The 72,089-nt window shown below is 37.4% G+C and overlaps 3 protein-coding genes across 3 annotated transcripts in view; all 3 read left to right on the top strand.

Annotated features, from left to right (window-relative positions):
- Window positions 1–14,260: 14,260 nt before the first annotated feature.
- Window positions 14,261–19,882, top strand: LOC140240904 (uncharacterized). The gene is made up of 5 exons (XM_072320681.1): window positions 14,261–14,354; window positions 14,901–14,966; window positions 15,584–15,652; window positions 16,841–16,973; window positions 18,748–19,882. The coding sequence occupies exons 1-5, from the start codon at window positions 14,261–14,263 to the stop codon at window positions 19,880–19,882; spliced, it is 1,497 nt and encodes a 498-aa protein (XP_072176782.1).
- Window positions 19,883–31,943: 12,061 nt separating this feature from the next.
- LOC140240903 (uncharacterized) lies at window positions 31,944–55,692 on the top strand. The gene is made up of 5 exons (XM_072320680.1): window positions 31,944–32,037; window positions 32,564–32,629; window positions 34,577–34,645; window positions 35,859–35,991; window positions 54,558–55,692. Exons 1-5 carry the CDS (start codon window positions 31,944–31,946, stop codon window positions 55,690–55,692), a joined length of 1,497 nt encoding a protein of 498 aa, XP_072176781.1.
- Window positions 55,693–69,870: 14,178 nt separating this feature from the next.
- Window positions 69,871–72,089, top strand: part of LOC140240899 (uncharacterized) — a 6,253-nt gene continuing 4,034 nt past the window's right edge. The window contains exons 1-3 of the mRNA XM_072320679.1: window positions 69,871–70,003; window positions 70,862–71,083; window positions 71,632–71,697. Coding sequence (XP_072176780.1) covers window positions 69,871–70,003; window positions 70,862–71,083; window positions 71,632–71,697 — 421 coding nt within the window. The remainder of the gene's footprint in view (window positions 70,004–70,861; window positions 71,084–71,631; window positions 71,698–72,089) is intronic.

Here is a 72,089-nt window from a genome sequence, read left to right on the forward strand (position 1 = left end):
GGGGTAATCTACGGTGCAGTATGTGTAATTTGCCTGTGAAACTGCATGCGGAAGTGTTGTGAGTTATTTCGTGGATACTTTTGTATATGTATTATATGGTGTTTTTTTGTAATTATAGATATTACCTTTGAATAGGTGGTCAACTATGCCGTTCGAACATCAAGTACAAGATGCACATATGCTCTATTTTTGTTTGTTTGGTTTTGGGATTATTTTTTTCTTTTCTAAAGTGATTGTTTGGCTTATGAAGTGTCAATCATTGAAGGGCGAGGTAGGTGTGTGCGTATGTTTGAGTGTACGTTGCTTATTGCCACGGAAATGTTCTTGTTGCCCCTTTTTGATAGCTCCGGGGGTTTTTCACATAAACGAAATGTTTCTAATTCTCCATTGAGTAATTTTGACACAAAAGGGATGCTGTTTGACATCAACCCTTAAAAGTTTTAATGGCTTAAATCGCATCTTAACGTGCTAATGTCAGTGAAGTCAATGGAGCTGTTGGATCTCAGTGGATAAGCCCGTGAATTATCAATCAGGCTGTACTTGGTTTGAATCCCCTGCCTGCAGCGATATTGTGCCCAATCAGCAAGGCACTTTATCCCATTGCCCAGTCCTTCGGAGGAGAACCAAAGCAGTCGATTCCGTGGTTGCTTGCTAATAACGATCATTGCTTCCTGGGCTGACTTCCACTAGGGCGCGGACAAGCCTATAGGAAGGGTTGCGGAAGCAAATTCTGTCATTTCGGCATCCGATCCGCGTCAGACGCGGAAAAAGTGTGCCAATTGGCTTGTCCTGGGACATTCCTAGGAGTTTCTGCCGACTGACTGCAGACATTCCTAGCAATGTCCTAGGAATTACTCAGGAAGAGCGCGAAATACTCCGGAACATGCTAATCGTAGCCGAACAGCGCGGACTCATCTAGGATTACAGGAGTGGCAGAATCATGAACGAGGACAATCAGGATGACTTGCGGACAACAAGAGTTAGATATGCGGACAGTATGAGGAAATAGGGCAAGGTTATAAATTGGAGCCGACTTTCAATTTTTCTCATTTGACTGCTAGCCGTCATGGAGGTCACACCAGCCGACATTCACTTTGCCCTATTACTTCAAATACAAGCTGTGAGAGATGCTACGATTAGCTTTGGCCCTGGTCCCCTTTGAATGTGTTAGGATGGTCATTATCAAACAAGTTAAATAATTTTCATATGTATACACACACACACAGTATAAGATTTTGACTTAGTTCCACTTTTGTGGGCGGTCACATTCAAAGCGAACAAAACGATGCACTATAATATTGCAACTATTAAATATCCCTCAAATGAAAATGATTTCTGAAAAGAATGCAACAAAAAAACAAAGTTTACTCGGAGAGAAGAGTGCTACTTCCATTTTTTCCTAGTTACTGTTGGCAAAATATCCACTGCCTTCTGCTTTGCTTTCTTCATTTAAACCCGTTCCATACTGAATTCTGAAATCCCCATAAACTTAATACGCATGCCACCAGGTTCCCGTATGGAACGGGTTAAATTTGGGACTGGGAAATGCTGATATTTACCTGTTCCTAATCAGTGGAAGAGAAATTTGGCTGTGGGGCTAGCATGGGGACCTCGCCTCCCTTATTAGTCTTTCTGCGTTTCACTGACATGATGCTGGATTGATCTATCTTTTTAACTTTCAAAATCCTTTCGATCGTGGAACGTGTTGACTTTTTCATGTCTTGATCACAAAATGTCCGCATTGGCTCCGGACACTTGCATAAATAAATCCGCATCGGCACCGCGCTGTCCTAAAACATGCCGGGTGTCTTCCGCTTTCATTCGCGAAATTTCCCTACACCGCGGGATTCTTTCAGGAGCCTTTGCGGAAGGAGCGGAAGGGTTTCGGACTGGCGGGATGTCCTGAAGATGTTCTCACGACAAGTTACCGAAGGTGTCAAGAAGTTCATTTTCGCGTCCAAATTTTGGTCTCGATCAAAATTTGGACGCGGAAATTTTTCTTTCTCCCGAAGGTGCGGAAACGCCCGGATATTTTTAGGACAGTGAACGGACTCTTTCAAGAACGCTTTCCGCGTCTTGTCCGCGCCCTAGTGGACGCCTGGACTATAGTGGTCACGTAAAAGATAAGTTTGATTGTGCAATGATTTTCCTGACAGAAACTTTTGCTGAATGATAGTTTTCTTCAGTTTAAAAGTCCCTGCAGTGGTAAACCGCTTCCGGGTTTGTACTTTTCCACAATGAATCATTCATCGCCATTTTGGGGTTAACCGAAATTACGTCGTGATATTCTGTTGTTTTTTAATTGATAGTGACTATTCATCTTTACACATTTGCAGTTTAGTCGATGTTAGTATTTTATGACCAAAAACTTAAAACAGAGACATTGGGTTTCTAGATGATGGGAAAGAAAAGAACGGACCGAAAAACAGAGACCCCGCTTTGTATACTTTAAATGAGCGTTTATTCTTTTGATTCATAAGATTTATTTATTATTATTCTTGAAATAATAACAAATATCACAAATTCATGTCGAACAGAAAAAAAGAAGGAAATGGATTCGTTCTTTGGATTGATAGATGATAAGGCTTTCTGCAAAGGAAAGGAAAATTCACGGGTGCACGTCACGAGTTCGACACCCACGAGTCGTACAGCCCAGGAGTCAATAGACCTAACGAGCCATGCTGTCCATGAACTCGACACTATACACGAGGCAAATAAGGCCGATGAATCAACACTAGGCAAAAACAGTCCACGAGTCCAACACTAAATAAACAAGGCCCACGAGTTCGACACTCATTACATCACGGGGTTTAAACCTCCCATTCAAAGATATTAAACATGAATAACATTTCGTGAAATTGCAAATAGAGTTTTAAAGCTTGCTCCAGTTATTACAATTCCCGACCTCGCGGAAATGATTTGTGCAACATATAAATCGAGGAGAATACCATTCTCCTGTTTTTTCGAAAACCTAAAGAATCTCGCAAAATACGCCTGATACTTGTGACGTCACTGAATGGAATCAGCAAGCAAGAGCAGACTACGTCCTATAGATAATGCACAGGCTGACGATGATGATGATTTTGTATAGTGTCAAAATATCTGTTGTATACAGAAACATTCAAAGGCGCAGAAATTGAGTGTTGAGTGAGGTTTTGAAGTGCTTTACCATGTCAATTTCACGGAAAAAAAAATATGGGATTAAGTTCATTAGGCGAGGAGCGATAGAAGAAAACGCCCGGTCTCAAAGGTGTAACTGTTTTCCTTGGTGAGCGTTTAATTGGTATCTATCCGGGATAAATGCCATGCCAGTGCAAAGCGAATCTAACATTTGCAAAGTAAATCTTTCATTTTGAATGATCTGCTTTTAAAACATCAACAGTAACCAAATAATCTTCAAATAGAAGGTAAAATTCCATGTCTCTCAGGCACTTACCCGCCCCGAACACTTCGCCAAAGGTCATTGTCAGCATTCGCTGGCCTTGCTAATGTTTGACGTCAGAAAAAACCTTCGCCGATTTTTCCCGATTTCATCCAAAAGTGCTTGCATTACCGCAGACATCGTATGAATTTCACATTCTAGCATAAACACACAGTATAAATCTGTGCCAAATTTTGATGTTCACTTTATGTCTCGCGGGCCTTTTTGCCTAGTGCCGGACTCATGGGCCTTATTTGCCTCGTGTCGAGCTCATGGGCTGTATAACCCGTGGACTTTCTTTCAATGTTTGAATCGTTGGCCGTATGACTCGTGCGAGTCATTCTCTTGGGATGACCTCAAATCAACAACTGTATTTAATAAAGCAGTGGAACAGCCGCCGACGGCCATACCCCGTACAAAAGCACGGCCAAATCAATTTTGTTTTGGCCGTGCTTTTGTACGGGATATGGCCGTTGGCGGCTGTTCCAATGCTGAAGCATTGCCTAAGCACGGCTAACCACGTCCAGCCACGTGTATATGTACGCGGAAAATCCATTTGTCAGTGATAAGCCGCTAAACACACGCTATTTCCCATGATACCACCGCGTAAAGGTGCATTCACATTGCATTCGACACGACAGCACGACACGACACAACGACACGACACTTCGACACGACATTCGATTTTCCGTTCACACTATGCACAACACGCCCATAAATGTCGTGTCGGATGTCATTCGATTTGTAGACCATCTAATACCATTACCATGGCAACAAACAATGAAATGGCGGCCCCCGTATTTGATGATGAGGAAGCTGCGATTATCGCCCGCTTGTATTTGTTTGTAGTAGGAAGAAGAGAATGGGTGCATAAGATAAACCAAAAAAGGTCATCGCTAGGGGAATATTCCCACTTGGTGAGAGAATTACTGAGTCATGAAGATAGGTTTTATGGTTACTTCAGAATGGGTGTGGACGAGTTCACGCAACTCCATCACCTCATCAGTGACGACATAGAGAAGCAATCCACCACTTTCCGAGCGGCAATATCTTCCCTCGAGAGAATGGCAATTTGCTGAAGGTGAAACTGATGAATTATTATAAAAAGATGCTCCATCCACCTTCGTAGATTATTAATGAATGTTACACTTTTTGAATAATAAGATTAAAATATAATGTATATTTGCTGACACTCTGCAGTATTTTGTGTTCTTTGTTTCATACACGTGCATGCACACAAACACACACACACACGCACACACACATATACACACACACATACACACGAACACACGCTCATACACATACACACATACACGCACATTCGTTTCATCGCTGGATATGGGCACAGTTGCTAACAGATCATGATGAACACCAACATTCTATATGTCACGGGATTGTAATCATTGGAAACCTGTGACACACAAGTCAAATCGTTCTGTGCGAGCTTGAAACATCATTGGAGATGAGAAATTAATAAGACTGACTTTATCAATTTATCACATTTTTGGTTTCTAAGTTATTTTAATCTCCCTAAAACATACAAATGAACAAACAAACAAACAAACAAGCAAACACTGATCGTTATGAGATCAACTCAGATCACATTACACTTCAGAGTAAAATAATCATCATAAACAAAACGAAAGAAATGCAATTTTAAATTTTCACAGAATAGGCCTATATTCCAATGTTAATTGAAACGGCATAAAATCACCAAACAAATTTACAGGTTAGATTCAACAGTGGCACTGAGTCTGATTCTAGTGGGACATTGAATTTTAATAGTCCTGTATACAAGTACATGTATTTTCCTTTCCCATATATACAGCAATTAGACTGATTTCTCTCAAACCAACTTTCTGAATATTCCATGTGCTATTTCAGACGACATAAAAATTTTTGATAGAACGCCATCTAACCCACTATGGACTGTCACTCCCCTTTGATACTGCATTAAAATGAGATCAGAAGTATACAAAATTTAATTGAATCGGCTAACAATTAATTGCCTTCCATCTAAAGTTGTTGCCGAGATATTGATACATTGCAAGTATATTTTTGTCACTGTTTTATATCAACAAATCAATATGATCTCATCTTGAAATTTTATCATAACATAGGATGGATGTCTGGTAAACATGCACATTGATAAATAATGCATTATGTACAAACACAGAATACACCAGTTTCATACCTGTAAACAATGAGACCAAAGGGAGGGACACATATTGGACTTAAAATCCCACAAATTGGATCATCATCAGATATTCACAAAAATAAGAAACTTGTAAAATAATGCTTACTTTACACTTAAAAATCTGAATTATGAATCAGGTGGGAATGATATAGGAATTTACTCAGCAAGATACCACAGTACCTTCTGATTTACATTTTAAAGTTTGTTTTTTTTAGTACAATATTATACTCTTCTTAAAGGACCTACGTCAACCTAGAGCATTTGCTTATTATAACCCACCTCTCTATTCATACCTTTTCAACATCTAGATCAAAATATGTAGTCTAAAAGATCTGCGTGTTATAAGCATTCTCAAAATGCTCGAGCCATTCGTTCCTATAACATATTAAAATTTTCTCTGTGACAAAGTTATAAATCTGCAAGTGAGACTTTAAATTGTTTTCACAGTCCAATGTTACATTGGCTCATGTGAATTGTTCAGATACTGTAGGCAAAAATGTTTGAGAACGATGAAATTGTTCCCTACTTCGGTATGAGTTAACAATCTTTGTTCATTGAAACAATGAATGGTATATTGAAAATATGTAAATTGTTCTTTTCATCTGAAAAATATTTTGGGGCAATATCCCTGAATGACTTTTTCGGGGTGGGGAAGATAAAGTTCATGGACCACACACAAATAAATGTATACTTTAATATTCTTCGTACAGATACTTGGCAACAGGTGACTCATTTGCAACTATCGCATATAGTTTCCGTGTGGGTATTTCAACAGTGCACAACATTGTCAAAGATGCCTGTGACAGACCGCTTCAAGTAACTTTCGTGTCTTGCCGCGTCTCCCCAAGTTTTAATTACTGCCGGAACACGGATTATCACGTGTGTTTCACGTGTGTTGCACGTCTTTACCACGTGTGCCGCCCGTGGTTGTCCGCGGAATAAAATTTTGAGCAGTTTAAGACTTTTTACTGCGTCCGACGCCGTTCCGATTTTTCCCCGCGTCCTGCCACGTCTATAAATCGACCGTAGCTCGTCTTAAACTCGACATCAACGCGAACAACATCGTCTGCTTCACGGGAGACCACTTTTTGACGTGTTTTGGCCGTGATTAAGCCGTAAAGCGCTGTGTGACCGGGGCTAACGTTCTAATCACCCCAAGCATCTCCAAGTTATGCTGATCATAACACCCTACATTAATTACTTTGATGTTCAAAACCAACATCTGGCACGATGATTTGAATCACACGCATAGCAGTGAAGAGTGTAGATATAAGGCATGCAGATTGTAAAAGGGCATGAGCCATTATATTGCCCTATAAAGCAGAAAAAATTGCAGAAACAAAAGTAATTAAACTAATCATATCTATCGAGGGACGGAGTTTCAGTTGTAATGCAAAGAGAACATCTGATTGACATTTTCAAGTGGTTACTGCATTTCTTAACGCACTACTTCCTTGAAGGCCTTGGAAACATGAAGAGATATCACAATTCAATTTCGAAAGGGAGTGGTCGTGCAGTTGCACAGCCTCACTTGAGCAAATCTGATTCTACTTTTTGAGTGTCATCAGCAGGGACAAAATAACCAGAAGTGGACACTGCTAAATTCTACATTTTACAACAAAGGGAAGGATAATAGAACAACAAATATAGCGTATACCTTCATTGTGCAGTAAATTAGACTGCCTTGCCTTGAGCATTAGTATTCTGTGTTGAGCTGGAACTAGTCAGAGAATTACCCTAGTCAGATATCGATTTTCCATATTGCTTTTTCACAACAGAAGGAAGAATGCAGTCCGGGTCGTTGTGGTTTGCCTGTTTCATCTTTTGCTGTCCTTTCGTGAATTCTTCAGCGCCAGACTTAGAAACGACAGGTATGTATACCTAACATTTTATTAAAACTTTCAAAAGTACTGAAAGCACTACAGTTTTCATTGAGATACACTGGTTAAAGTCTACTATCATTTTTGTCGTATGACCTCTAAAAAGACGAAAGAGCCACTAGAAATAGAAAGTGGGGTAGATTGTTTTTAAAGCTTTTGCTGAATACAGTATCCTTATTCCTATAGATATTTTCATTGTGCTTTTCTCTCTTTTTTTACAAAACAAAATACAGCAAGATATGTTTGTCACCCTGTTGTTGTTTTTTTAATCTCCAGCTGAATTTCCTTTAAACTGTTCGGGAAAGCCACTGGAACGTGAGATATGGTGTGACAGAAGCTGCGTTGAAAATGGTAATAGTTGGGTTCTACGGGCACCTCTTGGATGGCGAATTCTCTCTTCCCTGGAGTCCATTAACAACAGAGTGACGGTATTCAACATTTTCGATGAAATATCAAACACAAAGACTTATTTCCTAATTCTCGGTCAAAACCAGCCTTCATCCACTTTATCTCTTACCCATCGAGTGAAGCTATGGATACACTATATATACCTACCCAGTTAAATTCAAGATCAACGTGACTTGTTACGGGGGTAAGTACTGTATATTGTTATAGTGTTATTTGCATGAGTATATAAATATGAATATCTAAATAATCTGCATGTTGGTTTCACTACTGTCGCAAATTACTTTCTCTTTACTCTTATTCTTTTCTTGGAACGTGATTCTTTCTCTTGTGTGTGTGTGACATTGAACTTTCGCTCACCAAAGACTTGCTCAAGAAAACTCAGGGATCCAAACACTGTAAATTATGTCAGCAGTAACTTATGGGATTCTACAATGAGAAGGAAAGATTATTCGATAGGTTATTATACGCAATGGGTCAGGTACATCGCTACGTAAAGGCCGTGTCACACCATTCCGGGCAAGCTAACCGGGCTTGTTGCGAGGAGGGATTTTCCGCAAGCAGGAAAATTTTCCGCGGGCGGACAAGAATGTTTGCGAGTTTCGCACCCGTTTCTTACCTACTAGACACGTACTACTTACCTTCTACTTGCGTGTATTCCGTGTGACCTGCGTGAGAGCTTTGAAACCGATCCGTTTTCTGTTACGAGCGACATACAGGTACTGAGATGTACCTGCGTTGGAGTTGCCTGCGAGGTGCTGCTGGTAAGGGTCACACACTGGTGTTCTGCGTGTACCGTTGGGAGCGAACCCCCATGACTCACTTGGAACAAGTTTTGAGCATGATCAAGGCCTTGTCATGCCACATCTGGGGAAGTTTTGCGGCTTGACTTGCGGGGAAACGAATTTGCTACCCGGAGCTCTCCGTAGTTGGTCCGCACCTGACAGTACCTAGCGCGCATCTCGCCTGTAGTTGTCCGGAGGTGCGCACGCAAGTCCGATTTAACCGCAGCCAAGTTTTGAGCATGACCAAAATTTTTGATGGGTGAGTCGTGGGAATGCCCAGAGAGGTCCACGCAGAACGCCAGTAGGAGGTCCTTAGCGGCAGCACCTCTCAAACAGGCAACTCCCACGCAGGTACTTCGCAGTCCCGTATGCAGCCAAGATAATGACATTCTGTGGGATTTCAGCCATTCCAGAGGAATTCCTTCACTGAGTTGTCAGCCCCCACGCGACTGGTACGAAGGTCACACAGTATACTCGCAAGTAGAATTTAAGTAGAACGCGTCCAGCAAGTAAGACACATGCACTGACTCGCTAAAATGCTTGTCCGCCCTCAGGAATGTCCGGTATGCTGGAAAATCCCTATAGACACTCAACAAGCCTGCGTAACTTGCCCGGAAAGATGAGACAGGGCCTAAACATAGTTGCGGGTAAAAACATTTACGTGCCCACCTCCGGGCGACTACGGATGAGATACGTGCTAGGTAATGTCATGTGTGGGTCATCTGCGGGGACCTCCGGGTAGTAAAAATTGTTCTTCGCAAGTCGTACGCAAGGCTTGCCCGAAAAGGTGTGACACGGCCTGAAGTGCATAAATCAACTAAAGGTAGGCATCCCGTAGCTTCTATGGACGAAACAGATACATGGAAAACAGGGCCCGAACCGAACAGTTTAATAGATGTAATAATGTATTGTCATTTTTGCTACTTATCCAAATGATACGATAATATTACTTAATCTCTCCCCCCCCCCCCCACCCCCGAGTCTGGAATGCGTATTCGTCATAATTACGTATGTTGACGGAAATCTTCGGGTTCGTAGTATTCTGTTGAAACAAAACACTCTATCACAATTTCCTGGTCATTTGTAGGGATTTGAGACCGTCATAGCAGTGGCTATTTCCTTTTGTAAAGTTCTTCGTTAGTGGCTACGTGAACTAAACAAATTTTGACTTTATGCATTTATAGTATCTGTGCCTACTTCAGTGAAAACTATCGTAGAGAGAATGATATTTCTCATGAATTGCTTGCAATATAAATATCATTCAATATTAATCCACGTTAGCAGCCTTTGTTCACGACTTTGAAAATGTTTCTTTCAATGTTTTACCAAGGAGGTTGGAGTTCCACCTGGCTGCGTTTATTAAAGCAGCTCTTAATTTCCTATACAGAGGCACAAGAGCAGTTCACATGAATAATGTCATGCTTATGCCTCTCGCGTCAGAGGTTTGAAACCACTATCTTTCAGAGCAATCTCATACAATTAAGATTTATTTCGAACTCTAAAATATTGTAGGAGATATATTGCTTATTGTTCATTAACTGAAATGAGATTTTGCCTTTATGATAAAACGTATGATACAAAAGTAAATTCCGTCCAGAAATATACGCAAAAGTATAGATCAAAAGCTGTGTGTGTTGTGAAAGACAAGTGTTTGAAAGTGCAACCTCCTGGAAAACCGAATTCATCACTTTTCCGCTTAATTCCGACAAATAAAACTAATATGGCATAGTCTCCAAGTACAGCTCTTTATAGATTAGTATGTTAAGTGATTGCCCAGTCGAGTGATGTTTATTTTCATTTCATCAATCTGTGCGCAATTTCTGTTAGCGCATTCCCATGTCTTTATACCATTGGGCCGAATGCATAAAACAAGCAATTGCTTGTAAGCAATTGCTTCAAGCAAAAGCACAAGCTCGTCTAGCAAAAGGTCTAGCTCAAGCAATTGCTTAAATCATATGCATAACCTTTTGCTTTTGCTTATACCTTTTGCTTGTCCCGCACAAGCAATTGCTTGCGTTTTCAACAAAAGGGACGTCACGCCTGTGCGCACACAAGAACAAAGGCGAGTGTGACAGCATGTATTTGAAAGGGCGTGTGTGTGCGGAAACATTCATTGGTGTGTTCTTTCATTTCCGATTATCAGGTTACACGCACAGCTTCCCCGGGATAAAGTTCAGCGGTCTTGATTATATCCAAAATAGAATTGACAATGACGACTCTTTTGATGAATTTATGTAAATAAAACATTTGGCAAAGTAGGCATGGTAGAGAGAATTTCATTCAATGACTTTCTATAACAAAACGCGTAATCATCATTCTCCGTGTTATCTCTAATACCCTGCAACACGTTGTGCTCATTCAATACAATAAGTGTTCGTTCAATACTCATACCATGTTTGAATGGAGGATTCCATTCAGTACTATACCAATAAACTGAAGCAATAGAGCATGAAACTACTGTTCATCAATCTTCAAGGAACACCGTCGGTGAAGCTGGTTGACGGACCCTCTCACATGGACGGCCTACTAGTCACCGGATCAGACAACTATGTCTGCTTTGATGGATTTACCAACGCATCTGCGAAACGGGTGTGCACAGAGCTCGGCTTTCCAGCGGCAAAGGAGTTCTCTGGTCAGATTTTGATCAGTAATCATACAGCAGCATGGAAGAGGGTTGAACGCCTATCGTGTTCGAACGGTGACTATAGAATTTGGCAATGAAATTAATACTCGATGCGTACTCGAGTGTACAATACCTCTGAGTCACTGAAAGATCAAGATTATTTCGATTAAAAACACATGGTAAAAGCATCACTCAATATTTGTTGAATAGTGCAATTTATTTTCATTGTCATAACTTGTTTTCTTTTAAAATTCCCGTCTTATTCGGTTATTACTTTTAACATCATTACAATTTTCCATTACATGGGTCATTTCTTGCTGACTGTTAGTAACATCGTGAGTTCTTGAAACTGACTGACGGATCGTCCTATACATAAACGTTTATAACTACCAAATGAATCAGTGTTTTTAGTAGTAGCCACGATATTCACGTCGATGTGTACCAATCAGTCGCACCAAAAAAAAAAAAAAAAAAAAAAAATGTCGGGCGGAATCTCGGCGGTCTAGTGGATAAGACGCGTGTACGGTGATCAGAAGGTCGTAACTTGAAATCCTGCCCATCCTGCAAGTATGTACGCCCATGTTTTCTTTCGTGGCTACTACTAAAAACTGATTAATTCCATGCATATATTTACGTCGATGTACATTATAGGGCAATTTGTCAATCAGTTCAAAATCAGTTAAAAAATCAGTCAAAACTCTACGCAAGAATTTCATTAGTTTGAGTAAATCGTGAGCTCTAAATTAAGAAAACTATTGAATAGCTCAATGGTTATTGTCCTCGATACCAATGTACAGGATCTCTACGTTTTGATGAATGCTTATCGACAACCACCGAGTGTTCTTCAAACAGAGCTGTTAGGCTCAAATGCCGAGGTAAGACATACCGTATACAGAATCCATGAATAATTATGCGTATACACTCTTTACTTGTGAACACACTTTTGGCTCGTGTTTTGAAAAAGAAATCGAAAAGATCGAAAAACAAAGAATCACAATATTCATGACTTTCAGAGGATTACGTCCGGAGATTCGAGTTGTAGGGTACCATTGGCACTCGAAGTTGATGTTGCAAAATATTGGAAGGAAAAGATAGAGACACAATTTTCAGAGTTACTGTTTCAGAAAGAAAACCTCACATGGAGATCCTTAATCTTTAATCCTCCGTGAAATGTTTTAAAGTCTCCATGTTTGTATGAATATATATTTGGTTTATGGAATTGATATAATTGTATAATGATTGTTAGTGTTAAATATTATATTGTTGAAATCGGCGCATTATTTTCACGGATGTCATCTGTATTATATGTTCTTACAATTGTGATTTGTAAGTTTCGATGTATACCTGCAGTTATCTAAATAATTGACCTGGTTATGTATGTTATATAATTCCTTGAATAAAGAAATGATTCCACCCCCCCCCCAAAAAAAAAATGTAAATATATATATTTCGCAATATAATCAAACACGTTTACGTACACCTATCATGAACTTGATTTTGTTTAAACTGTGAGAAAAAATCCTTATCATTATGCCAGTATGCAGTTACAAAATCCCCTTTGTTGGATGATTCCCTATTCCTTAAATTGAATATGCTCTTTATTTCCATTGACTGTATGTTTTCTATCTCTATTTTAATCATCTAAAGTTATTGACACCTGCATGAAAAATGATAAGGATGATATTTTATAAGCCGCACTTGCTGGTTTTCATCATCATATTCTGTAACTGCGTAGAACCTGGATTTCTCGGATGCTACAAGGATAAGGAACAGGAATTTCAGGCCGTTTCTAACTTTGGATTTGGCCTTCATTCGGACGAAGAGTGTATATCTGTCTGTTTGGAAAACCTCGTAGATAATAACGTTGCTGTCATGCACCAAGAGGGATGCATATGTTTCCAGTCGGAAGTGTATACAAACATTCTTTCTGGCGGAAGCTTTTCCCACGATTGGACATGTCCTCTGAGGACACAGCTTGAATCCGACCAATTTTATTCATTCAACCGTGAGTATCAGAAGTATATTTTTTTTTAACAGAGAGTGAAATGAATGCAGCCAAACATCAGTCAACGTAGTAGGTGTTAATTGGTCCTGATAGTTAAAATCTGTAATGCCCACATTGCTTCGAAATGTTTATAACTTATCAAAAATGATCTTCAGTATATATATATATATATATATATATATATATATATATTATATATTATATATAATATTCGGTGGCTACTGTATTTGGTACTTTTCAATGATCATCATAAAAGCACAAATTTGTCCTCACTGATGATAAAATGTAGTTTGTTATTGCACGTACTTGCTTGTAATTGAAATAACAAGTTATTCCAAACCTTCTGGTAAATAATACATGAGTCTTTTAATATTGTTATTTAACAAGTGTTCACTGGTCAATTGATTATCACTGATTTTTTTATTATCTTCGTTGATGGCACCATACATTAAGATTACAGAAACTACAAGGACTAATTATCGTGTAAAATATATGGGTAAGTATATTATTCATATTTCTTAGTGATTCTATACATGGCTTGGAAAAATAAGATTGAGTCATACGTTTTCCTTTTGCGTGTAATAAAAGTGTGTGTGTGTGTGTGGGGGGGGGGGTGATGGTCTTTCTGACCTGAGATCCGCGGGTACTTCATTGTCGCGTCGGTCCAAGGGACTAACAAGTGAATTATTATGTTGTAAGAAAAAGATATATTGTAATATATTCTCCTTGATTATTATTATGATTGTATATTAACATATATATATATATATATATATATATATGTTAATCCCTGCCTTCTTTATTCATTGAAAGTCTCCGTTGGGTTTTGTGATCATCCGGGGATTGTGCCTAACGGTCTTTGGGACTCGAATATCACACGCTTCGGGTCCAAGATAACTCTCGCTTGTGGTAGAGAGTTCGTCGTGAACGGGAGTGCGACAATGCAGTGTATGGGACTACCAGGGCGGTCGACCTACTTCCCTGTTTGGAACACTTCAACTCCGTCTTGCCGTGAAGCCAGAAAGGAGACAAACGGTGTGACGTGCAAATACATTCTACAGTATAATCTTGCCTAATCTCTGATAACCACTGGAGCATTTCAAAGTGATCTGCCACCAATTAGTGTAGAACAATGACAAATGATTGTGACGACATTGAATTAGTACTTCCACATCTGATGGGACATTTGAACTAAGTAAATCAAATGCGTTTGTATCATTCAAAACTTATTCAATTAAAATCATATAACTCGTAATGCACAGATTCTTATACCCTAACATGTAAACCATTGGGAAAGATTAGTCTTATTTCGGTCTTTTATGTTCAAGAGAATGATGCGTTTTTTAAAATGCCCCTGGATATTTTCCGCCTTTATTAGAAAACATACACAAAGAGGTGAAATGTATTTTGATATCAACAAGTGATTCATGACAGATTACTACAGCGCTTTCATCACAACGTTTCAATAAGCCAACATTTTAAGTCCGTGAAGTTTCTGAGTGACATTTCATGCTTACGCTATGGGACGAATTCTGTTTATGTGGTTGTCACTATTTTTGTGTGTGGGTCAATTGTTCACAGACGATGAGTGGGAAGATATCAACATCAGCATAAAGCCCACACAAAGTATGCAAAACACGTCTAATGGTAAGTACCAAGGCTTGCAGTTATATAGCTCATCATATCCGTATGAACAAAATTTTTGTATTATAACAAATGTCCTAAAGATTATGATTATGATAATTATAATAGATAATAATAGCATGCTCATGAAGCACAATCTCGACCAGCCTCTAAGCGCTTTTGAAAAACCGTGACAACAACAGCAAAGATGACGTCAAAGATAATATCAATCAATATAAAAAATATTAGTTAGAGAGAAATGTTCATCTTCCTCGAAATTCAGTTGTCGTTAATGTGGTATTATTTCATTTGACTGCAACGGTTGATTTGAGACATGTTAGAAAACAAAGACAATCACATGAATTCAATAAAATGCCGACTTCTCTTTTGTGAGCACTCATACACTACAAACAGTTACTGTTGTACTTTGATCACCATGCAAATAAGTCTGATATCTGACAGATACAAGAATTGTTCTGTTTATATTTGCATGTACGTATTGTCGATCTGGAAAGTGTGAAAACTGTAATATTGCACAGAAAAGTGCTGTCACAAAAAGTACAAACTGATTAGGAGATTTCCCATCAACATGTACTAGTATATACTGTCAGTATTGCCTGTGTTTTGATTAAAATGCACAGGGCATAGACCGACTATTCAAGTTCTGACGTCATTTGGAGAGACAACAGTTACTGTAACTTCTTCGTCACGTGAGTTTAGTAATTGATTCAACCCATATAGCAAGTGTTTTTTTTTTTTTTTTTTTTTTACTGCATTTCCCCTTCTCACTGGCAGTAATTTCGTCAAAACTATTTTGCTGCAATTGATCTACATTTTAGGGTAATCCTTTTGTTAACATGTTTTTATGGCAAAAGCGAACCACGGGTGACAATTCATGGTAAATTCGACATCATTTTATTTGAATTTAAATTCAAGGTATGAAAGTGCTACTGCTTTATTTATAATGACAAAAAAGTCTGATACTAAAATAACATTGGAATCAATAAAGCGTTTGCCCAGTTCTTTTTTTATATGAAAGTTTGTGAGTTGAGTTCATATCTAAACAATGAACACATTATAAGAAGAAAGTCGCAGAGAATAAAGCAAGACAGACAGAAAGACGATGCATATTCAAAAGTCAGAATACCCATTGTCCATGAAGAAATGGCAAGTTGTAATGTGCTTTTTTTTTTTCAACAGGGACTGAAGAAAACATATTATTTCTGGCGACTTTATCAGGTCTTCGTAGTATCGTTACTGTCATAGAACACATTGCGTTGGTCGAACAGAAATGCATTTTCTTGAAAAAGCTCCAATCGTGAATATGGCTTACAAAAGCGATCAAGTACATTACGTCTGTCTATGCAAAGTAAACATTTACAGAAAATTTTGTTAATCCTTTATTCCTTTACAGTTTTGGTCAGGTTTGAATGCTCTGCCTGAATGTAAATCAGGGACTTGGGAACTGTTGTGATAAACATTTCGACTACAGTAATCACTTCAGAATCTGCTTATACGAATTTGTGTAATAATTCCCTTATGCTCTTTCCGTCAAGTGTGTGAACTTCTATGAGTACAACACTTCAAACCGGGCACGAATAATCTGATTTTCTGAAGTCACTCATCTCATGCTATCTTAACAATCACTCGTCAACAGCAAAAAACATTTTTTTTTTTAATGTTAGTATACTGCGATAATTCAGCAAAGTGAGAAATCTTGCCAGGTTACAGAATAGAACTATTTCTCTTCATAATGATTTGATCTGATTATAAAAACAAACAAACGTAATTTGTGCCTATAGTCATCATAAAAGAGAAAAAAAAAAACTACGAGAGCAAATTCTTCCTCCATTGATTTTTAAGGTGACGATGGACTCACTAAATGATTTATCTTCCAGATACCGAACCAGATACCGAACTTTATGAGATGAATTTTATTACTTACATCCTGGGAATCCTTCTTGGTGTTGTTTTCGCCGTGCTTGTCATACTGTCCATGATAATGGCTTGGTGGAAACATCAAAAGAAAAGGTGACTTTTTTTTAAAATACAAACTATTATATGGGATGTAAGGGAATGGGGGTGTGAATTTTTGTGAAAACTAGTTTGTAAATTTAGGGTGTGGAATCATTGTATGCAACCCAGGAAACAAATAAAGCATATTCAGAAGTGAGTGTACATTACTGAATGCACATGAATGTTGAAGTAAGTTTGCTGATTTGTATTCTTCTTACATAACTATTGGTGGGTGGACTTGTTATCACGAAAACCCGAGTTTCTGGTCGCCAGACATTTTATCATGTTATTATTCCATCTGTCGCCCAAAACTTTCATTGATACAGTATTTTTTTCAACATATTTTACGAAAACCACCACCAAATCAATAGCAAGGAGCCGCCTATGTATACACAGTCAAAAAACTAGAGAAAAAGATACGGACAACACAGAAAAACAAGCAAAGACAAAATGATGTGGAGTTGAATTTTGGAGGCTGTCAAGCGAGTGTGAGTGGTTAGACTGCCAATTTGTGAATGCAGGCTTATCATACGAGATGAGCATCTCTCCCAGTCCAAGTCCAAGTATTGAGTCAGCCTTGTGGCATTGTTTTAAAACAATAAAAGACATTCATCTTGATTTAATTTGCTGATCTCGTAAATGTTATTTTTTTTTAATAAAAATTGCATCTTTTAAAGACCCCGTATCGTGGGGATACATGGATTCGAAAGGCGGGCCCGGTTCGGGTATATTCGAAAATCCCCGTAACAAATTGTGCACAGTTTTATCACTGATCACTGATGTGCAAGTACATACTCAGCCTAAAAAATAAAAAAATAAAAAGGGGGGGGGGGGAAGGGGAGAAGAAAAATCTTGACTAGAATCGTCCCTAAAACAACTGGCTGACGAGCAATATTCGCTGTTTCGAATATGCCTCGGTGGGCAGCGAATTAAGACCGATTCAATCGGACACCAAGATTTTCCAGTGCTACCGAGTCTTTAATTATTGAAAATTCTCACCAGTCGTCTGAATAATGTGCAGGGAGAAAGCCTCGAATGATATAACAATAGGCAGTCAAGCTTACTAGACCTTCAAATTGAAATGAACCTAATCAAAAGTAAAGTGGCACGGGTGAACACAAAGAAAGGGCAAAATGAATATACCTCTTTTTGTCAGCTCTAGGATTTCCGACTTTATTACGCTAAACTACATGGTCACGCGTCAAGCGTTGTCGATACAACGACACTATACTATGTGTTTGCGCACCATGATTCTTTTGCAGTTTTTCAAATACTTTGTTTCGGTCTGATGTAGGCTTTCTCAGATTTACCGATTTATAACAACAAGAAACCCTTCAAACAGTTTTCATCTCTAATAATTGAAATCACACTAATGTTGCATTTGAAGTTTATATTGGCCATAAATATAACGCACTTTAAAGATGAGCAAACTTTCAATTTAGTTTAATAACCACTTTGAATTGTGATTTTCATGGAGATTTATATCTTTTTTCTTTGTTCCATTCATTGCAGACAGCTGGGGGAAATTACGCATTTGCTTATAGACCCTAAAGTTTAAAGCCTCTCTTTTGAGTACACACTTTTGCAAAGTGTGCCTGTCTTTCCATTGTTTAAATTGGTTTGGCAAGTCTGTTTGCACTGACGTATATATTTCATTTTAAATCTTAGATTCTGGCATTCCACAATCTACTCTTAACTATAAAATCCATGTATGGCGACTTGTTGGTGGCTTTGCGATGCACGGTCACATGCGTAAAATCATAAATTCAATTTCCCCATTAAATTGCAGACATTGGAGATCCCAAACCTCGCATCAGCCAAATGTTCACCCAAATGGCGGGCAGCTTCAGATGAATCCCATCGACACTTCTGTACAAGAGCCAATCACGACGAATCATACCGTTTTGTCGGACGCTACCAATCCCAATGCTACAACAGCTGGTAGCTTTTTGCCTCATATTCTGGGCAACACCGTCGGAGACAGAGGGGGCCATCTCGGGCACACTAGTCACATCTACCAAGATGCTGAAGAGATAGACGAGGGGCTTTCTACCTTTATCAGCATAAATCGTGGCTTCCCTTGTACAGTTCCTGACGAAAGTCACATAAATACCGGCATCGGCACTTCTTTGACCTCAATGAATATTCCTTCTGATAATGAATATTGTGGCCTGCAGGAGACATCGCTGGACCAACCAGCGTGTGCTTATGGAGATGATAATGACTACCAGGCTGTAGACCTTTGTAAATCGGACGGGAGGATGAATGGTGCCATTAGATCCACTGGTAAAGCGTGCTTGTTTGATGACAGTTATTACAATTCACTGACGTTATTTCACGATTCATCCGAAATGCCTACAGAAAGCGAGTACGATAGCCTCAATCATGCTTTCCCTGACGACAGAACAGGAAGTCGCAACCCTGGTCTCTCACCTATTGGCCAAACTTCACAGCATAAGATCTACCCTGACAGAAAATATAGCAAGCCCTGTTCCAGCAAGGATGCCATAAAAGCCATGCCTTCTGAAGACGTCTTCTACTATCAACTGAATCCGGAGCAACAAAGTGACACTGATACCAACAAGCAACCGCGATGTCCTGATGCCTTCGACTCCAGAGATTATAGTCTGTTGAATCCTGAAAAAGACTTCGCCAATGATCTTCGTTCTAAGATGATAGAAGGGGACAGCTTCAATGATTGTCACGACACTGAGACTCAGAACCCGGAGAGTTTTACGTCAAGATCCCAAACCCGAGAGGACATGTACGCGACGGTGAACAAAACAGTAGGTAACATTTCGATCGTAGAACCGCCACCGTGTGAGGAGCTCTATGCACAGGTGGATAAAACACGAGGAGCTTCTAGGGTTGAGTCAGAGCCAACGATGCAGGAAGAAATCTATATGAACTACACTAATATGTAGGTGGCTATTTAAAAGAAGACACTGTGAGTTCTCACAGAATGTATATACCGAAACAGCACATATCATCAAGTTCTTAGAAAGTATATTGTGATCGTTATTTTGAAATCTTTCACTTTATTGCTAATATCAATATGCAAATTAAGTATATGAACGACATTTTATAATAAAGTAATAGACAAAATTGCAAAAGAGACAAGATGATTCAAATAGCGATTAATTTTTTTTTAATGTATCATTATAGTGTTGATGGATATCTTAAAGTTTGATGATGTAATATAGTGTATAAATTCAACCAAGTAGCTTATTATTAACATTTTTCCTTTTTCCTCTAAGATTTCATGCTTTCAAGGATTAAGCCATGGTAATAACTGTGCTTACATCCGTGTACATGTACAAAGATTACGGCGTATTATCAGCTCAACTGACAACCCCCCCCCAAAAAAAAACAAAAACAAACAACACAAACAAACAAACAAACAAAAAAACAAACAAAAACAAACAAGCACACAAACAAACAAACTGAAGAGCTGTACATTACAGGTCTGTAATAATTTTAAATGAAACGCAGTCTGGAGACTATATTGTCACTATAGTAATCTGTTACAGGGTGATGGGTGACACGAGCAAGACAGAAATTGAAATGAATGATAATAGCACTCGGTGAAAATAGTAACGATTGATGTAATCACCATGTACAAGGAAAAATGCATACATCCGAGTGTAATAAAGTTTCAAGTTCTCAGACTTGATAACCAAATTGTCGCAGTGAGATCAGAATGAATCCATTTCTAAACCATGTATTTCATGATTACATAGATAACGTATGAACTTGACAGAATATCAAACTCATGTTAAATTGATACATGTATGTGATGCTAAAACCGTAACAATTATAACGTGAGACCAAAAGAATAGGGTATGATTTTAAAGAATTCCATTCACTCACGGTATTGTCTTCATCACTGGACTGGAGTGAAATGTTATCTCGTGTTATCGTAACGATGGACACGCTTGTATGTATGATGGTTGTTTTTCTATATTCAAATGTGTAATTTCTTAACTGATATATGTGTGCTTTTCAATGATGAAAAGTTTGTGCCTATTATTACCATAATCCTATTAAAAGAACGGCAAAGAAATCGTCAATTACATACAGTCCGACCTCTCCTATCCGGCCTCCCTTTATCCGGATGCGATCTCGGCGTGATTTTTTTTTTTCAATCTAATGATTACGGGGAAAAGGGGCATTTCAAACTCAAACAAAATTCCTAGACGAACCCACATGAATTAAATATTATTCTCAATAAAATGAAGATACATTTACATCTAATTTTCTTCTAACATGCATTCGGACATTTACTACCCCCCCCCCCCCCAAATCACCGTAGGAACATAAACAGAAAAATTTATCATTAAATCAAGGCACGGTACAGGCGATCGTTCGTCGGCAGCTGCGCGTATTAAACATTGAGTCTCAAATCCCTTATCCGCATTAGCTCAGGTCCCTACATGTCCGGATAGAGAGGTCGGACTGTATATGCACAGTTCAAATAGAAATGACATGAACGTTTTCCTATATTTTAGCATAAAAATCACAAATTAACACAAAGTTGTCACTTCCAACTTTACGTGAGGACTCAAAATAGGTGATCGACGTAATTCAACCTATATAGTCAGTCTTTAATTTGGTATATTTTCTGAAAGAGTCATGACAGAGTTAATCAGTTTCTGGATTTTTGTCGATGGTAAAAATTTTGTACCATTCATTACCTAAACCCATCACAAGAACGGCAAAGAAATTGTAAATAACATATACGCAGTTTCAATAGAAATGACATGAAAATTTTGCTACATTTTAGCATATGATATGAGAGTTAGCATTCTAGCAAATGAAATAGAAAAGGTAATAATGCTGCTCAAATACCGAACGACTTTGGAACTAACACAGGTATGACACGTCGAAGTACAGATTTTGAATGAATGGTTTCCGAAGTTACAGTTTGTGTGTCATCTAAATCACCTATTTGAAATGTGCTTGTTTAAATATCTGCAACATGGTGACGAATCAGAAATATACGTGACGAATCTTTCATCATTTGCTTGGTTGTCCACATTTGCGTGAGATATAAGATAGAGGAGGTCAGTTGAACTCAAGAATCGCAAGTAATCTTAATGGACATTTGTAGGCTAATTTCCTATGTAAAAAGTAGATGCACTTAACATTTACATCACATTATTATTGGTTATCATAGCAAACAATCAATTAAGGCAGTTGTTTATTGCCTTTGTGCGGTGAATTTGCGTTCGTGAGGATTATTTCTCTTTTCAAGGAAAAAATGCGTTGTCCACAAAGCTTTTCAGCTGTCTCTGAAGGAGTGGAAAGAGAGTTAAGTTTCAATTACGCTTACCGACATGGAACAGAATGCATAAGATACCATTTATGTGTATGTAATTGTGATAACAGTGCAATAAAAAAATTGTAAGAATAAAAGCAGGGGCTTAAATGCAAAATAAAAAACAATCTTCTGATAATTATAATTATTGTATAGCACAGTCTACGTTTCGTGCGTGTATGTGTTTTTATTCCTACGTATAGGACACCAGAAAGAGAGAGAGAGAGAGAGAGAGGGAAAAAAAGTTAGTCTAACCCTGTATATACAAATATATGTAAACTTAGATATAAAAAAAAACCATGCCCTTGAAAAAAAAAAAAACTTACGAGAAAACTAAACAACTGCGATAACATCAAGAATTTTTAGATTTACAATATGTATATTGTAGTTGCTCCGCGTATTGGCAGTACTAGAAATAGCAATAATAATGTCATAACAGAGGAATGCATTAAATGCCAATCTTGATTTTAATTAAAATCCGAATTTCCGGGTGTCCTCCCCCTTCGTCAGGGATGACAGTGCGAATGAATTTTCACAGAAAATGAAAATTCATTCGCACTGTCATCCCTGACGAAGGGGGAGGACCCCCCGTAAATTCGGATTTTTAATTAAAATCAAGATTGGCATTTAATGTATTCCTCTGTTGTGACATTATTATTGCTATATATATATATATATATATATATATATATATATATATATATGTATATATATATATATACACACACACATATATATATATATATATCCGTTGGGTATATATCCGTCGGGAATATATTGTTGAGGGTCGAAAAGCGCTCAATGCTGTAAAGCAGAGCATATTAGGCGTACCTGTGTTTTGGTGCCTTGTCTGCTACCGGCGGTTTCACGCTGTCGCGATCTTCAGGCAGACTGGCAAAGTCAGTTTGCCTTCAGGCATATATATATATATATATATATATATATATATATATATATATATAGATAGATAGATATAGATATAGATATATATAGATATAGATATAGATATATATACATACACACACAGTATAAGATTTTGACTTAGTTCCACTTTTGTGGATTTTGAGTTGGGCGGTCAAATTTAAAGCGAACAAAACGATGCACTGTATAGAGCAACTATCAAAAATCCCTCAAATGAAAATGATTTCTGAAAAGAACGCAACAAAAACAAAGTTTACTCGGAGCGAAGAGTGCTACTTCCACTTTTGGTTGCCGAATGAGTGTGGAATTAACAAATTTGCTTTCCACGTCTTGTCCGCGCCCTAGTGGACGCCTGGTCTTAGTGGCCACGTAAAAGATAAGTTTGATTGTGCAATGATTTTCCTGACAGAAAATTTTGCTGTATGATAGTTTTCTTCAGTTTAAAAGTCCCTGCAGTGGTAAACCGCTTCCGGGTTTGTACTTTTCCACAATGAATCATTCATCGCCATTTTGGGGTTAACCGAAATTAAGTCGTGATATTCTGTTATTTTTCAATTGATAGTGACTATTCATCTTTTCACATTTGCAGTTTAGTCGATGTTAGTATTTTATGACCAAAAACTTAAAACAGAGACATTGGGTTTCTTATAGATGATGGGAAAGAAAAGAACAGACCGAACAACAGAGACCCCGCTTTGTATACTTTAAATGAGCGTTTATTCTTTTGATTCATAAGATTTATTCATTATTATTCTTGAAATATATTGTAATAACAAATTTCACAAATTCATATCAAACAGAAAAAAAGAAGGAAATGGATTCGTTCTTTGGAATGATAGATGATAAGGCTTTCTGCAAAGGAAAGGAAAATTCACGGGTGCACGTCACGAGCTCGACACCCACGAGTCGTACAGCCCAGGAGTCATATAGACCTAACGAGCCATGCTGCCCATGAACTCGACACTATACACGAGGCAAATAAGGCCGATGAATCAACACTAGGCAAAAACAGTCCACGAGTCCAACACTAAATAGACAAGGCCCACGAGTTCGACACTCATTACATCACGGGGCTTAAACCTCCCATTCAAAGATATTAAACATGAATAACATTTCGTGAAATTGCAAATAGAGTTTTAAAGCTTGCTCCAGTTATTACAATTCCCGACCTCACGGAAATGATTTTTGCGACATATAAAGCGAGGAGAATACCATTCTCCTGTTTTTTCGAAAACCTAAAGAATCTCGCAAAATACGCCTGATACTTGTGACGTCACTGAATGGAATCAGCAAGCAAGAGCAGACTACGTCCTATAGATAATGCACAGGCTGATGATGATGATGATTTTGTATAGTGTCAAAATATCTGTTGTATACAGAAACATTCAAAGGCGCAGATTCCTGCAAGAAATTTAGCAATTAAATGCCTGGTTAAACAATTTGAGTCTTGAGTGAGGTTTTGAAGTGCTTTACCATGTCAATTTCACGGAAAAAAAAAAAAAAAAAACGGGATGAAGTTCCATAGGCGAGGAGCGATAGAAGAAAACGCCCGGTCTCAAAGGTGTAACTGTTTTCCTTGGTGAGCGTTTAATTGGTATCTAGTCGGGATAAATGCCATGCTAGTGTAAAGTGAATCTAACGTTTGCAAAGTAAATCTTTCATTTTGAATGATCTGCTTTTAAAACATCAACAGTAACCAAATAATCTTCAAAAAGAAGGTAAAATTCCATGTCTCTAAGGCACTTACCCGCCCCGAACACTTCGCCAAAGGTCATTGTCAACATTCGCTGGCCTTGCTACTGTTTGACGTCAGAAAAACCTTCGCTGATTTTTCCCGAATTCATCCAAAAGTGCTTGCATTACCGCAGACATCGTATGAATTTTAGCATAAACACAGAGTATAAATCTGTGCCAAATTTTAATGTGCACTTTAATGTCTCGTGGGCCTTTTTGCCTAGTGTCGGACTCATGGGCCTTATTTGCCTCGCGTCGAGCTCATGGGCTGTATAACCCGTGGACCTTCTTTCAATATTTAAATCGTGGGCCGTATGACTCGTGCGTGTCATTCTCTTGAGATGACCTCAAATCAACAACTGTATTAATACTTATTGTTTTTAAATCACACTTGCCTAACAGTTTTGAGTTTCATACAGGGGCTAAAAATGTTTAAAAATACCTTTTTTTCTTCAAGATGCCTTCAGAGAAGGTCGGAAGAAGATCATCTTAACGTTCTAACCACCCCTAGCATCTCCAAGTTATGCTGATCATAACATCCTACATAAATTACTTTGATGTTCAAAACCAACATCCTACATAAATTACTTTAATGTTCAAAACTAACATCTGGCACGATGATTTGAATCACACGCAGTGAAGAGTGTAGATATCAGGCATGCAGATTGTTTAAGGACATGAGCCATTATTGCCCTATAAAGCAGAACGAATTGCAGAAACAAAAGTAATTAAACTAATCATATCTATCGAGGGACGGAGTTTCTGTTGTAATGCAAAGAGAACATCTGATTGACATTTTCAAGAGGTTACTGCATTTCTTAATGCACTACTTCCTTGAAGGCCTTGGAAACATGAAGAGATATCACAATTCAACTTCGAAAGGTAAACGCAGGGAGTGGTCGTGCAGTTGCGCAGCCTCACGTGAGCAAATCTGATTCTACTTTTTGAATGGCATCAGCAGGCACAAAATAAGCAGAAGTGGACACTGCTCAATTCTACATTTTACAACAAAGGGAAGGATAATAGAACAACAAAGATATCTTATACCTTCATTATGCAGTAAATTAGACTGCCTTGGCGTGGGCATTATTCTGAGAATTACCATAGTCAGATATAGTTTTTCCATATTGCTTTTATCGCAATGGAAGGAAGAATGCAGTCCGGTTCGTTTTGGTTTGCCTGTTTCATCTTTTGCTGTCCTTTCGTGAATTCTTCAGCGGTAGACTTACAAACGACAGGTATGTATACCTAACATTTTATTCAGACTTTCAAAAGTACTAAAAGCACTACAATTTTCATTGAGATACACTGGTTAAAGTCTACAACATTTTTGTCTTATGACATCTAAAAAGACGAAAGAACCACTAGAAATAGAACGTAGGTTAGATTGTTTTTAAAGCTTTTGCTGAATATATGTATTCCTATAATTATTTTCATAGTGCTTTTCTCTCTCTCTCTTTTTTTTTTTTTTTTTTTTTTTTTTTTTACAAAACAAAATACCACAAGATCTGTTTATCATTGCGTTGTTTTTTTTTTAATCTCCAGCTGAATTTACTTTTAACTGTTCGGGAAAGCCGCTGGAACATGAGATATGGTGTGGCAGAAGCTGCGTTAAAAACGGTAATAGCTGGGTTCTACGGGCACCTCTTGGACGGCGAATTGTCTCTACCTTGGAGTCCATTAACAACAGATTCACGGCATTCAACATGATCGATGAAATATCAAACACGAAGACTTCTTTCCTAATTCTCGGTCAAAACCAGCCTTCCTCCACTTTATCTCTTACCCATCGAGTGAAGCTATCGTTACGGTATATATACCTACCCAGGTAAATTCAAGATCAACGTAACTTGTTACGGGGGTAAGTACTGTATATTGTTATAGTGTTATTTGCATGAGTATATAAATATGAATATCTCTATAATCTGTATATGATTTTTACTACTGTCGCAAATTACTTTCTCTTTTCTCTTATTCTTTTCTTGGAACGTGATCTTTTTCTCTTGTGTGTGTGTGTGTGTGTGTGTGTGTGTGTGTGTGACATTGACCTTTCACTCACCAAAGACCGTCATAGCAGTGGCTATTTCCTTTTGTAAAGTTCTTCTTTGGTGGCTACGTGAACTAAACAAATTTTGACTTTATGCATTCAATAGTATCTGTGCTTACTTCGGTGAAAAGTACTGTAGAGAGAATGATATTTCTCATGAATTGCTTGCAATATAGATATTATTCAATCTTAATCCACGTTAGCAGCCTGTGTTCACGACTTTGAAAAAGTTTCTTTCAATGTTTTACCAAGAAGGTTGGATTTCCACCTGGCTAATAGTTATTAAAGCAGCTGTAAGTTTCCGAGAATAGAGGCGCAAGAGCAGTTCACATGAATAAAATCATGCTTATGCCTTTCCTGTCAGAGGTTTGAAACCATTTTCTTTCTGAGCAATCTCAATTAAGATTCATCTCGAAGTCTAAAATATTGTAGGAGATATATTGCTTATTATTCATTAACTGAAATGAGATTTCGCCTTTATGATAAAACGTATGATACGAAAGTAAATTCCGTCCAGAAATATACGCAAAAGTATGGATCAAAGCTGTGTGTGTTGTGAAAGACGAGTGTTTGAAAGTGCAACCTCCTGGAAAACCGATTTCATCACTTTTCCGCTTAATTCCGACAAATAAGACTAATATGGCATAGTCTCCAAGTACAGTTCTTTATAGAGTAGTACGTTAAGTGATTGCCCGGAAGTGCCCAGTCGAGTGATGTTTATTTTTATTTCATCAATCTTTGCGCAATTTCTGTTAGCGCATTCCCGTGTCTTTATACCATTGTCTGTCGCTAATTTTTTATACCAAGGGATGAAGAAAAGTTATTACCATAATTAAAACTTATAAAGATCTTCTATAGAGAAATGATGGCTGAGGCGTATCAAGGCAATTACCCCCAAAGGCAATTACCCCTGGCTAATACTTGTTAGTGATAAGGTTAGAGTAAAGATTAGGGTTAGGGTAAGGGTTTAGGGTTAGAGTTTGGATTAGGGTTAGGATTAGGTTCAGGATTAGGATTGGGGTTAGGGTCGGGGGAAGGGTCCTGGGTAAGTGCCCAGGGAGTAATTGCCCTAGACCCGGTTGAGGTTTATCCAGCTTGGAACATACTTCGACTTTTACTTTAATGCCTTCATATAGACATGGGTTCAAGGGGAATAAGACAGTTGGACTCCTTCTCTTGATCCTCCTAGGTTTTATATCAAGTCGAATAAGGGGACAAGGTTTTGTATTCAGGCATCCATTTGTCACTTTGCAGAGTGGATGCAGTGAGAATATAGTGTGACTTACAAATCACGTCATTTGCATGAATCAATTTTGTATCATAGCTTTGCTGACAGATCTAGAGACCTGGCTAAAAGTTTTCTGTAAGACATTCTTTGTGTTGATGTTCCATCTGGACAAATAGGCATTCTGTGTACCATAGGCATGTCTTCAGCTATGACACTATAATAATCATAATATTCATTAGTGTGTTCTTTCATTTCCGATTAGCATTATCAGGTTACACGCACAGCTTCCCCGGGGTAAAGTTTTGATTATATCCAAAATAGAATTGACAATGACGACTCTTTTGATGAATTTATGTAAATGAAACATTTGTCAAAGTAGGCATGGTAGAGAGAATTTCATTCAATGACTTTCTGTAACAAAAACGCGTAATCATCATTCTCCTTGTTATCTCTAATACCCTGCAACACGTTGTGCTCATTCAATACAATTGTGTTCGTTCAATACTCATACCATGTTTGAATGGAGCATTCCATTCAATACTATACCAATAAACTGAAGCAATAGAGCATGAAACTACTGTTCATCAATCTTCAAGGAATACCGTCGGTGAAGCTGGTTGACGGACCCTCTCACCTGGACGGCCTACTAGTCACCGGATCAGACCGATATGTCTGCTTTGATGGATTTAACAACGCAACTGCAAAACTGTTCTGCAGAGAGATCGGCTTTCCAGCGGCAAAGGAGTTCTCTGGTCAGATTTTGACCAGTGATCATACAGCAGCAGGGAGGAGGGTTGAACGCCTATTGTGTTCGAACGGTGACTACAGAATTTGACAATGAAATTAATACTCGTAGTACTCGATGCGTACTCGAGTGTAAAATACCTCACTGAAAGATCATGATTATTTCGATTAAAAACACATGGTAAATTCATCGCTCAATATTTGCCGAATAGTGCAACTTATTTTCATTGTCATAACTTGATTTCTTTTAAAATTCCCGTCTTATTCGGTTACTACTGTTGACATTATTACAATTTTCCATTACATGGGTCATTTCTTGCTGACTCTTAGTAACATCGTGAGTTCTTGAACGTGACTGACATAAACGTTGATAACTACCTAATGAATCAGTGTTAAGTAGCAGCCACGATATTCACGTCGATGTGTGTCAATCAGTTGCCCCCCCCAAAAAAAAACCCCAAACAAACAAACAAAAACAAAAACAAAAACAAAACAAAGCAAAACAAAACAAAACAAAACTCAAGAATTTCATTGATTTGAATAAATACGCAGTACCCAGCACCCAGCACTAACTGTCGGGCGGAAGCTCAGTGGTCTAGTGGATAAGACACCTGTACGGTGATCAGAAGGTCGTAACTTCAAATCCTGCCCAAGTATGTATGCCCATGATTTGTTTCGTGGCTACTACTAAAAACTGATTAATTTCGTGCATATATTTACGTCGATGTACATTATAGGGCAATTTGTCAATCAGTTGCAATAAAACCAACTCTACGCAAGAATTTCATTACTTTGAATAAATCGTGAGCTTTAAATTAAGAAACTATTGCATAGCTCAATTGTCCTCGATACCAATGTACAGGATCTCTACGTTTGGATGAATGCTTATCGACAACCATCGAGTGTTCTTCAAACAGAGCTGTTAGGCTCAAATGCCGAGGTAAGACATACCGTATACAGAATCCATGAATAATTATGCGTATACACTCTTTACTTGTGAACACACTTTTGGCTCGTGTTTTGAAAAAGAAATCGAAAAGATCGAGAAAAAAAAAAGAATCACAATATTCATGACTTTCAGAGGATTACGTCCGGAGATTCGAGTTGTAGGGTACCATTGGCACTCGAAGTTGATGTTGCAAAATATTGGAAGGAAAAGATAGAGACACAATTTTCAGAGTTACTGTTTGAGAAAGAAAACCTCACATGGAGATCCTTAATCTTTAATCCTCCTTGAAATGTTTTAAAGTCTCCATGTTTGTATGAATATATATTTGGTTTATGGAATTGATATAATTGTAAAATGATTGTTAGTGTTAAATATTATATTGTTGAAATCGGCGCATTATTTTCACGGATGTCATCTGTATTATATGTTCTTACAATTGTGATTTGTAAGTTTCGATGTATACCTGCATTTATCTAAATAATTGACCTGGTTATGTATGTTCTATAATTCCTTGAATAAAGAAATGATTCCATCCCCCCCCAAAAAAAGTAAATATATGTATTTCGCAATATAATCAAACACGTTTACGTACACATATCATGAACTTGATTTTGTTTAAACTGTGAGAAATAACCCTTATCATTATGCCAGTATGCAGTTACAAAATCCCCTTTGTTGGATGATTCCCTGTTCCTTAAATTGAATATGCTCTTTATTTACATTGACTGTATGTTTTCTATCTCTACTTTAATTATCTAAAGTTATTGACACCTGCATGAAAAATGATAAGGATGATATTATAAAAGCCGCACTTGCTGGTTTTCATCATCATATTTTGAAACTGCGTAGAACCCGGATTTCTCGGATGCTACACGGATAACCAACAGGAGTTTCAGGCAGTTTCTAACTTTGGACTTGGCCTTCATTCGGACGAAGAGTGTATATCTGCCTGTTTTGAAAACCTCGTAGATAATAACGTTGCTGTTATGCATCAAGAGGGATGCATATGTTTCCAGTCAGAAGTGTATACAAACGTCCTTTCTGGCGGAAGCTTTTCCCACGATTGGACATGTCCTCTCAGGACACAGCTTGAATCCAACCAATTTTATTCATTTAACCGTGAGTATCAGAAGTATTTTTTTTTTAACAGAGAGTGAAATGCATGCAGCCAAACATCAGTCAACGTAGTAGGTGTGAATTGGTCCTGATAGTTTAAATCTGTAATGCCCACATTACTTTGAAATGTTTATAACTTATCAAAAATGATCTTCAATATATACATATATATTTCCGTGGCTACTGTATTTGCTACTTCTTCAATGATCATCACAGAAGCACAAATTTGTCCACACTGTGGACACTGTGGAAAAATTGACTTTGTTATTGCACGTACTTGCTTTTAATTGAAATAACAAGTTATTCCAAACCTTCTGGTAAATAATACATGAGTCTTTTAATATTGTTATTTTACAAGAGTTCACTGATCAATTGATTATCACTGATTTTTTATTATCTTTGTGGATGGCATCATACATTAAGATTACAGAAACTACAAGGATTAATTATCATGTATGATATATGGGTAAGTGTATTATTCATATTTCTTAGTGATTCTATACATGGCTTGGAAAAATTAGATTGAGTCATACATTTTCCTTGTACGTGTAATAAAAGTGTGTGTGTGAGTGTGTGTGTGTGTGTGTTTGTGTATGTGCTGGTCTTTCTGATCTGAGATCCGCGGGTACTTCATTGTCGCGTCGGTCCAATTAAGGGACTAACAAGTGAATTATTATGTTGTAGGAAAAAAAGATATATTGTGATATATTCTCCTTCATTATTATCATGATTGCATATTAACATGGATTATATATAATTGATTATGGCAAGTTAATCCCTGCCTTCTTTATTCATTGAAAGTCTCCGTTGGGTTTTGTGATCATCCGGGGATTGTGCCTAACGGTCTTTGGGACTCGAATATCACACGCTTCGGGTCCAAGATAACTCTCGCTTGTGGCAGAGAGTTCGTCGTGAACGGGAGTGCGACAATGCAGTGTATGGGACTACCAGGGCGGTCGACCTACTTCCCTGTTTGGAACACTTCAACTCCGTCTTGCCGTGAAGCCAGAAAGGAGACCAACGGTGTGACGTGCAAATACATCCTACAGTATAATCTTGCCTAATCTCGGATAACCACAGTATTTCAAACCAATCTCTCATCAATTAGTGTGGAACAATGACAGATGGTTGTAACGACATTGAATTAATACTTCCACGCAAACTCAAATGCGTTTGTATCATTCAAGACTTATTAACTTAAAACCATACAACTCGTAATGCACAGATTCTGATACCCTAACATGTAAACCATTGGGAAAGATTAGTCTTATCTCGGTCTTTTATGTTCATGAGAATGACTGATGCGTTTTTGAAAATGCCCCTGGATATTTTCCCGCCTTTATTAGAAAACATACAAAAAGAGATGAAATGTATTTTTAACATTAACAAGCGATTCATGACAGATTGCTACAGCGCTTTCATCACTACGTTTCAATAAGACAACATTTTAAGTCCGTGAAGTTTCTGAGTGACATTTTATGCTACGCTATGGGACGAATTCTGTTGATGTGGTTGTCACTATTTTTGTGTGTGGGCCTTTTGTTCACAGACGATGAGTGGGAAGATGTCAACATCAGCATAAAGCCCACACAAAGTATGCAAAACACGTCTAATGGTAAGTACCAAGGCTTGCAATTATATACCTCATCATATCCGCTGAACAAAATTTTTGTGTAACAACAAATGCCCTAAAGATTATGATTATGATAATTATAATAGATAATAATAGCATGCTCATGAAGCACAATCTCGACCAGCCTCTAAGCGCTTTTGAAAAACCGTGACAACAACAGCAAAGATGACGTGAAAGATAATGTCAATCAATATCAAAAATATTAGTTAAAGAGAAATGTTCATCTTCCTCGAAATTCAGTTGTCGTTAATGTGGTATTATTTCAGTTCAGTTCAGTTCAGTTCAGTTTTTATTTCTGCATTTCAAAATCAATACAAATCAACAAATCAACAAAATACTTACATAGTCATTTACAGAGCTAATATTCGTAACGTTTGGATCATATATACATTTTTTTTTTCAAGAACGAATATTATATATAAAAGGAAGCAATAGGAAATGATAAAAATGAAATGCAGGGGACCATCATCATAAGCTAAGCTTGACGAGGAAGATGGCCCCAGGTAAAGAGATACATAAAGAAAATCTTGCCACTCACTGAGTGGGGGGTAATTGTGCGAAGGGCACAATAAAGAGATACATAAAGAAAATCTTGCCACTCACCGAGTGGGAAGTAATTGTGCGAAGTGCGTGCGGTGCAGTGCGGTGTGCATTGTGCTTGGGTGAATCTTGGTTTGTACGTTGAGTGTTATTTTGTGTATCAGTGTGATGAGGTGAATGTTACTTCAGTTATGGCCGTGAACTCATTGTTAAGGGTGTTTGTTGACCAGGTGGTATGAATATTTATGTATCAGAAGTATACTGGATTATGAGGGTGTTTTTTAGTTCTCGTTTGAAAATGTTCAACGACGTACATTGTTTTAAATTAGGGGGTAAAGAATTCCAAATATCTGGTCCATTATGTTTTAATGATTTTTGAGCTAAAATGATTCTGGGGTTTTCGAGATGGTAATCGGACGAGTGACGTGTACCATATGAATGAACGGTGGAATTTGGAGTGAAGAAGCCATCAAAAATTTTTGGAAGACCATTAAATGTATATTTATACATAAAAACAGCAGTTTGAAAGGTGTGAAAATCCTCAATTTTCAATGTTTTTAGTTGACGAAATAGGGGATTGGATGGGGATAAGTATCGGGAATTGGTAATTAAACGTACAGCACGTTTTTGGAGAGTAAGAATTGGATTAATTTTAGTTGAGCCACAGTTTCCCCAAACGATATTGCAGTATGTGATATGTGGTAAGATCAATGCATTATATAAAATAGTCAGGGAATTTTGAGAAATGAAGTTTTCCAGTCGATATAAAATTCCTACAGTTCTTGAGACAGATGTGTGGATATTATGAATGTGATCGTTCCAAGTTAATCTCGAGTCAATTGTGATTCCTAAAAATTAGGTAGATCTTACTTCAGTTAAGGATAATCCATCAATATTAATATTATAACTGCTGTTAATGTTCTGTGAAGCAGTAGGTTTAAAACGTATAAAGTATTAAACGTATTAAGGGATAATTTATTACATATAAACCATTGGGAGACTTTGTCTATTTCCGTGTTCAGAGCATTAAACAGTGTTTCGAGGTTCTCATGGGAGTAAAAATTTGACTGCAACGGTTGATTTGAGACATGTTAGAAAACAAAGACAATCACATGAATTCAATAAAATGCCGACTTCTCTTTTGTGAGCACTCATACACTACACACAGGTACTGTTGTACTTTGATCACCATGCAAATAAGTCTGATATCTGACAGATACAAGAATTGTTCTGTATGCATGTACGTATTGTCGATCTGGAAAGTGTGAAAACTGTAATATTGCACAGAAAAGTGCTGTCACAAAAAGTACAAACTGATTAGGAGATTTCCCATCAACATGTACTAGTATATACTGTCAGTATTGCCTGTGCTTTGATTAAAATGCACAGGGCATAGACCGACTATTCAAGTTCTGACGTCATTTGGAGAGACAACAGTTACTGTAACTTCTTCGTCACGTGAGTTTAGTAAATGATTCAACCCATATAGCAAGTTTTTTTTTGTTTTTGTTTTTGTTTTGTTTTTTTTACTGCATTTTCCCCTTCTCACTGGCAGTAATTTCGTCGGAACTATTTTGCTGCTATTGATCTACATTTTAGGGTAATCCTTTTGTTAACATGTTTTTATGGCAAAAGCGAACCACGGGTGACAATTCATGGTAAATTCGACATTATTTTATTTGAATCTAAATTCAAGGTATGAAAGTGCTACTGCTTTATTTATGATGACAAAAAAGTCTGATACTAAAATAACATTGGAATCAATAAAGCGTTTGCCCAGTTCTTCTTTTTTTTATATGAAAGTTTGTGAGTTGAGTTCATATCTAAACAATGAACACATTATAAGAAGAAAGTCGCAGACAGTAAAGCAAGACAGACAGAAAGACGATGCATATTCAAAAGTCAGAATACCCATTGTCCATGAAGAAATGGCAAGTTGTAATGTGTTTTTTTTTTTTTTTTCAACAGGGACTGAAGAAAACATATTATGTCTGGCGACTTTATCAGGTCTTCGTAGTATCGGTACTGTCATAGAACACATTTGCGTTGGTCGAACAGAAATGCATTTTCTTGAAAAAGCTCCAATCGTGAATATGGCTTACAAAAGCGATCAAGTACTTTACGTCTGCCTATGCAAAGTAAACATTTACAGAAAATTTTGTTAATCCCTTATTCGTTTACAGTTTTGGTCAGGTTTGAATGCTCTGCCGGAATGTAAATCAGAGAGTTGGGAACTGTTGTGATAAACATTTCGACTACAGTAATCACTTCAGAATCTGCTTATACGAATTTGTGTAATAATTCCCCTATGCTCTTTCCGTCAAGTGTGTGAACTTCTATGAGTACAACACTTCAAACCGGGCACGAATAATCTGATTTTCTGAAGTCTCTCATCTCATGGTATCTTAGCAGTCACTCGTCAACCGCAAAAACAATTTATTTATTTTTTTATGTTAGTATACTGCGATAATTCAGCAAAGTGAGAAATCTTGCCAGGTTACGGAGTAGAACTATTTCTCTTCATAATGATTTGATCTGATTATAAAAACAAGCAAACGTAATTTCTGCCTGTAGTCATCATAAAAGTGAGAAAAAAAAAACTACGAGAGCAAATTCTTCCTCCATTGATTTTTAAGGTGACGATGGACTCACTAAATAATTTATCTTCCAGATACCGAACCAGATACCGAACTTTATGAGATGAATTTTATTACTTACATCCTGGGAACCCTTCTTGGTGTTGTTTTCGCCGTGCTTGTCATACTGTCCATGATAATTGCTTGGTGGAAACATCAAAAGAAAAGGTGACTTTTTTTAATACAAACTATTATATGGGATGTAAAGTGGTAACGGGTCATCACGATTAAAGTCGCCGAGAATCGAATTTCTGATTTTGGTAATTCTGTCATTATAACGATATTTTTGTTACTTATTTCGCAAAATCTCACCACCAATTGATTACAACGGTGAACACTTAACAAACATACCTTTGAGAAGACCGGTTTAGGAAATCACAATAGGAAAATGAAGATATCAAATAGCGGGGAAAACATCTCAGCTAGAAATTGCTGTTTTACGTATCGGTGCATTCTTCTGATGATGTTTTGTAACATACTGATAATGACAATAATCAAATCTAAACTGAAAATAAAAAGAGGAAAGCTACAACTCGATGGCATTCTACTTACATCAAAACTTTCAACAAAAAGTTAAAACTTTCTTTTGTATTAAACTATACTAGCTAATTCATGGTTACGTAATAATAATGTCTCATAACTTTTTATTTTTATTTTATTTTAAGCGGTCTATAATTACATCTCCTCCAGTTTGACAGTATGCATTCACTTCTTAACGTTTTTCCTCTTTATTTTATGCGATGTAATACATATAGGCGTCCAGAGGCCTCGAGTCAGTCAAATGTCAGCTCAAGTGAAGAGCAGTCACAGCTGAATCCTCTGAACACTTCGACTCCAGGCTCAACAGACGGTGTTGTTTCGTTGCACTCTACCAGTATCGACACTTATTCAGCAGGTCGGATTTTGCCTCAACATCCAGGCAACAAATCTGGAGGCGCTATCGGTCACCGAGAGAACACGTATGAGAACTCAGCAGAGGTGATTAACGACACATAAATTCGGGTTTGCAGGTTGTGGTTTTACATGTGACAGTGTTTTATATATATATATATATATATATATATAATTATATCTTAAGGGGGTGAGCAGGCTACAAAAAGGAACAGAAAGCAAGAAACCCCTCAACTTGTGTGTGTGTGTGTGTGTGTGTATGTGTGTGAGACTGTATTTCAATTCAGAGCGTGTTGCGGGCTTTGGTATAGAGCAAATTCTTTTATCTCAGTCCATCGAGCAAACGTAGGTGATTACAGTGCACTGCACTCTCGTTATATCGAACACGGTTATGATACAATTCCGCAAAATTATCCACTATATGTTGTTTTTGTTTTTTTTTATTGTTTATCTGTTCGTTTACAACGAAATTTCGATATTACGAAAGAAAACTGCCGGTCCCGAGGACTTCGTTATAACGGGAGTCCACTGTATATTTCAGTCAGCGGTACCTTTGATATTTTGATATGATCATGCTAAACTAATGCTACTAAGTGCCCCGAGATCTACGTCTATCTGACAATCTGTAACTGTAGTTGCTTTTTAGTTTTGAATGTCAGCTTAGTCCACACACAAATCGTCGACATAAGTTGACTCATTGCACTCACTAGAATAGACGGTATTTTTCGGATCTCCTTTCCTCTAAAGCATCATTCCTGTTTGTTTTGATTTCCAATCATGTATTTTGATGATGAGGAAACATGAAAGTTTGCTGAGTAATGATATTTCCCTTTTCAGAAGCTATCCTCATATAGATATGCCTCCTGGCGATTTTTTGTGGGTTTCCTTATACAGGGTCATACGTCATCTTCAACGGACCGATCTCGTAAAACTAGACAGAGGAGCGGGAGAGGTTCAGCATACACTAGATCATGTCCTCATGACGTCATACACCAGGGTGTTAAACACGAGTGTAATAATGAGGCAGCGGATAACACGAAAGCACTATACATGGACATGTCAGGTTCAGAGAAGAAAGGGAAGAAGAAGGTAATATTTCTTCAATCCAGGCATTTTAATAAAGAGGAAGAAGATATTGATGAAGACGGCTACCTCCTTTCCAATGTCAGTATGCACAGAGCTACTAGATTTCAACCTAAAGCAAGTTTCTCACCATGTGGTAAAGAAATCAGCATAGCGTCATCTATTCAGTCCAGAGGTGTAGATGACGCTAGTCAATGTGGGAAATGCCAATCGTCAATTTACCACGAAATTCCCTCAGCTTCCGAACAATCCGCGCCTATTCCAGAACCGCAGTACTGTCCTACCTACTGGAATATCGAAGGAAATGCCGAATTTGGCCTTTACGCAATGACCCGAAACGACCCTTTATATGCGGTATCTATCTATCCTAGCACGTCACGAGTGGAGCATGAGGTGGATGAACATGGCTATCTCGTTTTAGAAGCAGATCCTGGTGAAAGCGTCAATGATGGTTGTGAGAGCCACAACAGCTTGTCTTCCACAAAGATAGATTTGTACGAAAACGAAATTTCCCACCAAACAGAACATCACTTCAATTCAACAGTGTATGAGAGTATTCCTCGCGAACCAGAACTGTAAAGATGCCTTTATACTTATTTTGCAAACTGGTAAATGATTTCACAACAACGACGAATATACGATGTTGGTTATTCCATAACACGCAAATTCCCTATAAATACATGTTTGTTATTCTAAAAATTAAATTGGGTTCCTTAAGTCGAAAATTTGCGGAGTAATTCAGAAGGTTCGTTGGTCTAAAAATGACATGAAATTTGGAATTTGGAAGGTTCGTTAATCCTAACATATAATAGATTCGAATATCAGAAAATTAAATAAAGTTCAGATTTCCGAGGGCTTGTTGATCATAATGTTCGTTCGTCCGGAAATTCGTCAATCTGAAATTGAAATACAGTTCGATATTCCAAAGGTTCGTTAATCCAAAAATAATGTAAGGTTTGTTATTCCGAAGGTTTGTTAATCCGAAAATAGTAAGAAGGTGCGCACTAACAAAACTTCTAATATATCAACTTATATTTTGGCTAAATTATCTGTGAACTATTCGTCATGGAGCGTTAGGGAATCATTTAAGCTTTATAAACCTAATTACATCCATGCAGTATAACCCGAAAGTATGGGAACAAATGACTTTTTGAAGAGAGCCTTCAAAGAGGATTCGACCTTCGTCCTTAACAGGTTGAATTCAAGTGAAAAGCAAAAGTAATATTTACGAACGAACGCAAAGCAAAATAGTTATAACCTGTGATGTTTATCATAATCCACTAATGAAAATTATACATGAAGCATCATTGTCATCATTCAAAACTCATTCTTTGCAATATTCGTATTAGTGAAACATTAACTCCATTTTGTGAAAACTCATATTGGTTGCGTTACTATAAGATGAATGTAAGATAAACTTGAGTTGTAAATACACTTAGGGCTTACAGCAACAAGTGGAATCCTTGACAGGACAAATCACATTCATGTTTATACACTGAATTAATGGATGTTATTTTGGAGTGTTTTCTCGATACGCCGCAAAGGTACATGATCTATCTGTATACCTCATTGAAGATACCTGTTTCCTACCATGATGTTTGTGTATGCACGAAGATTAGGTGTGTTGGGTTATAATTACCGAAGTACATTGGTAAATGAATTTTAAATTATACAAATTTAAAATTATAGGAACGCACGAACCTCATCATCTAAGGTGAATACGTCGTCAGATTTCAGTGGTATCAATGTAGAGGGCACACGTATTTGCTCGTGAATTATACAAAGGTTTTCTGGCATTTCGTTCTTCGTGCCAGACTGGACTAAACAGATATCGCAAGTGCCTTGCTATATTTCTGAAGAAGCTGGTTTTGTGTATTAAAATAAAAAAAAAAAAACCCAAAACAAAATAAAAACCCAACAACAACAAACAACCAAAAATGAGAAATATGCTTAAGAACATAAAATGTGTCACAATATTTTATAATAATGCATGATCTTTCGGATAATTCCAATGTTTATTAATGTTTACCATAAGTTATCATCATTACGGTGATATCTGTGAAACAGGTTACAAGTTAACAAGTTACGGTGAAAGGGAGCAAGTGAGCTAACATAAGAAATACGAGAAAGCAACGAACACTATTGAGAGCTTTAATAGGACCTGCGAGGGACGTTTGATTACTCAACTAACCCAGAATGTTGTATACACAATGTTCATAACTATGGTAATTGGTAATCTCAATGGGACATTGTATAAAGTAATTTCAGGTATGGATTTCACATGCAATATTGTCGAATTGAATTAAGGGCAAAGAAGTCATCGTTCTTTAGATTGAAAACAGAGGAAATAATAGTTTGTCTGATGTTATGCAGTACCGGAATTCGTGTTATCAGGAAATACCTGGCAAAATTTCATTCATGACCAGAAGACATCCAGAGCTAAAATTCCGGACTTTGAATAATGAAAGCAACGCTGGTAATAAGTAATCATTAGATGATATTGTAACAAAGATAATTAGTGTCTGCAGTGCTACTTCTTAATGTCCTATAAAGATACTGAAAATACATTGTATCATATTCGTACAATTACAAGAAGCTTAATAACAAGAAACATTACTTACTGATGCCGTTATTTAGTGGAAGTACACTGTATCAAGAAGAAGAAGAAAATAGTGCAGTTTAGTGTGTAACTTCTTAGTGTAACTTAGTGGCAGTTTTTGAGTTGTTGACATTGTCAGTTTTCATAGTGTTGTCTGTGCGCGTAAAGTAATTTGTGCCAAAATTAGCCCGTCGGATAGTGTTTCATTAATAGTTGTACAGATGATGTAGTGTAGATTTTTTTTCCTCTAATCTCAAGTGTGAGAAGTTGTCTAGCAAATGCTTGGACTTTAAAGGTTATTAAATGTGCAACACTGAACAGTATTCCGAACTAACTTATTTTTGATATATTGGAACATGATATCCAAATGAACTTTTGGTCAGAGGACTGCTACAAGCTTCCTGCTTCTATTAAAAACTATGTGTCTTTACATCCACAGCCATGGTGTACTGGTGAATCTTTTCAGTTTATCAAATGTGTGTCTTAATTCCTCTTGACTTGTGACTGATACCACCTGTTTTCATTTGCACTTAGACAATGTATGGATGTGCAATATTTGTGATTGTAGGATGTGTATATGCATGCTATGCCTGTGTGTGTGAGAGTTTGTGTGCGAGCGTTTGAATGTATGTACACATACACTGTACATGGTATTGAAGGGACCTTTCAAATGATTAACATATTTATGCAATAACAGCAATTTTTATAATTAAATATTATTGTTTGTCAGGCAAGGTCAGAATCAGCTGTTGAGTTATTGCAAGAGGTTAGAACAGCAATTATATTACAGGGAAAAGAAAAAAGAAATAATACTGTCACAAAAAGTAGGAAATGAGGAAATGGGAAGGTTTATTATTTGGTTCATTGACATTTCCTCCTGCGACAATTGCTGCCATGACATATTTGTACGGTAAGCCAAACATAAATTCTACCCACAAACATAACCCTAACCCTAATCCTAATCCTCACATCATGCTAAACCTAAAACACTATCACAACCCAAACCCTAGCCTTTTGTCAAGGCCCTCTCGCTCAGTCAGTCCGCAGCACGTATGCTAATGAGCCGATCCGGCAAGATTTATTCAGCACTCTCGTTGACGATCTTTGCGTTCGAAAGGTGTCTCGTCGTGCGAGATCTTACGAGATTTTGATAGGGCTATGGTTTTCACAGTGTAGTGACTTGTACATACATTCGTCATGGCTACAAGTCACGGTAAATTGTTCTCCAGACTTTGATCTTTATTTTGATACTAAATTTGCGTATAACATCGGATCTTATCATGACTATATAATCAGTTGAATTTGCGTAAATTTTACCTGCTTTTCACGGAAGATTTTGTCGTCTAAACTTCTTTTTTGGTTCCTGACCGGATTAAGAAACTGTTGTTTCTGATTTTGGCTTTTTTGTAGAGAGGAAACTGAGATGCTCATCATATATTGGAGTCAAGGAGACGCAAGCATTATTTATACTAGTTTTTCCGTTTTGAAATGTCTGTAATTCTCACTCCCACAAAGTGTACAGTGGCGCGAAAGAGCTCTCTCATTGGACAGTGCTTGCATTCAGCGCTTGAACTACACGCGTGCCAAGAAACCGCAAGTGGCATGAAACCGTTATGTAGCAGCGTAATGACGTAATGCAAGCGCTGAATGCAAGCGCTGTCCAATGAGAGAGCTTACTCTTGAGATTGCACGGTTTCAAGCTGATCAGCACTGACATCAATGTATATTTTACTGGTTCCTGACCGGATTAAGCAATAAATTGTCAAGATATTTACATGGATACAAAGATTAGGAGGTGGACTACCAAATAAAGTATTTTCATTGAGACGCAAGGTGAATTTGATATTTTTTTTGACGTCTTGAACGTGTACTGCAAGAATTACTTTTTTCATCATTTTTCAAGCTCAAATTACGCTACAATATTTTTCATTTACAATAATTTGAGTAACATGTGACGATAGTTTACATATTTTCCTTGAATTTGATACCAAATTTGTGAACATAAGGTGTATTTTTGCTGCCGAAAGCCCAAGGACAAAATCCCCTTACGCAGCTCATTACGTATGCAAGCCTAGAGCGGGCTTGCATACGAGTTGAATAAATACGAGCGAATTATCGGGTGCTGCGGACTGACTGCACTCAGCTGGGCTCTCTTTACTATACAGCGAGAGGGCCTTGACAAAAGGCTACCCAAACCCGAACCCTAAGTCCTAGGAGAAAATGAGACGGGAACAATTTTTGCATGAGCAAATTTCGTGTCACCTCATAATTTACGTAAGGGGGCATATACCATATTTTCTTTCAGATTCTGAAGACAATATTCATTTTTTTTTTTTATTGTTTTGTGTGAACATAGCTGTCATAATCTCAATGTAAGCAGGAAGGTTTGATAAATATCAAGTATTAACTGTGAGATGTGGGAGATGTATGTGTATGCATGTGTGTATTGATAGGTACAGGACAAGGGTGTGTGTGTTTGTGTGTTTGTTTGTGTGTGTGCGTGTGTGTGTGTGTGTGTGTGTGTGTGTGTGTGTCGTGGTAAAAACGAATTGAAAGATGATCGACAATGTAAGTACTTGCTCGTGCCACTTTCCTAAAACAAAATCGTAAAAGCCTTGGGAATCGGCTAGTACGCTTTCGATTGGACATCTACGCACGCGCAGGGAGTGGCCTGCAGACGTCTCATAACGTGTATTCGAGCCCTTATCTTCCTCGACGTTGATAGAGCAGGGATATTATATGTGTTCACATAAATCTACAGAGCAGGAAAGATCTCCTGGAAACGTCATCCGTTCTGCAGACATTTTCCATATCGAGGTGGAACGGGCCTGACTATCCATATCATAATATCATAAGTTAAACATAATCATGCTAAAAAATAAAGAGGTGGCGAGCGCCCGGTGCGCCCCCCCCCCCCTGGATTCGCCACTGTGTGAATTGAGTGAATGCAGCAATATTAGTAGAGAGCATTAGTGAAAGTTTTGGGAAAATCGGGCAATACGTTCAAAAGTTTAGAATTACCAGTTTCAATTTCATTTATAGGAATACAACTTTCAAAAAAAAAATCAAATTCAATCAACATAAGAAGTTCCCATGCATTTCTGCGGGTCCTTTCTGGTTTCTCTCTGCAATACATTGGATTGCTGTACACAATTACATTTTAATTTCAAAGTTTCATTTATTCAGTTTTAGTCTACTGTATTTTGTGAATAATTTTGTCTTCCACGTTCAAATTACTTCCTTTCAGTATCGATGTAACATTAAGAGAATGGCTATATCTCAAAATTTGTCTACATTCAAATTTACATTTTGATTCCATTCACACCTTTCCCGTGTCCATATCATAAGTTGCCACAGTCGGTTCAACTGTAGACCTGTTTCACCCAATGGTTTCTCCAGTGATATAGTCTTGCCATAGTTGTCAAAAGCTTCGCCCATAAATTCTGTCCGTATTCGAGATATTCATGCATACGTGTACTCTTCTCTAGCAGCGTTAGGGTCGTGTATGAATGTAATGTACATAATAAGTGTTTCAAAGAAGAGTTATACGAGCTTTCATAGGCCCTACACAAGGCAAAAGTCCCATTTCAGAATACATTAAGTGTGCATATTCAAATAGACGAGTAAGTACAAAGAATATAAGAAACAACGAAAAAGACTGTCCATAATGTTGTAAACAGTTTGCCTTATTGCTTATCGTAAATTTGAATTCCTTAACCTTCTTCTAACGCCCTTTTTACATGTTTATTTGAGAAACTCATGAAATTGTATACTGATTAAATTAGATTGAATAAACCAGTTACTTTCTTGAATGCTGATCTCCGTGATCATTCTAAAATTTACTCGAACTTGAATGATCACATTTTTAAATCTATTACTATTACTATTACTATTGAAGAGTTTGCTTGCAAAAAAAACCGATAAGTCCATTTTTGAAGATTTTGAAGTACGGTCTCTGTCAAAAAGTACAAAATAATACATTTTAAATGATATATTGGTCACTACATATAAAGGTATATTTTTGAAGTTATGGTCAAAAGAAGCAAACATTTTCTTATTATTCTCTTTATTTTTTGGACCTTTAATCGCAAATATCTCCATTTGGCAAATATGGACTTATCGGTTTTTGCAAACAAACTCTTCTATTATTTATAGTGCGCTTTTCCCACAAGGCCCAAAGCGCTTACAATCAATTCAAAACATGTACGACAGTATGTGTAATTGGATAAAATCGATGTTACAGCTACGAACTAGTTGCTACTAAAAAGATGTGTTTTCAAGGCTTTTTTGAAAACACTGACTGATGGAGACTGTCTAACGGTGAGTGGTAAATTGTTCCAGTGCTTTGAAGCAGACACAGTAAATGTCCTATCTCCGACTAAGGTGCCAGTAACAGAGTATGTGAGACGAAGCGGATCACTAGATGACCTCAAATTTCTAGTAGGTGTAAAGTCAAACAGGCGTCTATATATTTCGGAGCTTGATTGTTGAGGATTTTATAGACAAACAAAACTAGTTTGAAAATTATCCGTTGCTTCAAAGGAAGCCAGTGCAACGACTTCAGAAGTGGCTGAGATGGGTAGTCCCTAGAAACCTGAAACACTAATCGGGCTGCCCAATTTTGAAGTCGCTGCACACGATCCAATTGAGTTGAAGGAATGGAAGAGAAAAGCCCGTTACAATAATCTATACGGGATAGAACTAAAGAACGCACTGCGTTATGACATGCAGATTGATCAATAAATCTCCTAATTCTAGCAATATTTCTTAAATAAAACGTAGCAGTACTACAAATTTGAGAAATATGTTGAGACATTAACATTCGACGATCAAAAATAACACCCTGCAGTGACAGAGCAGAAACTTAAAAAATTCAAAACTTTTGAACTGACTGTCCCATTTCCCCCAAACTTTCACTGATATGCTGTACTGCATGCATTCACTCAATCCTCATGAAGGTGGATTTGTCCTTTGATATTTCAAAGCCCTCAATTGTAAAAGAGCTTTATCATCCAGATTTGAATCCAGCACTCACAAAAGAAAAAAACAAAACAGGCGGGTTCAGCTTCTTGCACCAATACTATCAATCATTTAAAATGATATAAAATGCACAAGCCAAAGAGATAGGTAGAGAGAGAGAGAGAAAAAAAAATATAATGCTTTGTGAATTTGTTAAAGGTCGAAAGTAGTTTTCCACCCTCAAGAGTTTTGCTTATCACTGTGGTTTACATATTTCGTGTTCAAAACATGCATCATAGTACAGCACAATTCTTTATGGAGTCGTTCAGCTTGCTGGAAGCACTTAGCCAGTATAAATGTAGTCCGAAAGTATCTCATGAAAGTCTGTAACTATCACAGAAATATGATAATAGATCTATGATAGTAACATGACAATACAATATCTCAAACGATAACGTGGGCGTTATATTACTGAGACTATAATGATTGGCATTCTCGAGTGGCTGTATACTGTGGATCCTCCTGTATCGCTTCCTTGAAAGCCCAGGCATCTTTATGAGATAATTACAATTTCATTATGCTCGAACGCATTCTTATCATACGCACTCAGACTTTATAATACTCCAACGTCATCAATCAGTACCATCAACTGCAGTTATCGTCCATTCCTATTCCACGTACCGGTTGCATGTAGGGTTTCAAGGGAACATTACACCGACTTTCAGTCTTTTGAATAATAGCGTGCTGGTATTTCGGAGTTATCTGCAGTGGCTGATGTGCTATGATTCCCCTTTTTTCGCGATGGAGGAAAGAATGATATTCCTGGTATGGATTTCTGCTCATTTCATGGTTTGCAATCCTTCTATGAGGTCCTCAGCATTAGGAACTAATACATGTAGGTATACCTTTCAATTTTCTTTCCATCATTGACATATCTCGCACATTTCTCTCTTTCTCAGTTCTTATTGCATGTCAGTCTTTACACAAGAATGGAATGTTATATCAGATATGCTTGAACCTCTGTTCTAACAATTCCCACGAGTAATTAGGTTCTATTAAGTTAACCTTTATCATTTTTTTTTATCTGCTACGCTTTTGAAAGAAAAACATTATATAACTTATTAAATAATGAAGACGAATGCGTTCAAATAATTTGGTAAGAAATAGTACATGATTCGGTGCTTTAAATCATGCCACTGAACTGACATCAGCTCGAATACTTGAGGAATGTTTCATTGTTCCTTTTATTACTATTCTCATAATTCATTGATTTACGTGAACCCTTTGTTATCCTTATCATCACGCAGATTTCCGTCTAAATTGTTCGGGGATTCCAGAACGGGAGATACGGTGTGACCGAACCTGCGCTGACAATCGTGATAGTTGGGTTCTGCAGGCACCCCGTGGAAGGAGAATCCTCTATACCCTCAATTCCATCAACAATAATGTGGTGGGATTCGACAGACTTGACGAAATAGCAAACAAGAAATCTCGGAATGTGATATTGAAAGGCTCAGAGTATTCTCCCTTTTTATCGCTCACCCATCAGACGAAGCTACGGTTATGGTATATATATCTACCCTGTGAGATTCAACATGAGCGTGAAGTGTTACGAAGGTAAGTGTAGTTTCCACATCATGAACACAACTGTTCACTGACTGTTACTTACTCTAACACTTGTTTCCCCTCCGTTATTCGAAACCGGATGTTTCAATCTGCATGACAGAACATAAGATCTATATAGGGATGAGTTGACAATAATTGTAAAAAAAGACGTGTGGTTTAATCATCGTGTTTTTAGAAGAGTGAAACATGAAAATCTACAGCGAGGACGCACTCCGTTGACACACATTACTATTAAAAACAATAAATTATTCAAGTCTTAAAACGTTAAAGACGCGATGAAACAGTGACATAAAATAGAAGTGAAGTGAAAGTATACAAAGTAATTGAATGCCGTGTCATATGCCTCATTTTCATCGAAGCCATACTACAATGTATCAAAATGTCATTTTATGTACAGTATACAAATATTCAGTGATTGACAAACAATTATATATACAGGACAGAAATACTGGAACGATCTCCCAATACAAATTAAGACACAATTTATTGAATTATTACATTTGCGTAAGTCCATTGAAATTTCTCTCTATCTTGTTTATGCGCGTTTTGCTGCTGTGCTTGGTTGTTGTCATTCAAATCAGTTGAGCCTCGCTGTTTGCGCTCTTTAATTTCTCCACATCAGTATACTTCTTCCTAGTGTATAGACATTGGAACTCGTTAACAGCTGGCTTTGTTGTATTCACTTCATTGCTACTAGCTGGTAAATCGTTTTTGAATTGTTAGTACATGCATGTTCTCTCTCCCTTTATAAGGCTTCCCATGTCTCTTCTGAGGACCCACATGTCGAGTGTCTGCAGTATTGTTCAAATCGTATTATCACACCATGTTATTAACATCTCTAGAACAACTGTTCATATACGTCTGCAGAATGTGGTTATTTGTTTGTTTTCGCTCTATGTATTTGAGAAAAATCTATGATTTCCCAGATATCCTTGCCTTTCAGTTTTATTTTCTATATTTTGGTGCTATGTTGCACCCGTGCTCCTTATGCGTTTTTGTACCCTCTGTTCAGAATTTGGGACCTATAACGCTTGCTTTTAAGTAGGTTCCATCATTTTTCTCTAGCATTTATACAGAGAGCCAAATTTACGAAGAGTGACCGTCATTTTTTTAATATGTTTACAATAATTTACTGTGCATCCTAGCCGGATAATTTGATTCACTTTATCTTATCATATTTGATGTACATTCCTTCATTGAAAAATATGAAAATGAATTGAATTGAATTAAATTAAATTATTTCATGGGATTGATATGGCTCAGGGAAGAGAAACATACGAAATAAAATTTGCGACAGTACTTTGTCCTGGAAGATACTCGATGGCAATTGCAATGGGGAGTATCCGGCAAATTTGACATTTTACGTTTTTTGAATACTTCGTTGGTAGATATCCTGGCCATTATTCTTTTAAAAAATGCAAAACAGAAAGGGTTTATTAATGTCCTTGACCATGTGTTGTGTCGTTGCCCATGGGTGTTGTTGTGAAAGTCAATTCACATAATAGCCATTATTCTGTATCCTTAGTACTGTATATTGTACTCAAATTGGTGCAAATATTTATTCCAATACCGGATGAACAGAAAGCCGTCAAGTAGGCTTACCAACTATTAGTTTAATAGATTGATATCTCGACATTCGCTAATAATCTCTAGAATAATAAGCGTTATTATTGATCTTTAGGTCACGTATATGAATTGCATGATGACGCCAGTTGACTCACGAAAGTTTATTCAGTTTCGTCATATTGTTCCCAAAATAACGTGGGGAGGAGAACTAAAGTAGAGTGCGAGCTGCGTTAAAAACAACAACAGAAAATTATAAATCGCATTGCTTCTTCTGTTCCTTTTGAGAAACCGTTAAGAGGAAACAGCGTATAACTCGAAGAAGGATTTAGACCATAATTCTGATAATCGTCTTCACCTCGGATGAGCTACGACGTGAACATGGTGAATGATTGCTTATAGATTATTAGTTACCCCCAAACCATTTGCCAAGTAATATTTCGAACCTGGGTAATTAATTTTCAAGGGATACCAACAGTGAAGCTGGTTGATGGATCCTCTCCCATTGAAGGCCTGTTGGTCATCGAATCAGACCGATACGTCTGCTTGGATGGATTTACCCCCAAAGCAGCTGAACTGGTCTGTGAAGAGCTCGGCTTCCCGACGGCAAAGGATTATACCGGTCAGAGTTTGGCCTCAATTGCGACGACAACACGAAAAAAAGCTCAAGTGCTGTCATGTCGTGAAGGTAACAGCAGAATAATATGCATGCAGATTAGAAGCTAATCTTTTTAAACTATACGCAAGTTTTCTTGCTACAGACATACACAATGATGGAAAATAATACTTACAAATGACTATGTTCTTTGACGTTGGATGACAGAACTTAATGCTATAAATGCAGCAATCAAACGTTCATTAGAATAAGATTCGTTTTCTCTACACACAAACTTATTAATGCCCAAATCATTACTGATATTTTCGTTATGTTTTGTTACTTTGTAGCTATTTTCTTTTTACATACATATTACACATGAGATCCGTTATCTGTGTATCAAACTTTTATGAGAAATACGGCGTTCAAACATTATCGATTTCATTAACGATTTGTACAATATCAATGCACAGATTCGCTGCGTGTAATGGACTGTTTAATGACAGCAACCGAGTGTTTCTCAAACAGAATTGTTAGACTCCAATGCCGAGGTAAGAGATTCCAAATGTCATATGAAAACATTTATATATTCTTTATCATTCATAAATCATAAAGTTCAGACATTCGCAAACATATTGATATCTATTCTTATGATTTTGCGTGACTCTACATAATTATACGTCGCATAGAAAGAGTGAATTAGTGTGTTTGATGTATACGAACATATAAAGTGTTCTTTTATACGCTAATTGTGTACGGTGGAGTGAAACTCGACACTGTTAAAAACCATAGATTCCGCTGTCAACACACACACACACACACACACACACACATGCACACATATATGTATGTATGTATGCATGTATGTATGTGTTTGATATTTTCAGGCGCTACATATGATTATATGTAAAGTGATTAACCTGTATTCAAACAGAAACACTTATCATTTATCAAACTGTAATTTCAGGGATGATTTGTGACTAGCTGTTGTTAAAATATATTGGCCATAATGCACACTTCAAAGTATCAGGCATTGTAAGGTTGAAATAATCATAATATTCTGTCACTGCGTAGAGCCTGCATTTCTTGGATGCTACAAAGACAACCAACTAAACGTTCAAACAGCATTTAACACCGGATTTGGCGTTGATTCGGACGGCGAGTGCATGTCTACCTGTAGAAGAAAGCCCGAAAGCAATGGCGTTGCTGTCATGCATCAAGAATTGTGCACTTGTTTTCAGTCTGAAACGTATGCGCAGATCATTTCTGGCGGAAACTTTTCTCACAGATGTCCACTTGCGACAGAATTTGACTCCATCAACCGACATCATTCATTTAACCGTGAGTAATTCGACAAGCAAAGATTTCTTGACATCAGAGAGTGAAATAAATATAGGCAAGCATCAGTGATGATAATGACGACAGTATAATTTGTCAGCGAATGTTAATACCTGTAATATGCTTTGTCAGGTTCAAACCTTTAACATGTTTTATAACCAAACAAAAAAAAATTCATCATATATATTTACTGTTATCGTATACAATCAATGTTTATAATTATGTTTACGTTCTGTGCTAGTCAGCTAGTCTTTTAATTTGGCAGATGAACAGGCATCTGAACCTTACAAAAAGAGATACAAAAGTGAATCTGTTTACATAATTATAGTATCTTTCTTCATAATGATTATTCCATGTAACATATCGTAATGATATGATTATTTCAAGTTTTCCCTCATGGCTCATAATTCCCTATACATGTCTCCTTTATTGAAAGTCTCTGTCGGATTTTGTGATCATCCTGGGGTTGTGCCCAATGGGAGTTGGGACTCGGATATCACGAGCTTCGGGTCAAAGATAACTCTCACCTGTGACGAAGGTTACACCGTCAACGGGAGTGCGATACTGCAGTGTGTGGGACTACCAGGATGGTCGACTTACTTCCCGGTTTGGAACGCTTCGGTCCCTTCTTGCCGAGCAGTCGAAAGTAAAAACAAGCAGCATCTCCTGAAATCAATTTGACTATATTATCAGTGTTTATGATCTTGAAAATATCTGCTTTGTGCAATAGTGTAAGAGAAATAAAAAGACAGCATTTTATATTATACCTGAAAGGGAGGAACTGCAAATTATACTCTTAACTTTTTTTTGCGGATTTTTTTTTTGTTTTTTTGTTTTTTTTTAAGCATCTATACTTTCCGAGAGTTATCGTCATCTGAGTGCGGATGATAAAAATGTGTGCCATTTCAGTCTTCACCTAAAACACACCACGTAAAATGTACCAGTGGGAATTAATACTGCCATATTTTTTTTGATAGGCATGATAGGAGAAAAATTGAAATTACTAGCAGTCGTTCAAATGCATTGACATGAGACAATGCTTACCAACAAATTTCCCATTTCTCGGAATTATACACAATCGTGTTGTATCCCGTGAAGTAATTCATTGGGAAATATCAATCTTTTTTTTTTAATAATCGGTCTATCTTCTTCGTGAGCATGATACGTGCTCTGAAATGCTCACTGCATGTCTTCCTTCCCTTAATTTGTAAAATATGCCAAAGAGATGGGCATTTTTACCACCTGATCACGTGAGATTACGACACCACAGGCACCACTGATATGAACACCATGAAGTTACTGAAATTCATCCCTTCTTTGCTGTACTTTCACACATTTTTTCATGAGTTTTTCATTGTTTTGTGGATGGGAATGTTTGTTCACAGACGCAGAGTGGCAAGATGGCAATATCACCACGATGCCTACACAAAGTATAGAAAGCACTGCTCAGGGTATGTACTACATTGGCAAGTACGGTGTAACATAATATGAGCAAAACTTTGTGTACAATAATAAAGTGATCGCAATGTTAACAGTAATTGATATTTGGAATTTTTCTAGAGTGTGATAAGCTTGAAGGCCCCTATGCGCTTGAATAAACATCACCACCAACAAAAAAAGATGGTAATTCACTAATATGAAGTTCGCAGGCATCGAGAGTAATGACGACTATCTGCTTAAATTTCTGTTATCTGCAAAGCCTATCACTTCATTTTTTTTTTTTTTTTTACTATTACAATTAATTTGGGACATTACAAGACAATGACATGAATTCAATACAAAATTTCTGTGTAGTGTATAATTCCCTTTGAGGGGAAGAATCTCATTGCGGAATTTTGGATTTTTTCCTTTTGATTTTTGTTATCAGGATTTCTGAGTCCTCTTCCCCTTATTTTTGTTTCGGGAGAGCCAGATTTTTTTTTTTTTTTTGGGGGGGGGGATGAGGGTCGGCGACCTGTGCAATGCCAACATCTCCATTATGAGCATTCATGGTCTACAAATTTTCATACTTTTATTATCACCACGTACAAAAGTCTGATATCTTACAGATAAACAAAATTATATGATGAACGTATTTTCCGTCTTGAGGATAGGAGTTTAGGACATTATATCATCAGCATGTATACCATCAATAATTGCAGTGGGTTTATCTCGATGCACAGGGCAGACGCAGACTACCCAAGCAATTACGTCATTGCGAGCGGCAACTGAAACGTCTCAGTCAGGTGAGTGAAGTAATATGATTCGACCCGTAGTAAAACAAAATAAAAATAAATATATATATATATATATATATATATATATATATTTCTGCTTCTAGTGTTTCCGTTTTACCTCTTAACGCATTAATTGCATACGCATTAATTACATTAGGACTACTTCGCAATTATTGCCTAAAATGCATCATTTGTTTCACCACTTTGTTTAAATGGAAACACACTAGATTTGGTTCTTCATCGTTTGTTCATAGTGAATTCATCATGAATCAATGAACTGGATTCAAATTTTGAAGTTGTTACTGTCTCAGACAGAAGAAGTGTTTAATTCTTATGATACAAGAATAACAAAAATGTCTATGAAGGAATGCTGCAAAGCGCCGTTCTTCAACAGGAGCCATTCATCGATTATCAGATTTTCGTGGTGATGTGACTATATCGTAACGCAAATATTCGCTGATCTAATGTAAAGGCATTTTCCTGAAAAAAAAAAGAAGCTTAATGAGGGAAAATAGGTTACAAGTGCAATGAAATTACATCTATGTCATTGTGCAAAAGGGCCAAGTGATACTGTGAAGTATAAAGTAAGCAATATCAATGACAATATTTTGTTCCCCCGTTATTCTTTTATAATTTTGGAAATTCTAAACCCGCTGCCTATATACATCAGATTTTGATGTAATACACTTTACTACTTTACTATCCAAACTTATGTTTACATAATCTATAATTCATTTCAATATTGATGTTTTATTAAACATTATAATTACATGTATCTTTTAGTAATTGTATCGAAATAAAATGTGACATTAGGAATATACAGTGTATATGTATATAAATATTGTGTATTTATATCTTAAATAAGTTAATGCTCTATCTTCCAGTTCCTGAGAGTGACGATTATACTACGTACATCCTGGGAACCCTTCTCGTTGTTTTTACTGTGGTTGGTATACTATCCATCGCTTGGTGTAGGCATCAACAGAAAAGGTGAATTTTTGTGAAAACTAGTTTGTAAATCTAGGGTGTGGAATCATTGTTTGCAACCCAGGAAACAAATAAAGCATATTCAGAAGTGAGTGTACATTACTGAATGCACATGAATGTTGAAGTAAGTTTGCTGATTTGTATTCTTCTTACATAACTATTGATGGGTGGACTTGTTATCACGAAAACCCGAGTTTCTGGTCGCAAAAAGGCAAAAAGGGCAAAATGAATATACCTCTTTTTGTCAGCTCTAGGATTTCCGACTTTATTACGCTAAACTACATGGTCACGCGTCAAGCGCTGTCGATACAACGACACTATACTATGTGATTGCGCACCATGATTCTTTTGCAGTTTTTCAAATACTATGTTTCGGTCTGATGTAGGCTTTCTCAGATTTGCCGATTTAAAACACTAGAAACCCTTCAAACAGTTTTCATCTCTAATGATTGAAATCACACTAATGTTGCATTTAAAGTTTGTATTGGCCATAAATATAACGTACTTTAATGATGAGCAAACTTTCAGTTTAGTTTAATAACCACTTAATTGTGATTTTCATGGAAATTTATATCTGTTTTCTTTGTTCCATTCATTGCAGACATCTGGGGGAAATTACGCATTTGCCTATAGACCCAAAAGTTTAAAGCCTCTCTTTTGAGTACACACTTTTGCAAAGTGTGCCTGTCTTTCCATTGTTTAAATTGGTTTGGCAAGTCTGTTTGCACTGACGTATTTATTTCATTTTAAATCTAAGATTCTGCTCTTCCACAATCTACTCTTATCTAAAAATCCATGTATGGCGACTTTTTGGTGGCTTTGCGATGCACGGTCACATGCGTAAAATCATAAATTCAATTTCCCCATTAAATTGCAGACATTGGAGATCCCAAACCTCGCATCAGCCAAATGTTCACCCAAATGGCGGGCAGCTTCAGATGAATCCCATCGACACTTCTGTACAAGAGCCAATCACGACGGATCATACCGTTTTGTCGGACGCTACCAATCCCAATGCTACAACAGCTGGTAGCTTTTTGCCTCATATTCTGGGCAACACCGTCGGAGACAGAGGGGGCCATCTCGGGCACACTAGTCACATCTACCAGGATGCTGAAGAGATAGACGAGGGGCTTTCTACCTTTATCAGCATAAATCGTGGCTTCCCTTGTACAGTTCCTGACGAAAGTCACATAAATACCGGCATCGGCACTTCTTTAACCTCAATGAATATTCCTTCTGATAATGAATATTGTGGCCTGCAGGAGACATCGCTGGACCAACCAGCGTGTGCTTATGGAGATGATAATGACTACCAGGATGTAGACCTTTGTAAATTGGACGGGAGGATGAATGGTGCCATTAGATCCACTGGTAAAGCGTGCTTGTTTGATGACAGTTATTACAATTCACTGACGTTATTTCACGATTCATCCGAAATGCCTACAGAAAGCGAGTACGATCGCCTCAATCATGCTTTCCCTGACGACAGAACAGGAAGTCGCAACCCTGGTCTGTCACCTATTGGTCAAACTTCACAGCATAAGATCTACCCTGACAGAAAATATAGTAAGCCCTGTTCCAGCAAGGATGCCATAAAAGCCATGCCTTCTGAAGACGTCTTCTACTATCAACTGAATCCGGAGCAACAAAGTGACACTGATACCAACAAGCAACCGCGATGTCCTGATGCCTTCGACTCCGGAGATTATAGTCTGTTGAATCCTGGAAAAGACTTCGCCAATGATCTTCGTTCTACGATGATAGAAGGGGACAGCTTCAATGATTGTCACGACACTGAGATTCAGAACCCGGAGAGTTTTATGTCAAGATCCCAAACCCGAGAGGACATGTACGCGACGGTGAACAAAACAGTAGGTAACATTTCGATCGTAGAACCGCCACCGTGTGAGGAGCTCTATGCACAGGTGGATAAAACACGACGAGCTTCTAGGGTTGAGTCAGAGCCAACGATGCAGGAAGAAATCTATATGAACTACACTAATATGTAGGTGGCTATTTGAAAGAAGGCACTATGAGTTCTCACAGAATGTATATACCGAAACAGCACATATCGTCAAGTTCGTAGAAAGTATGATATACTTGTGATCGTTATTTTGAACTCTTTCACTTTATTGCTAAAATCAATATGCAAATTAAGTATATGAACGACATTTTATAATAAAGTAATAGACAAAATTGCAAAAGAAACAAAATGATTCAAATAGCGATTATTTTTTTTTATGTGTGGATGTATCATTATAGTGTTGATGGATATCTTAAAGTTTGATGATGTATATAGTGTATAAACTCAACCAAGTACACTTGTAGCTTATTATTAACATTTTTCCTTTTTCCTCTAAGATTTCATGGTTTCGAGGATTAAAGTCATGGTCATAACTGTGCTTACACCCGTGTACATGTACAAAGATTACCGCGTATTATCAGCTCAACCCACCCCCCCCCCCAAAAAAAAAAAAACAACAACAACAAAAAAAAAAACAACAAAAACAACAGCAACAAACAACAACAACAAACAAACAAACTGAAGAGCTGTACATTATAAGTCTTTAATAATTTTAAATGAAACGCAGTTTGGAGACTATTGTCACTATAGTAATCTGTTACAGATGATGGGTGACACGAGCAAGACAGAAATTGAAATGAATGATAGTAGTACTCGGTGAAAATAGTAACGATTGATGTAATCACGATGTACAAGGAATACATCCGTGTGCAATAAACTTACAAGTTCTCATACTTGATAACCAAATTGTCGCAGTGAGATCAGAATAAATCCATTACTAAACCATGTACTAGTAGCCTATATCATGATTACATAGACGACGTAATATGATATGTACACTTACTTGACAGAATATCACACTCATGTTTAATTGATACATGTGTGTTATCCTAAAACCGTAACAATTATAAAGTGAGACCAAAAGAATAGGGTATGATTTTAAAGAATTCCATTCACTCACGGTATTGTCTTCATCACTGGACTGGAGTGAAATGTTATCTCGTGTTTAATATCGTAACGTTGGACTCGCTTGTATGTATAATGTTTGTTTTTGTACGTTAATATGTGTAATGTTTTTAACTGATATATTTCCGTCAGAAAAGAATTAATAAGTTTCTGGAGTGCTTTTCAAGGATGAAAAGTTTGTGCCCATTATTACCATAATCCTGTCAAATGAACGGCAAAGAAATCGTCAATTGCAAGGAGTCGGACCTTTTCTATCTGGCCTCCCTTTATTCGGATCTCTCTATTATCGGGATGCGATCTCGGCGTGATTTCTTTTTTTTTTTAAATCTTATGATTACGGGGAAAAGGGGGATTTCAAACTTAAAAATTCCGAGACGAACCCACATAAATTAAATGTTATTCTCAACATAATGAAGATACATTTACATCTAATTTTCTTCTAACATGCATTCGGACATTTACCACCCCCAAATCACAGCAAGAACATGGACAGAAAATTTGTCATTAAATCAAGACACGATACGGGCGATCGTTCTTCAGCAGCTGCGCGTATTAAACATTGATTCTCCCGTATCCGGCCAAATCCCTTATCCGCATTAGCGCAGGTCACTACATGTCCGGATAGAGAGGTCGGACTGTATATGCACAGTTCAAACAGAAATGACATGAACGTTTTCCTATATTTTATCATATATGTGACAGTGCATCACAACACCAACACAAAGTTGCCACTTCAACTTTACGCGAGGACTCAAAATAGGTGACATAAGTCAGCTTATCATAGTCAGTCTTCAATTTGGTATATTTTCTTAAAGAGTCATAACAGAGTTAATCAGTTTCTTGATTTCTTTTCGATGGTAAAAATTTTGTACCATTCATTACCACAAACCCATCAAAAGAACGGCAAAGAAAACGTAAAGAACATATACGTAGTTCCAACAGAAATGACATGAAAGCTACATTTTAGCATATGATATGAGAGTTAGCATTTAAGCTAATGAAATAGAAAAGGTAATTATGCTGCTCAAATACCGAACGACTTTGGAACTAACACAGGTATGACACGTCGAAGTACAGATTTTGAATGAATGGTTTCCGAAGTTATAGTTTGTGTGTCATCTAAATCACCTATTTGAAATGTGCTTGTTTAAATATCTGCAACATGGTGACGAATCAGAAGGATACGTGACGAATCTTTCATCATTTGCTTGGATGTCCACATTTGCTTGAGTTATAAGATAGAGGAGGTCAGTTGAATGACTCAAGAATCGCATGTAATCTTAATGGACATTTTGTAGGCTAATTTCCTAAGTAAAAATAGATACACTTAACATTAACATCACATTATTATTGGTTATTATAGCAAACAATCAATTAAAGCAGTTGTTTATTGCCTTTGTGCGGTAAATTTGCGTTCGTGAGGATTATTTCTCTTTTCAAGGAAAAATGCGTTGTCCACAAAGCTTTTGAGCTGTCTATGAAGGAGTGGAAAGAGGGTCAAGTTTCAATTACGCTTACCGACATGGAACAGAATGCATGATACCATTTATGCGTATGTAATTGTGGTAACAGTGCAATAAAAAATTGTACGAAGAAAAGCAGGGGCTTATATGCAAAATAAAAAACAAACTATCTTCTTATAATTATAAATATTGTATAGCACAGTCTACGTTTCGTGCGTGTATGTGTTTTTGTAGTATTCCTTCGTATAGGACACCAGAGAGAGAGAGAGAGAGAGAGAGAAGTTAGTCTAACCCTGTTTATATGGAAACTTAGATATAAGAAAGAATCATATGCCCATGAGAAAAAAAAAACTTTCGAGAAAACTAAACAACTGCGATAATATCAAGAATTTTTAGATTTGCAAATTATAGGTGTGTTATGTATGCAAATTAAATGGATAGCATAGTATTGGTTGAGATGAGGATTAAGTTTTTAACTTTTTGCGAGATACTCAGAAACCACGTATGAAATGCTAGAGAGCATACAATTCTAAGAAGAATTCAAAGTGTTTTTTTTTTAATGAAAATCGGTTTTGAAATGGCTGAGTGATCCGAAAACAAAGTAAAACAACGCGATCCTAATAAAAAGGTGGGTCTGACCTTTTATTAGGATCCCTTTGTTTTGGATGTCTCAGCCATTTTAATACCAATTTTCATCAAATAAACTTTGAATCCTCCTTATATACTTTTTCATATATCATAATAGGTTTCTTATTATCTCACAAAATCTGAGGTTCCATCTCAACCAAAACTATACCATCCCTTCAAAATGTGAAATATGTATACGAATGACTGTATAGATCTGTATTAACATTACTTCTGAAGGGATCTCAAAAGATGATAGCCAAATTTGGACTTAGGCCCTTCTTATATTCCAGAATAACATATTTACACACATACATGAGGATATAAATATATATATATATATCCCTAGTTGGCACCTTAGGGAGACATATTGGGGGGAAGTGTCTTCATTAGGGAGACAACTGGTCATTAAGGAGACAATTTTCGTGTCTCCATTGCGTAAACTGCCATTGAACATGTAATAATAAATTTGCATATAAAACAAATGGAAATGTCTTCCAAATGACCCATCTAGGAGTATATATATAAACAGTGCGAAAAGATAAGAGCATTTGTGGACGTAGCTAGTGATCAATGTATGAGGTTATTGCCGAGCTTTCGGTCTTGTTTAGACCTTCATCAGGGCTGTGAAATGATACACATTCTGTACAAGGTCGGGACCCCTTCTCACACTCTAATAATAATATATACATAATGCATGATGTTAACGTCTAGAGTATACCTTCTTCAATGTTACTTTTTAACTCTTTCGGTGCCTAACAAATTTCTAATAATAGGAAGGGAAATAGACATGAGAGGCATGAGAGTCTCCAGATTTCTGCCTACTGGATGCAATCTTAATTAATACATCTATTCTAATTGCTGGACATTTTTCTTATGTTTTTTTTTTTTTTTTGCTTTTCATTCGCCGTGTTATTAATAGATGAAAGACAGTTCTGATTCAAATTCTAATGACTGTGGCTTGTGTGCTTGGTGTGAATGTAGAGAGCGTATACTAACAAATTGTTAAACGGGATCCCGTAATGCAACTGAATCAGCCATTCAAAATATTTAAACAAATTTATTCAGTTCAGTTCAGTTCAGTTCTATTTAATCGTCCACTTTATAGGAAATTTGCCTTGTTTGCACGCATATACATTATGTTGTACATGAAGAAGAAGAAGAAGAAGAAGAAGAAGAAGAAGAAGAAGAAGAAAAAGAAGAAGATCTACATACTTGTCAATATTAAATTATTATAACTGAAACGGAATGCTTCTTTACAGTTAACCTATTACAGCAGATAACAAGCATGTTACACAGTGGGGTGGGGGTAATCTACGGTGCAGTATGTGTAATTTGCCTGTGAAACTGCATGCGGAAGTGTTGTGAGTTATTTCGTGGATACTTTTGTACATGTATTATATGGTGTTTTTGTAATTATAGATATTACCTTTGAATAGGTGGTCAACTATGCCGTTCGAACATCAAGTACAAGATGCACATATGCTCTATTTTTGTTTGTTTGGTTTTGGGATTTTTTTTTTCTTTTCTAAAGTGATTGTTTGGCTTATGAAGTGTCAATCATTGAAGGGCGAGGTAGGTGTGTGCGTATGTTTGAGTGTACGTTGCTTATTGCCACGGAAATGTTCTTGTTGCCCCTTTTTGATAGCTCCGGGTTTTTTTTTCACATAAACGAAATGTTTCTAATTCTCCATTGAGTAATTTTGACACAAAAGGGATGCTGTTTGACATCAACCCTTAAAAGTTTTAATGGCTTAAATCGCATCTTAACGTGCTAATGTCAGTGAAGTCAATGGAGCTGTTGGATCTCAGTGGATAAGCCCGTGAATTATCAATCAGGCTGTACTTGGTTTGAATCCCCTGCCTGCAGCGATATTGTGCCCAATCAGCAAGGCACTTTATCCCATTGCCCAGTCCTTCGGAGGAGAACCAAAGCAGTCGATTCCGTGGTTGCTTGCTAATAACGATCATTGCTTCCTGGGCTGACTTCCACTAGGGCGCGGACAAGCCTATAGGAAGGGTTGCGGAAGCAAATTCTGTCATTTCGGCATCCGATCCGCGTCAGACGCGGAAAAAGTGTGCCAATTGGCTTGTCCTGGGACATTCCTAGGAGTTTCTGCCGACTGACTGCAGACATTCCTAGCAATGTCCTAGGAATTACTCAGGAAGAGCGCGAAATACTCCGGAACATGCTAATCGTAGCCGAACAGCGCGGACTCATCTAGGATTACAGGAGTGGCAGAGTCATGAACGAGGACAATCAGGATGACTTGCGGACAACAAGAGTTAGATATGCGGACAGTATGAGGAAATAGGGTAAGGTTATAAATTGGAGCCGACTTTCAATTTTTCTCATTTGACTGCTAGCCGTCATGGAGGTCACACCAGCCGACATTCACTTTGCCCTATTACTTCAAATACAAGCTGTGAGAGATGCTACGATTAGCTTTGGCCCTGGTCCCCTTTGAATGTGTTAGGATGGTCATTATCAAACAAGTTAAATAATTTTCATATGTATACACACACACACAGTATAAGATTTTGACTTAGTTCCACTTTTGTGGGCGGTCACATTCAAAGCGAACAAAACGATGCACTATAATATTGCAACTATTAAATATCCCTCAAATGAAAATGATTTCTGAAAAGAATGCAACAAAAAAACAAAGTTTACTCGGAGAGAAGAGTGCTACTTCCATTTTTTCCTAGTTACTGTTGGCAAAATATCCACTGCCTTCTGCTTTGCTTTCTTCATTTAAACCCGTTCCATACTGAATTCTGAAATCCCCATAAACTTAATACGCATGCCACCAGGTTCCCGTATGGAACGGGTTAAATTTGGGACTGGGAAATGCTGATATTTACCTGTTCCTAATCAGTGGAAGAGAAATTTGGCTGTGGGGCTAGCATGGGGACCTCGCCTCCCTTATTAGTCTTTCTGCGTTTCACTGACATGATGCTGGATTGATCTATCTTTTTAACTTTCAAAATCCTTTCGATCGTGGAACGTGTTGACTTTTTCATGTCTTGATCACAAAATGTCCGCATTGGCTCCGGACACTTGCATAAATAAATCCGCATCGGCACCGTGCTGTCCTAAAACATGCCGGGTGTCTTCCGCTTTCATTCGCGAAATTTCCCTACACCGCGGGATTCTTTCAGGAGCCTTTGCGGAAGGAGCGGAAGGGTTTCGGACTGGCGGGATGTCCTGAAGATGTTCTCACGACAAGTTACCGAAGGTGTCAAGAAGTTCATTTTCGCGTCCAAATTTTGGTCTCGATCAAAATTTGGACGCGGAAATTTTTCTTTCTCCCGAAGGTGCGGAAACGCCCGGATATTTTTAGGACAGTGAACGGACTCTTTCAAGAACGCTTTCCGCGTCTTGTCCGCGCCCTAGTGGACGCCTGGACTATAGTGGTCACGTAAAAGATAAGTTTGATTGTGCAATGATTTTCCTGACAGAAACTTTTGCTGAATGATAGTTTTCTTCAGTTTAAAAGTCCCTGCAGTGGTAAACCGCTTCCGGGTTTGTACTTTTCCACAATGAATCATTCATCGCCATTTTGGGGTTAACCGAAATTACGTCGTGATATTCTGTTGTTTTTTAATTGATAGTGACTATTCATCTTTACACATTTGCAGTTTAGTCGATGTTAGTATTTTATGACCAAAAACTTAAAACAGAGACATTGGGTTTCTAGATGATGGGAAAGAAAAGAACGGACCGAAAAACAGAGACCCCGCTTTGTATACTTTAAATGAGCGTTTATTCTTTTGATTCATAAGATTTATTTATTATTATTCTTGAAATAATAACAAATATCACAAATTCATGTCGAACAGAAAAAAAGAAGGAAATGGATTCGTTCTTTGGATTGATAGATGATAAGGCTTTCTGCAAAGGAAAGGAAAATTCACGGGTGCACGTCACGAGTTCGACACCCACGAGTCGTACAGCCCAGGAGTCAATAGACCTAACGAGCCATGCTGTCCATGAACTCGACACTATACACGAGGCAAATAAGGCCGATGAATCAACACCAGGCAAATACAGTCCAAGAGTCCAACACTAAATAAACAAGGCCCACGAGTTCGACACTCATTACATCACGGGGCTTAAACCTCCAATTCAAAGATATTAAACATGAATAAGATTTCGTGAAATTGCAAATAGAGTTTTAAAGCCTGCTCCAGTTATTACAATTCCCGACCTCACGGAAATGATTTGTGCAACATATAAAGCGAGGAGAATACCATTCTCCTGTCTATTTCGAAAACCTAAAGAATCTCGCAGAATACGCCTGATACTTGTGACGTCACTGAATGGAATCAGCAAGCAAGAGCAGACTACGTCCTATAGATAATGCACAGGCTGATGATGATGATGATTTTGTATAGTGTCAAAATATCTGTTGTATACAGAAACATTCAAAGGCGCAGATTCCTGCAAGAAAGTTAGCAATTAAATGCCTGGTTAAACAAAATGTGAGTCTTGAGTGAGGTTTTGAAGTGCTTTACTATGTCAATTTCACGGAAAAAAAAATATGGGATGAAGTTCCACAGGCGAGGAGGGATAGAAGAAAACGCCCGGTCTCAAAGGTGTAACTGTTTTCCTTGGTGAGCGTTTAATTGGTATCTATCCGGGATAAATGCCATGCCAATGCAAAATGAATCTAAAATTTGCAAAGTGAATCTTTCATTTGAATGATCTGTTTTTAAAACATTAACAGTAAGCATATTATAATCTTCGAATAGAAGGTAATATTCCATGTCTCTCAGGCACTTACCCTCCCCGAACACCAAATATCATTGTCAGCATTCTCTGGCCTTGCTACTGTTTGACGTCAGAAAAACCATCGCCGATTTTTTCCCGAATTCATCCAAAAGTGCTTGCATTACCGCAGACATCGTATGAATTTTACATTCTAAACACAGCGTATAAATCTGTACCAAATTGTAATTTTCTTTGAATGTTCACTTTAATGTTCGTGGGCTTTTTCGCCTAGTGTCGAACTCGCGGGCCTTGTTTTCATGAGTCTTTGAATATTTGCCTAGTGTCGAGCTCATGGGCTGTATGACCCGTGGACTTTCTTTCAATGCTTAACTCGTGGGCCGTACGACTCGTGCGTGTCATTCTCTTGGGATGACCTCAAATTAACAACTGTATTAATACTCACTGTTTTTAAATCACACTTGCCTAACAGTTTTGAGTTTCATACAGGGGCTAAAAATGTTTAAAAATGCCTTTCTTTCTTTAAGATGCCTTGAGAGAAGGTCGGAAGAAGATCATCTTAACGTTCTAACCACCCCAAGCATCTCCAAGTAATGCTGATCATAACATCCTACATAAATTACTTTGATGTTCAAAACTAAAATCTGACACGATGATTTGAATCACACGCAGTGAAGAGTGTAGATATCAGGCATGCAGATTGTTAAAGGACATGAGCCATTATTGCCCTATAAAGCAGAAAAAATTGCAGAAACAAAAGTAATTAAACTAATCATATCTATCGAGGGACGGAGTTTCTGTTGTAATGGAAAGAGAACATCTGATTGACATTTTCAAGTGGTTACTGCATTTCTTAATGCACTACTTCCTTGAAGGCCTTGGAAACATGAAGAGATATCACAATTCAACTTCGAAAGGTAAACGCAGGGAGTGGTCGTGCAGTTGCGCAGTCTCACGTGAGCAAATCTGATTCTACTTTTTGAATGGCATCATCAGGCACAAAATAAGCAGAAGTGGACACTGCTCAATTCTACATTTAACAACAAAGGGAAGGATAATAGAACAACAAATATACCGTATACCTTCATTATGCTGTAAATTAGACTTCCTTGGCGTGGGCATTAGTATTCTGAGAATTACCATAGTCAGATATCGTTTTTCCTTATTGCTTTTCTCGCAATGGAAGGAAGAATGCAGTCCGGTTCGTTTTGGTTTGCCTGTTTCATCTTTTGCTGTCCTTTCGTGAATTCTTCAGGGCCAGACTTACAAACAACAGGTATGTATACCTAACATTTTATTAAAATTTTCAAAAGTACTGAAAGCACTACAGTTTTCACTGAGATACACTGGTTCTAGTTTATTATCATTTTTGTCTTATGACTTTTAAAAAGACGAAAGAACCACTAGAAATAGAAAGTGGGGTAGATTGTTTTTAAAGCTTTTGCTGAATACAGTATCCTTATTCCTATAGATATTTTCATTGTGCTTTTCTCTCTTTTTTACAAAACAAAATACAACAAGATCTGCTTGTCACCGTGTTGTTGTTTTTTAATCTCCAGCTGAATTTCCTTTAAACTGTTCGGGAACGCCACTGGAACGTGAGATATGGTGTGACAGAAGCTGCTTAAAAAATGGTAATAGTTGGGTTCTACGGGCACCTCTTGGATGGCGAATTGTCTCTACCCTGGAGTCCATTAACAACAGAGCGACGGCATTCATCATTATCGATGAAATATCAAACACGAAGACTACTCTCCTAATTATCGGTCAAAACCGGCCTTCCTCCACTTTATCTCTTACCCATCGAGTGAAGCTATGGATACAGTATATATACCTACCCAGTCAAATTCAAGATCAACGTGACTTGTTACGGGGGTAAGTACTGTGTATAGTTATAGTGCCTTATTTGCATATAAATATGACTATCTATATATTCTGCATGTGATTTTCACTACTGTCGCTAATTACTTTCTCTTTTCTCTTATTCTTTTCATGGGATTTGATTTTTTTTTTCTGTGTGTGTGTGTGTGGGTGTGTGTGTGTGTGTGTGTGACATTGAACTTTCACTCACCAGAGACTTGCTCAGGGATCCAAACACTGTAACTTATGTCAGCAGTAACTGGCGAGATTCCACAATGAGAAGAAAAGACTATTCGATGGTTTGTACGCAGTGATCTAAATGCATCGCTATAAACGTCAATGCATAAATCAACTATAGGTAGGCATCCCGTAGCTTACCGGTTATGGCCGAAACAGATATTAACATGGAAAACAGGGCCCAAACCGAACAGGTCGATAGATATGATAATGTCTTGTCGTTTTTGTCACTTAACCAAATGATACGATGGTATCCCACCCCCCCCCCCCAAGTCTGAAATGCGTATTCGGAATAATTATGTACATTGGGTGTGTTAAGAAGGACGGAAATCTTCGGGTTCTGTGCACACAAAACACTCTACCACAATTGCCTGGTCCTTTGAAGGGATTTGAGACCGTCATAGCAGTGGCTATTTCCCTTTGTAAAGTTCTTCCTTGGTGGCTACGTGAACTAAATAAATTTTGACTTTATGCATTCAATAGTATCTGTACCTACTTAAGTGAAAACTATTGTAGAGAAATAATATTTCTCATGAATTGCTTGCAATATAAATATTATTCAATATTCAATATTAATCCACAATAGCAGCCTGTGTTCACGACTTTGAAAACGGTTTTTTTTTTTAATGTTTTTACCAGGGAGGTTGGATTTCCACCTGGCTAATAGTTATAAAAGCAGCTGTTAGTTTCCTTTAGTCGCACAAGACCAGTTCACATGAATACTGTCATGCTTATGTCTTTAGTGTCAGAAGTTTGAAAGCACTATCTTTCTGAGCAATCTCAATTAAGATTCATTTCGAACTCTAGAATATTGCAGGAGATATATTGCTGAGTATTCATTAACTGAAATTAGATTTCGCCGTTATGATAAAACGTATGATACGAAAGTAAATTCCGTCCAGAAATATGCGCAAAAATATACATCAAAGCTGTGTGTGTTGTGAAAGACGAGTGTTTGAAAACGGATTTCATCACTTTTCCGCTTAATTCCGACAAATTCAACTAATATGGCATAGTCTCCAAGTACAGTTCTTTATAGAGTAGTACGTTAAGTGATTGCCCGGAAGTGCCCAGTCGAGTGATGTTTATTTTTATTTCATCAATCTTTGCGCAATTTCTGTTAGCGCATTCCCTGGTCTTTATACCATTGTGTGTCGCTCATTTTTATACCAAGGGATGACGAAAAGTTATTACCATCATTAAAACAAATATCTTCCATAGAGAGATGGTGGACGGTGGCTGAGGTGTATCAGGGCCATTACCCCCGAGGATAATTACCCCCCCCCCCCAGGCTAAATACTGGTTAGTGATAGGGTTAGAGTAAAGATTAGGGTTAGGGTATAGGGTTAGAGTTTGGATTAGGGTTAGGATTAGGTTCAGGATTAGGATTGGGGTTAGGGTCAGGGGAAGTGTCCGGGGTAAGTGCCCAGGGGGTATTTGCCCTAGACCCGGTTGAGGTATACCCAGCTTGGAACATACTTCGACTTTTACTTTAATGCCTGCATAGAGGCATGGGTTCCTTCTGTTGGACTCCTTCTCTTGATCCTCCTAGGTTTTACAAAATTCATGTCGCTTAAAGGGGACAAGGTTTTTGTATTCAGGCATCCATTTGCCACTTTGCAGAGTGAATACAGTAAGAATAGAGTGTGACTTACAAAACATGTCATTTGCATGAATTAATTTTGTATTAAAGCTTTGTTGACAGATCTAGAAACCTAGCAAAAAAGTTTTCTGTCAGACATTTTTTGTGTTGATATTCTATCTGGACAAATAGGCATTCTGGGTACCATAAGTAGGTCTTCAGCTATTACACTATATAATTATAATATTCATTAGTGTGTTCTTTCATTTCCGATTAGCATTTTCAGGTTACACGCACAGTGTCCCCAGGGTAAAGTTCATCGGTCTTGATTATATCACAAATAGAACTGACAGCGATGACTCTTTTGATGAATTGATGTAAATAAAACATTTGTCAAAGTAGGCATGGTAGGGAGAATTTCATTTAATGACTTTGTGTAACAATACGCGTAATCATCATTCTCCGTGGATACCCTGCAACACGTTATGCTCATTCAATACAATAAGTGTTCGTTCAATACTCATACCATGTTTGAATGGAGCATTCCATTCAGTACTATACAATAAACTGAAGCAATAGAGCATGAAACTACTGTTCATCAATCTTCAAGGAACACCGTCGGTGAAGCTGGTTGACGGACCCTCTCACCTGGACGGCCTACTAGTCACCGGATCAGACCGATATGTCTGCTTTGATGGATTTAACAACGCAACTGCAAAGCTAGTCTGTGAGGAGCTCGGCTTTCCAGCGGCAAAGGAGTTCTCTGGTCAGATTTTGACCAGTAATCATACAGCAGCAGGGAGGAGGGTTGAACGCCTATCGTGTTCGAACGGTGACTACAGAATTTGACAACGAAATTAATACTCGTAGTACTCGGTCTCGATGCGTACTCGAGTGTACAATACCTCACTGAAAGATCACGATTATTTCGATTAAAATCACACGGTAAATTCATCACTCAATATTTGCCGAATAGTGCAATTTATTTTCATTGTCATGACTTGATTTCTTTTAAAATTCCCGTCTTATTTGGTTACTACTGTTAACATCATTACAATTTTCCATTACATGGGTCATTTCTTGCTGACTCTTAGTAACATCGTGAGTTCTGGAACCTGACTGACATAAACGTTGATAACTACCTAATGAATCAGTGTTAAGTAGCAGCCACGATATTCACGTCGATGTGTGTCAATCAGTCGCCCCCCCCCCAAAAAAAAAAAACAACAACCAAAACAAAACAAAGCAAAACAAAACAAAACAAAAACTCAAGAATTTCATTGATTTGAATAAATACGCAGTACCCACCGCATGCTATAAGTAATAAAACCAGCACTAACTGTCGGGCGGAAGTTCAGTGGTCTAGTGGATAAGACGCCTGTACGGTGATCAGAAGGTCGTAACTTCAAATCCTGCCCAAGTATGTATGCCCATGATTTCTTTCGTGGCTACTACTAAAAAGTGATTAATTCCGTGCATATATTTAGGTCGATGTACATTATAGGGCAATTTGTCAATCAGTTGCAATAAAAACAACTCTACGCAAGAATTTCATTACTTTGAATAAATCGTGAGCTCTAAATTAAGAAACTATTGCATAGCTCAATTGTCCTCGATACCAATGTACAGGATCTCTACGTTTGGATGAATGCTTATCGACAACCACCGAGTGTTCTTCAAACAGAGCTGTTAGGCTAAAATGCCGAGGTAAGACATACCGTATACAGAATCCATGAATAATTACGCGTATACACTCTTTACTTGTGAACACACTTTTGGCTCGTGTTTTGAAAAAGAAATCGAAAAGATCGAAAAAAAAAGAAGAATCACGATATTCATGACTTTCAGAGGATTACGTCCGGAGATTTGAGTTGTAGGGTACCATTGGCACTCGGAGTTGATGTTGCAAAATATTGGAAGGAAAAGATAGAGACACAATTTACAGAGTTACTGTTTGAGAAAGAAAATCTCACATGGAGATCCTTAATCTTTAATCCTCCTTGAAATGTTTTAAAGTCTACATGTTTGTATGAATATATATTTGGTTTATGGAATTGATATAATTGTATAATGATTGTTAGTGTTAAATATCATATTGTTGAAATCGGCGCATTATTTTCACGGATGTCATCTGTATTATATGTTCTTACAATTGTGATTTGTAACTTTCGATGTATACCTGCAATTATCTAAATAATTGACCTGGTTATGTATGCTAAATATTTCCTTGAATAAAGAAACGATTCCACCCCCCGAAAAAAAAAAATATATATATATTTCGCAATATAATCAAACACGTTTACTTACACATATCATGAACTTGATTTTGTTTAAACTGTGAGAAAAAACCCTTATCATTATGCCAGTATGTAGTTACAAAATCCCCTTTGTTGGATGATTCCCTGTTCTTTACATTGAATATGCTCTTTATTTCCATTGACTGTATGTTTTCTATCTCTATATTTTAATCATCTAAAGTCATTGACACCTGCATGAAAAACGATAAGGATGATATTATATAAGCCGCACTTGCTGGTTTTCATCATATTTTGAAACTGCGTAGAACCCGGATTTCTCGGATGCTACAAGGATAACGAACAGGAATTTCAGGCCGTTTCTAACTTAGGATTTGGCGTTCATTCGGACGAAGAGTGTATATCTACCTGTTATGAAAACTCCGTAAATAATGGCGTTGCTGTCATGCACCAAGAGGGATGCATATGTTTCCAGTCGGAAGTGTATACAAACGTCCTTTCTGGCGGAAGCTTTTCCCACAATTGGACATGTCCTCTCAGGACACAGCTTGAATCCAACCAATTTTATTCATTTAACCGTGAGTATCAGAAGTATTTTTTGTTTTCATAGAGAGTAAAATAAATGCAGCCAAACATCAGTCAACGTAGTCGGTGTTAATTGGTCCTGTGTAATGCCCACATTACTTCGAAATGTTTATAACTTATCAAAAATGATCTTCAGTATATATATATATATATATATATATATATATATATATATATATTCGGTGGCTACTGTATTTGCTACTTCTTCAATGATCATCATAAAGACACAAATTTGTCCTCACTGATGGCATAAAATGTAGTTTGTTATTACACGCAATTGCTTTTAATTGAAATAAGAAGTCATTCCAAACCCCCTAGTAAATAATTCATGAGTCTTTTAATATTGTTGTTTTCAAGTGTTCACTGATCAGTTGATTATCACTGACTTTTTATTATCTTCGTTGATGGCACCATACATTAAGATTACAGAAACTACAAGGACTAATTATCATGTATAATATATGGGTAAGTATATTATTCATATTTCTTAGTGATTCTATACATACCTTGGAAAAATAAGATTGAGTCATACATTTTCCTTTTACGTGTAATAAAAGTGTGTGTGTGTGTGTGTGTGTGTGTGTGTGTGTGTGTGTGTGGGTGGTGGTATTTCTGATCTGAGATCCGCGGGTACTTCATTGTCGCGTCGGTCCAAGGGACTAACAAGTGAATTATTATGTTGTAGGAAAAAGATATATTGTAATATATTCTCCTTGATTATTATTATGATTGCACAATAACATATATATATATATATATATATATATATATATATATATATATATATATATCTATATATATACATAATTGATTATGGCAAGTTAATCCCTGCCTTCTTTATTCATTGAAAGTCTCCGTTGGGTTTTGTGATCATCCGGGGATTGTGCCTAACGGTCTTTTTGACTCGAATATCACACGCTTCGGGTCCAAGATAACTCTCGCTTGTGGCAGAGAGTTCGTCGTGAACGGGAGTGCGACAATGCAGTGTGTGGGACAACCAGGGCGGTCGACCTACTTCCCTGTTTGGAACACTTCAACTCCGTCTTGCCGTGAAGCCAGAAAGGAGACAAACGGTGTGACGTGCAAATACATTCTACAGTATAATCTTGCCTAATCTCTGATAACCACCATGACCACTGGGGCATTTCAAAGTGATCTGCCACCAATTAGTGTGGAACAATGACAAATGATTGTGACGACATTGAATTAGTACTTACACATCTGATGGGACAATTGAACTAAGTAAATCAAATGCGTTTGTATCATTCAAAACTTATTCAATTAAAATCATACAACTCGTAATGCACAGATTCTTATACCCTAACATGTAAACCATTGGGAAAGATTAGTCTTATTTCGGTCTTTTATGAGAATGATGCTTTTTTGAAAATGCCCCTGGATATTTTCCGCCTTTATTAGAAAACATACACAAAGAGGTGAAATGTATTTTAATATCAACAAGTGATTCATGACAGATTACTACAGCGCTTTCATCACAACGTTTCAATAAGACAACATTTTAAGTCCGTGAAGTTTCTGAGTGACATTTTATGCTACGCTATGGGACGAATTCTGTTTATGTGGTTGTCACTATTTTTGTGTGTGGGTCTTTTGTTCACAGACGATGAGTGGGAAGATATCAACATCAGCACAAAGCCCACACAAAGTATGCAAAACACGTCTAATGGTAAGTACCAAGGCTTGCAGTTATATAGCTCATCATATCCGCATGAACAAAATTTTTGTGTTATAACAAATGTCCGAAAGATTATGATTATGATAATTATAATAGATAATAATAGCATGCTCATCAAGCACAATCTCGACCAGCCTCTAAGCGCTTTTGAAAAACCGTGACAACAACAGCAAAGATGACGTCAAAGATAATATCAATCAATATAAAAAATATTAGTTAGAGAGAAATGTTCATCTTCCTCGAAATTCAGTTGTCGTTAATGTGGTATTATTTCATTTGACTGCAACGGTTGATTTGAGACATGTTAGAAAACAAAGACAATCACATGAATTCAATAAAATGCCGACTTCTCTTTTGTGAGCACTCATACACTACAAACAGTT

This window comes from Diadema setosum, chromosome 17 (assembly GCF_964275005.1).
Source record: "Diadema setosum chromosome 17, eeDiaSeto1, whole genome shotgun sequence".
Lineage (NCBI taxonomy): Eukaryota > Metazoa > Echinodermata > Echinoidea > Diadematoida > Diadematidae > Diadema > Diadema setosum.

What these genes read in the sequence shown, in the direction of transcription:
- LOC140240903 (XM_072320680.1), top strand. Translation starts at nt 31,944, where the DNA reads ATGCAGTGTATGGGACTACCAGGGCGGTCGACCTACTTCCCTGTTTGG. An exon ending in AGCCAGAAAGGAGACCAACG is followed by an intron (nt 32,038 to 32,563) that starts GTGTGACGTGCA and finishes TTTTGTTCACAG; the next exon opens with ACGATGAGTGGGAAGATGTC. An exon ending in TACTGTAACTTCTTCGTCAC is followed by an intron (nt 34,646 to 35,858) that starts GTGAGTTTAGTA and finishes TTTATCTTCCAG; the next exon opens with ATACCGAACCAGATACCGAA.
- LOC140240904 (XM_072320681.1), top strand. Translation starts at nt 14,261, where the DNA reads ATGCAGTGTATGGGACTACCAGGGCGGTCGACCTACTTCCCTGTTTGG. An exon ending in TATGCAAAACACGTCTAATG is followed by an intron (nt 14,967 to 15,583) that starts GTAAGTACCAAG and finishes TAAAATGCACAG; the next exon opens with GGCATAGACCGACTATTCAA. An exon ending in TACTGTAACTTCTTCGTCAC is followed by an intron (nt 15,653 to 16,840) that starts GTGAGTTTAGTA and finishes TTTATCTTCCAG; the next exon opens with ATACCGAACCAGATACCGAA.